The 72,089-nt window shown below is 35.3% G+C and overlaps 3 protein-coding genes across 7 annotated transcripts; all 3 read right to left on the bottom strand.

Moving 5' to 3' along the window:
• Positions 1-12,860: 12,860 nt before the first annotated feature.
• Positions 12,861-14,455, bottom strand: LOC134846264 (uncharacterized). Its single transcript, XM_063863546.1, has 2 exons — positions 13,370-14,455; positions 12,861-13,124 (listed from the first exon to the last, which is right to left on the bottom strand). Exons 1-2 carry the CDS (start codon positions 14,097-14,099, stop codon positions 12,898-12,900), a joined length of 957 nt encoding a protein of 318 aa, XP_063719616.1. The 5' UTR covers positions 14,100-14,455; the 3' UTR covers positions 12,861-12,897.
• A 3,659-nt stretch (positions 14,456-18,114) lies between these two features.
• LOC134846871 (septin-7-like) lies at positions 18,115-39,056 on the bottom strand. 5 transcript variants are annotated; one of them, XM_063864277.1, is made up of 14 exons: positions 37,937-38,394; positions 37,285-37,487; positions 35,200-35,305; positions 29,928-30,130; positions 29,330-29,441; positions 28,893-29,081; positions 28,177-28,453; positions 26,676-26,867; positions 26,108-26,336; positions 25,429-25,519; positions 22,274-22,471; positions 21,721-22,075; positions 21,451-21,471; positions 18,115-18,880 (listed from the first exon to the last, which is right to left on the bottom strand). In XM_063864277.1, the coding sequence occupies exons 1-14, from the start codon at positions 38,178-38,180 to the stop codon at positions 18,844-18,846; spliced, it is 2,457 nt and encodes an 818-aa protein (XP_063720347.1). In that variant the 5' UTR covers positions 38,181-38,394; the 3' UTR covers positions 18,115-18,843. The 5 variants fall into 5 exon arrangements, with proteins under 5 accessions (XP_063720347.1, XP_063720351.1, XP_063720352.1 ...); XM_063864281.1 differs by lacking the exons at positions 37,285-37,487; positions 37,937-38,394 and adding exons at positions 36,461-36,586; positions 36,692-37,259; XM_063864282.1 differs by lacking the exons at positions 37,285-37,487; positions 37,937-38,394 and adding an exon at positions 38,541-39,056.
• Positions 39,057-39,448: 392 nt separating this feature from the next.
• On the bottom strand, positions 39,449-52,026 carry LOC134846870 (transcription initiation factor IIA subunit 1-like). Its single transcript, XM_063864276.1, has 6 exons — positions 51,554-52,026; positions 47,605-47,697; positions 46,836-47,116; positions 44,503-44,703; positions 40,998-41,159; positions 39,449-39,788 (listed from the first exon to the last, which is right to left on the bottom strand). The coding sequence occupies exons 1-6, from the start codon at positions 51,999-52,001 to the stop codon at positions 39,720-39,722; spliced, it is 1,254 nt and encodes a 417-aa protein (XP_063720346.1). The 5' UTR covers positions 52,002-52,026; the 3' UTR covers positions 39,449-39,719.
• Between the last annotated feature and the right edge of the window lie 20,063 nt (positions 52,027-72,089).

The following is a 72,089-nucleotide window of genomic DNA, read 5'->3' as shown; positions in this document are numbered from 1 at the left end:
TCGTGATTTGTGAATTATATGCTAAGGGAAATAGTTTTACATCTGCTGACCATTCGGTGTATCTTGTATCATTTCCATTGATGATACATCTAAGATATTCTTGTAGTGAACGGTTCATACCTTCGACTAAGCCGTTTGTCCAAGGTGCGTGAGATGTACGTGGTTTGTGTTTGATGTTATATAAATGACATAGTGTGATGATTTCATTATTTATGAATTCCGTACCGTTATCTGTAACTAAAATTTCTGGTAGTCCGAATTTGGCTATCCAGTGTTCATAAAGTGTTGTGTAAGCGTAATAAGCGTTACAATGTGGTACTGGGTTAAGTGCTACATAATGTGTAAATGCGTCAACAATTACCATAATGTAGGAGTTTCCTTCGGATGATGGTGAAATTGGTCCTTTTGTATCAAATGAAATACGGTGGTTAAAGTACAAACTTTGTCCTTTAAAGTCTTGTTTTTGTGCTATTTGTTTTTGATTTGGATAAGGTTTATTTAGCTGACATACTATACAATCATTTCATAGTTTTTTTTATCCAAATTGGTGCATTTGGAAAATAAAAGTTTTGTATGAAATTTGAATATGTTTTCTCTGATCCAGAGTGTCCTTTAATGTTTTGTGTATGTGAGATATTAAAAGCTATGAGAATCATACTTAAAAGGAGACAGGGAACTGTAGATTCATTTAATTGGTATTCTAGAAGGTCTGTGTTTTCATTAATTGTTGTATTATTAAATTTTCGAAAATATCGGAGGAGTGTTTTATTTCCTAAAATTGTTGTATCTGCCTTTACGGGTTTAGTTTTATATTTGTGCCATGATTTTAGTTGTCTAATTAATGGGTCAAGATTTTGATATTGTTTCAAAGTATTAATTGTAATTTTATCTGTTGGGGGGAGAAAAATGTTTTCAATTTCTAATTTAGATAAAGGAATTGTATCAACTGGGTCATGGAGGTCAAAAACTTGATTTATTGTGTATTTTGAATCGTTTGTTTGTGGTCCTGATAAATTTATTTTATCAGTTAGATTTTCTTTTTCAATTAACGGAAAAAGGTCTTTTTTATGCGGGTGTTGTTTTACTCTTTTTTGTTGTGTGTTATTTTTTATCCATTGTGAATATGGAATTGGTTTAAAAGTTGATGTTCCAAGTAGATCAACTTCGTAGTGGTTATTTTGGCAATCTAAATAAAGTGGGAAGTGTTGTAGACTATTTATCTGTGATTGTTCAACGTCAGTTTTTACTGCATATTTGCACTCTAGTCGGGGTGATGTTTCGTTTTCTGCAAGGTAAAATTTTATATTTTTGGGTATTTCAAATGTAGTTTTACGTGTAAGTAATTCAGGTGGTGTATTTCGACTTAAAGTGTCTGGTAATGCAAGATTCTTTCCTGCTGTCCAAACTATATGTAAGTTTGGGAATTTCAATAGAATTAATTGAAATCTATAAACTCGGTGATTTGGATTGGATTTTTGTGTAAAGAGAAAAATGATTGGTTTGTGATCTGTGAATAGAACTTTTGGATGTTTTGATCCAAGTATCAGAAATTCATATTCTGTTAGTGTATATATTATGGCTGTACATTCTCTCATGAGAGTTGAGAGTCGTAGCTCTGCTTGAGTGAATAATCGAGAATTTGCTGATATAAGATTCATTTTGTTTGTACCATTGTGTGATTGTAATAATGCTGCGCCGATGCCAAAATTCGAAGCATCGCACATTGCATAGAATGGTTGATTTGGATCTGGAATTGTATTCGAAATTTGTTCAGTTAAGAGTTTTTTAATTTCTTCAAATCGTGCTTAATGTTCTGTGTTCCATTCAAAATTATTTTGTTGTCTAAGTATATTATAGAATGGTCTTAGGTATAATTGCATTTTATAGACATATTTGCTCAAAAAATTTAACATTCCAAGGAATTCTTGGATTTTCTTTTTGTTTTTTGGTGGTTGGAGCTTCTGAATAGCATCAATGCGTGATTTTAATGGAGTGATTGTTTTTCTTTCTATATTGTGTCCTAAGAATTTAACTCGTGTTAAAAAGAAGTGTGATTTATTAGGGGCGGCCTTCAGATTTTCGTTCTGAAGTATTTTGTGATAGTGTTCTAAAACATTGAACATTTCTTCTTTTGTCTGTGATTGCATAAAAACATCGTCTAAATAAGTGATTGCGTTTTTCTTGAGTATTAGTGGTCTAAAAATTTTGCTCATAAAAGCTGAAAATGCTGCTGGTCCTATGGACATTCCATAGTATAGGCGGTTGAATTCATATTGCTGATTTCCAATAACAAATTGTGTTAAGCGTCGCGATTGTTCATCTAGTGGCATTTGATTATATGCACTATTCATATCTGCGGTTGTAAAGTATTTTCCGTTTATTTTTGTTAAAATAACTTGTATTGGTTCAATAGGCCAATTGCATTTTGATTCGTCTATTAGTGAATTAAGATATCTAGCGTCTAGAACAGTTTTTAATGATTCTCCTTTTGCTAGGATGATAACAGGGTTGATAAATGTGTTACCTTTTGGTTGTTCTTCTTTGTTTACCGGTGAGATAATTTTGTATTGTTCTAAGATATCGAGTAATCTGTTCACTTTATCGTGTAAATGAATTGGTACTTTACTTGCTCTTTGTTTTTTGAAAACTGCGTCAGGTTTTAATGGGAGATGTAGTGATGAACTGATTTTGCCAACATCAAATTTGGATGTTGCATAGACTGATGAATATTTTATTAGCTGTTTGGCTAATTTATCAAATTCGTCTTGTGTTATTTGTGAATGTTGGAAGTTAAACATTGTTAAAAATTTCTGTTGATTCTCTGTATAGTTATTTATGTTGAATGTAGGTTTGAAATATGGGGTTTTTGTGAAATAATCTGTATTTCTTTTTTCATTACTTATTATATTATTTATGGATAATTATCATTAAGAATTGTTGATTGACAAATATCTAATAATTGGAGTATATTATTTACGCGGTATGCTTTTTCGTGTATTGGTGATTTCGTAGCGTTGGTTTCGCAATATCCTAAAAGTCCTAAAGGTAATGTTACTTGATAGGGTGTATTGTTGTATACATGTAACGAAATAATATCTGAATTCGAGTTTTTCAAATATTTTATGGATGAAATTGTGATTTTGAAAAATTTATGGATAGGTTTGAATTCAAAGTCTGACATATAGAGTTGTTGTTTGTTTTGTTTTTTATCATATTAGTGAACTTGTTTTATTGAAAAATTATATATGTTTCCTGATAGTGGTTTCAGGTGTTTTCTTTGTTGGTTATATATTGGATAAAATTTTGAAAAGAATGGTGGTTGTTTATTTAATCTTTGAAAAAATGTTAGGGATGTGTCTTTTGTTTTTGTGTATTTATCTTTGATTAGTATTTTACTATTCAAGATGTTGATTGTTGGTATATATTTAGAGATAAATGGTATTCCAATGATGTTGTGTTTAATATCAGTGATATGAAATATTGTTTAAATGGTTTATTTAAAATTTTATTTTGCTCTATTGTTCTTGTGGGGAGAAGAAATAATTGAATTTTTCCATAGTTTACCAATGTTGATCCTTATGCTGTTGCTAGTTTACTGGAGGTTTCAAGAGGTGTTAGTTTTGGGTGTAATGTTTTTATCTCATTCCATGTGGGAATGTTTATTATGTTTGATTCTGCTCCTGAATCAATTAAAAAATCAATTTCAAGATCTGGTAGTTGAAATTCTTTGTTTCTTGGACTTTCTAAAAGAAATGGTATTGTCCAAATTTTTTCTTTGCGTTGTTCTTTTTTTATATTTTGATAGATGTGATTTGTATTCAAGCATTTTGTTTTGTCATTTTCATTGGATTGATTTGTAGTGTTGATTTCGTTAGTTTCTTGTGCCGTTTGTGTGGAATGGATGGGTTCAATATAATAACTGTGAAGGAGTTCTAATTGATTTTCATATATATGTGATGAAAAAGGTTGTTCATATATAATAGGTTCGTAGTCATTTTCGACTGCTATCATATTGATGGAGATAGTGTTTTCTGTATCACTTTCTGAATCTGATGATCCACAGTTTATTTGATTTAGTAGTAGTTTGTCATTTACTGTTTCATCAATACCTGGGGGTCTGATGTTGTTTCTGGATTTGATTGTACGTGATTAATATGTCTTTAATGTTTAAGTGTACTACTTCTGTGGCGATTGTTAGAATTATTATAATGGTTATTATTTCTGTGTGGTGATTGGGAATAATTTCTATAACGATTATTATAACTTGAATGTCGATTTTGTGAATTGTTTCGTGATCTGTTTTGATAATTATCGTTTGGTCTGTTATAGTTTGATCTGTTATTTGAATTATTCCTTGATCGATTGTTCGGGTAATTCTGATTTCGGTTGTTTGAATAACTTCTATTTCGATTATTGGAGTAGTTTCTATTTCTATTATATGATGAGTTTCGTGACTGATTGTTTGGATATTATTTTTTCCTTGATTGGGAATTATATCTAGAAACAAATTGTGTTGTATTCGAATTTGATCTGGAGTAGTTATTTCGACTATTTGGTCTATTGTAATGATTTTGTGACGAATTTTGTTTATATCTTCGTTCTGGTGATCTTCCTCTATAACTTGAGTTAAATGGTGATTGAGTTCTCGTGTAATTGGTATTGTTCGGAAGTGGTTTTCCTGAACTGTTGTTGCTGTATACATTTTTGTTTGGTAGATTTTGATCTTTCTTCATGTATTGATAGAATGATTTATTTGGTTCTTTATATTTTTGAGGTTTGTTTTGATTGTCCTGTTGTTTTTGTCTACATTCAGAAATACTATGTCCGTATCGTCGTCAATAATTACACCATTTTTTGAAAGATGGTTTGCCTTTAAAGTTTGGGTGTTTTTCATAAATATTGAGTATTTCAGTGATTTTTTCAACGAGGTGTGTATCTGATTCCTGTATATTGTTGATATTTGTGGTATTTGTTTCAATTCGATTAACATATTGTAATTTCAGATTTTCTTTTTGCTCTAGTTTGTCTACTAGTTTTCGAAAATCTAAATCGGGCTCTCGAATTGAGGAGGCATGGGATGCTCTCTTTTTTATTGCTATTTTCCTTAATTGAGGTGTTAAGGTCATCATTAAGATTTCTGTCATTTTTGTGTTTTTATAGTCGTGTGTATTTAATGAATATGCTTTTCGAACTAGTGTTTCGATACGTACTGCTAATTGTTTGATGGTTTCATTTGGTAATCTGCGAATTTCATTACATAAAACTCTTTGTTGTTGTTTGTTTCTTTCGGAGTCAAACATTTTTGAAAATTCTTGTGTAAATATTTTTCAATTTGATTTTATTTCTATAGGCAATACTGAAAACCATTTTTGGGCTGCGCCGTCTAGGGTTGTCTGTATCAACGCTGTGCGACGATGTATCCAATTTTGATGTAGTAGCGTATTAATTGGTTCAGGTCCTATATTTAAAATTAAATTTGCTGTTACTGCATTTAAATAATCTTCTACAGAATATTCAGGGTCTGTTCCTGTGAATACCATTAATGGTTTGTTTGATGTTATTGATGATCCACCCATAAGGTATGCATTCATTGTCATTTGTAATGATTCTGCGGCATTTGGCATTTGTGAAAAATTTGAAAGTTGATTTTTTGTTATTTCGTGTTGTTGAAGGTAATATGGGAGTGGTATTTCATTTTGCATTTGTGTTGGTTGATACGAGTGTGTAATCATTGGGTTTTCTGGCTGAATTGGTTGAAAAGATTGTGTATTAATTGGGTTTTGCATTTGTATTGGTTGTTGATTTTGTGTATCTATTGGGTGTGGAGAAAAAATTCTATGATATGTATGTGGTTTCTGCACTCTTTGTCCACGATATTCTTGAGTGTATGGTGCAAATATATCTGGTTGTAAATAATCATCATCAGAGGATAGATAATCCGTTTGATGAGGTGCTTGTTTTTTATTTTTGTTCTGTTGAAAGAATGGGTAATTTTCACTACGATCCTGTGGAGGATGTGAATTAGTTTGAAAATTTACTGAGTTGGTTGTTGCCATTGGATTATCCCAATATTGAGATCTTATCGGGTTATTATTGTTTTTTCGTGGAGGATAGTTTGTTTTTGATGAATTTGTGTAATTATAATTGTGTTCCGCAAAAGTGTTTCTTGTGAATGTTCTGCGTGTTTTTGACGGTATTGTCATGGGTCTATATGTTTGATAATCCATTTGTGAATATTTTGGAGCAACCGAAGGTTTAACGGTTGATTGTAAGGTTACCTGTGCTAGTGAAGTGTTTGTATTTCTTGGTGTTGTTAAATTTGGACGTATCGGTGAAATACTTTGTTGTGTAGTTGTTGTTGTTTGGACGATCTCTTCATTTATGAAGTGTGATGGTGTTTGAATATCTTGTTGAGTGAGATTCCTAGTTCCATTAAGGTTTTCAGTGTGTATGACGGTCGAATTTAAACTGTTATTTCGCGTATCAGGTAAAAATGTGTTGTAGTTTAATGGTGTTGCATCAATGGTTAATGGTACTACTCTTACATAATCTCTTGCATAAGATATTGTACTTATTGCTCGACTTGAGATTGATTGTGGGATATTTATGAATGCATAATGAGACCATTCGGGGTCCCAAATGTAGTCTGATTGTTCTGTGATGGCGGTATCATCGTTTGAATTTTGAGGTTTAAAATTTTTTCTTGCTTGTGAAATTAAATCTATATTCTGTGTGAAATAATCTATTATAAGCCATGCCAAAATTTTTTGTAAGTCATGTTTTGTATGTTGTGAAACTTCATCTTTAGTGAAATTTTCTTTAATTATATGTAGGAAAGTTGAAAATAGTCTGATTTCATGTCGTACCCTTATATGTTTGGATGTCTCTGTCGGTGAGACATTTGAGATTGGGGTTTCGTTTTCTAATATTGAAATATAACTATATATTATTGCAAAAACTTCATTAGTAAATATGGAGTTTGCTCTTTGTGAGTTATGATATTGTATGCTTTTTATTTATTCTAAGAATACTTTTGAAAATTCTAAGTCAAGATCGTCTGTTTGAATTACATATCTGCGGTGATTCGGGTTTGGTGTACTGAATTCTATGGTGTAGATTCCGTATTGTTGTGTTAAATTACATATATATTTCAGTTAGTGATCAATAATTTGTCTTTTGATTTTTACGTCTGGGAACTCTGCTTTACATGGGCTGATTCCGGGTTCAAACAAATTTAGGAGGAAATTCTTGCAAAGATCATGTTGTCCTCTATTATCGGGTGCATCTACGAGGAAGGGGTAGATATCATCATCATCTGGACTATCTTCACTTGGAGTGTGTGTTTGGCTCACTTTTTTGTTTAATGACTGTTAATAGGTAATTATCGATGTGTCTAATTGGTTGATTCCAATTATACAAGTGTACTGGTTTGTGTTTATATTGCTTTTTTATTCTTCTTTTTCCTCTTTTTGATGAATTTGAAGTTGTTTCTGAGTCTGAAAAATATAATTGATCGTGAATGGGGCAATTTTTATCTATAGATTCTTTTAATTTATAAAGTTCGTCCAAATTGCTGGCTTCTGATTCTGAAAATGCGTTTCTATTTTTGGAAAATCTTTTTCGTGTTATTTGTCTTTGTTTGGTTATTATTTTCTTTTTTAGTGTTTGTCGTTTTGTTCTAACATATCCAACTGTTTGTGTATGAGGTGTGATTACAAGGTCGTATTTTTTGTTATCTATTTCACAGTTGTGAAAAACGATTGTTTGTTTTTTTCCTAGATTTTTAAATGACATAAGGTTTAGGATGACGGATGCAAAAAGTTGTTAGATGATTTCTATTTTCTTAAATTAATAGTCCTTACGATTTTTTGGTTAGCTTAACCTGGGTCTATTTGTTCAGGGTTGGAGAGAAAAGTATATCGATTCCGAAGAATGATTTTTTACTTTCTCGTGGCTAGTATAAGCTAAGGTGTTAACTTAGTTAATCTTATTTAGGGGTAGTGATTGTGTTCAAGGGTTGGAGAATAGTAAATCGATCCACAAGGTTCAGGTATAATTAGAACGCGAGTAGTTCGTTAGATACTATTTTAAACTTACTAAGTCTAAGATTTATCCTGGGTCTGATAAGAGGAGGGTTCAAGTGAAGGATGAATAACCGAAGTTTTTCACTGTTTATCCTAATTTGAATGATTAGTTTTGTTCAAAAATTTCTATTAGTCTTGGGTTTTTTGAAAGGGTTGGATAGTGAATCGACGTTTGAGGTCGTTAGACACTAGCTAAGTGGGTGGGGGAGAACAAAATTGTTCTTTTTGATCCAAGGATAGGCCTTGATGATCAAGTTTTACATTTAATTAAATAGAAAATTAATTAAGATCCAAGGATAAGCCTTGATGATCTGATTTTAAAAATAAGTGAATTTAAGTTTAAAATGGTTTAAATTTGTTTAAGAAAAAGATTTAGTGTTTTAATGATATTAGTGAGCTTATGATTGCTGTTATGTTTTAGGTGATGAAGCTGGGACAACTGATGATTTTATGATTACTAACAGTTTATTGTCATGCTACTAATTTTTGTTTTGATTTTCAATAAATATTTTCCAAACATGTTTTATATAATACTGCAGAATTTTAGGAAAACGATCTGAGATCTTTTTATCAATCGTTATTTTATATTAATAGTTTTGTTTAGCGCCTGAAATGATTATGAAGATTGACTTCAAGATTTTATGTTTGTAAATGAAAATCTAAATTCATTGCTACTAAAATTCTAAATATAAAAGTTTGTGTTGGCTTTTGCCGTACTATCATATAACTATTTGGTAACTTTCTACTTTGTCGTATGTCGTCTCTGGTTCGCGGTCTTCTTCCAATTCCGGGTAGTTCTATTATCGTTCGGAATATTGGCTCTGATCTATTAGGTCGTAGAGACATTTCGATTAAATTATCGTCGTGTAACATTTTAAAAATGTTTTGTCTAAATTCTAATCTATTTTTGGTTATTTCTAAGCTATTAAGGTCTTGTTCGAGACTTATGGTCGCACCAGATGAGTTATAATCGATGGTCTTAACTCATAGAGTAATTTCGGATAGGGTACACCGTCTGCTCGTCACGCTATCTTATTTTCGGCCGGATAGATTCGTGCAACTTCTTAGTCTAATACCGATCCTAATCTTACTCTTATACTATCTAGTCTCAGGTTGTTTAACTAGTCTCTGCTAGGCTCAATAGATCTAGGGTATACTGGTTTATTGCGGCTGCTGAAGTTCTCTTGGAGAGGCAACTAATTTCTAAGTTAAATTCAAATCTCTCTGGTGCTGAAATTACAAGTAATTTCAGCACTTACAAATAAGTGGGTTGTTAGTTAGATGGATCATGATTGGTTAATATTAAATACTTTACAGTGGTAAAATATCTAATTTATCCAATCATAAAATGTAGTTTAGATCAGGTTCCACCCTGTTGCTTTTGTTCCAGACATATGGAAGCAACTCTACGCTATTGAAAGATATATGGAAACGAGACTGCTCGCAACAGAGCAAAACTTGACATGTTTTGACTGCTCCACACTGTCCGTTGAATAGTTTTTAGTTTAAAAAGTTATGAAATTGTTTTATATAAAACTTGTTTTATTGAGATACTTTTTATAGAAAAATGAGACGTTTAATAAATCATCTTTCCATGGAAAATATAAAGTAGAGAGTGATAGATTTCCTGTATTTTAATGGTAACGTCAGTAACAATAATAGCCTGCTTGATTTTAATTGTTAGCAACTCCAAGCCAGATTACCTTCCTGCTTACGCGTTAGAGAGTGAAGTATATAGCAACCTAATCAACCCTATACGCGCCTTAATCATCTCTAATGTCGCGTTCTAAAGGTACAGAACAACTTTTTAAAAACGGACTTTAAATTCGAAGTTTTTCGGAAAAAAAATTGGACAAAAACAAAAAAGCAAATGAATTATAAGATGGAATAGGCATTTCAGATTTATAAACGAGGCGTTATCAATGCAATTCACTCAAAAGAAGAGAAAAAAATTAGCTCTCATAAATATCCGCTTGACATATCAATCTCAGAGAAACCGAGACTTTGCAAATCATCTTTTTGTCTGGAATAGGAAAATTTGCTATTGAAATAATTTATTAACTTTTTCTACGCTTTGAAAACATTTTAGATCAAAAATAAATCTTGAAACATGCCAATAGAATTTTTCTATGTAATCAGTTCGTCTGTACTGGACAAAGTAGCATTTTTCATGCAACCGCACTCAGAATAATTTGAGGGAAAGGCAATATGAATCATCAAAAGTTTCAAAAACTTCAGCGCCTAAAATCATCCATTTATCCTAAATCGACAATATTTTAGCATTTCCTTTTAAAATTTTTGTTCTATAAAAATGAAGGACTAATTTGCTCGGCCGTTTTTTTCCTTCCAATAAAATTCGAGCTTGAGTTGAGCCACTATTATCTGGTATGTTTTTTACTATCTCAGAAGACCTTAAAGACTTGTTAAATATGGTTTTTTAGATTGTGATGGGGATGGGTTATTGTCATTTTGACTAAATTACAAGAATTATCGTGCGATATATTTGTATCTACATACAACTTTTTGTCTGGAATAGAAAGACGTGCAATGAAATTAATTTTCACTGTTTTCAAGGTAAAGACAAATATTGAAGCTATGAAGTAGAAGTTTTTCCACTATATACTTCTTGATGTTAAGAAAATTGTTTTATTGCATGTATAAGTTGAGACATATGACTTCTCTGGTATCAAGGAAGTTTGAAGCTTTTTAAAGCCATTTTCTTTTCAAAATTTTGAATCAAGTGAACAAAAGTTGTGATGCTATCAGTTAGTTATTTAAAATATTCTAGCAATTTTTTTGGAGATGGATTGGTTTAACTGCTGTAGAGGCAGCGAAAGGTTTGGAAATTTTTAGTATTCATGAATTTCAGTAGCTCTGAATCAATCCGTGACAAATTTACAGCACCCGATTATAAAACTATAAGTTTCCTGTTATCTCAGATATAAAAACAACGAATCAGGATAAGCAATTAGCCCATGCAGTTTTTGTTTTCCATTCAATTAAAATAAGAAGAATCGAATCTAATAAACTATGGTTGCTCAGCTATATATTTTTTTTTGGTTAACGTTACTTAGCTCGAAACTTTATTACAGACTCTTTATGATAATAAATTGTTCAATCTTTTACTGCTTTTTGCTTACAGCAAATAGTAAAAAAACACTCTCTGACTAAATAGTCATGCTCTAAATAGTCGTGGAAACTGATACTAAGAGTATTGAAATACTTTCAATCTAATTAAAGCATTACTACTTGCAAAATATGCAAATTTTCTCATTTCGTAGCTGGCGGTGGAAAATTTTTGAAAAAGCTATCAATTTGTTTAATTCAAAACTATTTCATACCCGTGTAAGGACAGTCGGAGCGTTTAAAGCTTCAAGGCGCTGATGCGAGCAGTTTTGTCTCACTTTTTCAAGATTTCCCTTTTAGGATATGAGAGCTTGAGTTTAGTGAGTCTTAAATTAGCGTTAAAGCGTATAATCTCGAGAAGTCACAACAACGAGCTCGCTTTTGCAGTTAAAAAAAACAAAAACAAGTCTGCACACAACTTTTTGTCTGAAATAGAAAGACGTGCGATGAAAATAACTTTCAACTTTTTCAAGTTAAAAACAAATTTTGCAGCTATGAACTAGAGGTTTTTCCACTAAATACTTCTTGTTGTTAAAAAATTGTTTTTTTTTTGCATGTATAAGTTGAAACATGTGACTTTTCTGGTATCTAAGAAGTTTGAAGCTTTTCAAAACCATTTTCTTTTCGAAGTTCCGAATCAATTGAATAAAAGCTGCGATGACATCAATTAGTTATTTATAACATTCTAGTTTTTGGGGGGAGGGCTGGGCGATTGGTCTAGCTGTTGTAGATTCAGAAAAGGGAAGATGCAGAAAAGGGAAGTTCTTAGCATTTATAAAAACTCAAAAGTGAAAGTACTGCTTTAAAGATAAGTGTCCTGTTATCTCATGTATAGAAACAACGAATCAGTGTAAGCAATCAGCACATTAAACTTTAGTTTTCCTTTCAATTAAAAGTAGAAAATCGAATCTAATAAACTATGGTCGCTCAGCTAAATCATTTTTGATTTAACGTTAATCAGTTGGAAACTTCATTACAGACTGTTATGATACTAATTTTTTCAACGTTTTGTTGCTTTTTGCTTACTGCAAATAGTTTTAAAAATCTCTGTGACTAAATAGTCATGCTCTAAATAGTTATGGAAAGTGAAATTTAACAGTATTGAAATCTTTTTATTTTAATTAAAGCACTACTAGGTGCAAAATATATAATTTTTCTCATTTCATAGCTTGTGGTGGAAAATTTTCAAAATCTGTCAATTTTTTTTATTGAAAACTACTTCATACACGTTTAAGAGCAGTCGGAGCTTTCAAGGCTTCGCGCTGATTTCAGCAGTTCGTATCACTCTTCAAGTTGTCTGATATATGGAACTTGTCACGGGTTTCCATTTTAGGTCATAGTAGCTTGAGTTTAGTGAATTTGGAAATCAGGATGAAAACAAAAGTGGAGGAAAACGACATTGAACGTTCGGTCGAAAAAATACAAGTCCTAATTCAGCGATAAATCAATTCTTTTTTAAATAAAGGTAATTAAGGAAAAATTCTGCTTTCGGCTCATCTTTAGGAAGTGATATGACCTCGTTCTATGATGACATTTTCTGGAGTGACTGAGGCTTTTATTCCGAATGCTTTTGGTTGGTGAAAACACGATGTAGGCTCAAAAAAGGAACTCAAATAAACATTTTATTTATAAATAATTTTTGAGAATTGAATAAATTTTAATTTTATTACTATCGAGACAAATTATTTTATACAAGAGTCGCCATCCCGCCTTCAGCCAGCATTCTGGGGACACTCTCAGAGCTCTTGTTCACGTTGCTCATGGACTCGGACGGGTGCTGGAAAAACTGGGAAGCGGCCAGTCCCTCATTCGTGAATGCAAAATGAGGGTAACTCTGTTGCCTCTGGGCTGCCGTTGAGCCTACCCCACTCATGGGAGAAGTTGGAGAAACAGGTGTGGATTGGGTCAAAACGGCTGAAATAAGATCGAAATTATTCATAAACTTAGAAAAAAAATGTCAGGTTTTTCTCTAAAAGTAATTTTTTTTCATGAACCAACTTATCATTTATTTTATTTTTTCAAGCAATAATTTCAGTTTACGCGTAAGAATTTAAAAATTTAAAATGACACAATTATTAGATAAAAATTTGAAAAAAAAAATCCGCCAAAAAAGATTTAGATACTTTCAGGGCGATTTGGATGCTGAAAAATTAAGTTACCATTGGCTTCGATGAACTTGCTATGTCTCATCTTGGGCAGTGTCTGGGATACCCTACTCTGAGCCCCATTCAGCGCCGATTCCAGCTCGGCACTCTTCTCTTGACTTTGAGCCAAATGACCATTTGGAATCCTAAGAGGAACTTCCGGCTTTGAAATCTTTTCACTTGTTTCGCTTTTGTTCAACCCATAAGCCATCTTTTCACAGGATATGCATAAGTAAATAACGACACCAACTATAACTACGCATGTTAATAACAAGGTCACAGCCATAAAAACAGAAATGAGTATCATGTTCCATTTTTCCTCGGAAGTTTGAAGTTTTTCGAGGAAAATTATCGAAAACTGGCAGAACAGAGATAATCCGAAGCCCAATAAAGCAAATATGAAAACAGCAAAACTAAATTTTGCGCACTTTGAGCCCAGTTTGGTGGCTTGATGAACAATTTGGAAAACTATGGTGACAAAAGATATGATAATTGTTATACATAAAGAACTGGTTAGCACAATTCTAAGAACTGATACAACATTCTGGATTTTGTCTATTTTATTTTGATCCAAATACACGTTAATAAGTGTCAAGTTCTGGTCGCTTTGTTTTTTAAACTCCCAATCATCATCGCGCCATCGCTTCTGTTCAAGAAGCAGAAGAACAAACGAAATTGCTATCAAAATTACGCAGAAAAAAATAATTGAAAATTGCTTTGAAGCTTTAGTGCAAGAAAAAATCATGTTACGCTAGTTTTTCGTTCTCAAGATACAAACATGAAAAAAGAGAAAAAGTATTCAGACTCAAAAGTAAAAAAAAGAGTTACAAGTTATTTGTGAAAACAAAAGAGTCTGTCGTTACTTCAGACAATGATAGTTTATGACTCAGTAATAAAATTTATAAAAGCAATCAATGATCTTTTTCTGACTGTGCTTAGCCATATAAAGCATAGTAGTGTGTAGCTTCAACTCGAAGTATAACTTTGCTAGCACCTCCAAGCGAGGTGCTTTTAACCAAAAACATCGCGAGTAACGCCAAAAAAGCGAGACTGCTGCGAACACCTGTCTTTTCGAGAAGGTAATATCTCTTTTTCTTATTTTGCACTTAGCATGGTGTTAGCGTTATTGTTTGTGCTCTTATGTACTTCGACAAAACATGAAGAGATATTCGCACATGCTGAGTCATTAGTTGATCTCTGGTTTACCTCAAAAAAAATCAAAAAAGTTAAAATGTTTGTTTTAGCTTAGCTGATTAAGTTTCTCTGGTAGCTTTACTTACGAGCATTGTTTTCAAGAAACCGTCAAAAATTTAAGAATGAATTTTAAAGGACTTTGTTTTTTTTTGGATTCTGGTATTTTTTTTCAAATAGTTTTGGATGGCAGAAATGCGTGTTGACGATACGGAGAATTGGAGCACTTAAATGCACTGCAGCAAATATTAAGCTAAGCCTATTCAATTAACTCTTGAAGACCAAATTGGAAAACTAAAGTTCTCGGGAGTCAGGAAAATGAGATACTAGAATAAAACCATGACGCGGGTGATCTAGGTACGAGAAACACCGATAAAAAACGGCATAGTTCTAAAGACCTTTTACATTTGAATGGTTTGCAAGGAAGTGATTTTTGCAGGAAGTTTTGAAGTTTTTGCCACGGCTTTCTGAGAAAGTTGGAATTTTTGTGCTTGGGGTGATGTTTCTTTTTCTCCAGACCAGTTTCGATGTTCGAAATTGTCATTTTTGGCAAATAATTTTTTTAACCATCTGCAAAGTATCCTTGTTCTCAGCTCAAATCTAAGATATATAATTAACCTGTAATCAACCTCTTGGAAATTATGAGTGAAAAATGAGGTTAACTATTTCATGGGTTATAATGCTGAACTATTATGATGTTATAATGCTGTTATAATTCTGAACTATTGCATATTCGTATATATTTTTAAGAGAAAAAAATTATTAAAAAGATGCAAGATAAGTGAACTGTAAGTTTTCGAAATTTCAGTTTTTTTCTTCAAATCTATTAATTTTTTTCTGAATAAACGTTACTTAGATTAAACAATCAGGTCCATATAAAATAGTACTCAATGAAAAGTTTTCAGCGGCGCTTCAACAGGTTGAATTACCTTCTGCGCTTGCTCAAGTTGGTGCTCTTTCAATGATAAGTTTTCTATATTGTTGGATTACTGCACTACTTCAAACAAGATTATATTTATAATGCTGAACTATTCAAAAGTTTCAAATATTCCAAACACTAAAGGCGCACATCTACAATTTTAGTTGAACAATGATGAAAGCTTCGTTGTTAGATTCAACAAAAAAATATATATCCTTGCCTCTAAATTCCGCGTTTGCTAGGTAACAATTCTTACTGTAGATCATAATTTTCACGCAAGGACTAGTTCAGTTCAGTATAACAAACAAGTTATCGATCCATTTGACTTTGTGGAATCCGCTTGCGTTTACCGAATCTGGAAAAACTAGCTATATTCGCTCGATGCAGAATCTGCGACTGAACTAATGTGCCGACAAAGCTTAAGTTAGTCATTTGGACGCGGAATCCACGGAAAGTTTGTTAGTGGAATCCACTAAGATTTTAGAACATGTTCAAAGACATGTTTCTGGAGTCCTAGAACATTCAGACACCAAGATGAGCGCCTACCCAGTGCACAGTTTGGCTTCGTAAGGTAAACTACACCGAACACAAAGTTCATTCTAATTTTTCAAAGGACCGGAACAATAACACATCACATAGCTAAAAATTACACAGAGGCGAAGTTCCATTTTGTTTACACGAGCAAAAAGATTAATGATAAAGCTTCTCGGAAAAACTGAACGAGTAAAACTTTGAGTCTATAAAATTTCTTAAGTGACGCACACCAATTGTGGTTCAACATATGCCAAGTGACGCAAGCCAATTATGTCGCATTAGTAGTACCAGTCAATTTGAAAAAAAATTACCAACTATCATTCCTCAATTTATAGAGTGGACTCTTAATTTGTTGCGGGTTTGCTTCCCTAACTCTAAGCTACAAATCCATGATACCTTGAAACTAAAGTGCTATTGGTAATACGATAGTCTGTTTTAGTATCCTTAGCATTGGCTGTACTTAATAGCTGGTTATTGATCGTAAGGAACATTTTCAAAATGAAGACTATGTGCTACTTAGGTAGGAAAAAAAGAGAGCTCATACTATCACACAAGCTTTGCTTGGGTAGTCAGCCAAATTGTAATTCAATTATCCACTTTTACCGTCAAACATCGATAAAAATGAACCATATCGTCACACAACAGCAAAATATATATAAACGTCTGAGTTCTGCTGCTTGCATGTAGAATTTCAAAAATTATGATTTTTTACTCTAGTTGATTTACTTATCGGCTACTCATACAACTTGCTCAATTCCATTCACTTGCAATTCAGCTCATTTTCCCCAAACGATCTGACTTTCTTTTAAACTTTTTTGTTGCCAACTTACAGAATTCAATAAAACGATTTTTTTAATCGGCGATTCAAAACAAATGCAGCATGTTAATCAGGTCAATTAGGAATGAGACGTTAGCCTTCAAAAAATTCGATAATTCACGGAAGATTGACATCAATTTATTTTTTTATGTGCGCATCCATTTCGTTTGAATTAACTTCATTTCAAAAAAGGCATGCCGAGTCAATTGAGTGGGAAGTTAGCATCTTATGAAACCTACTAAGCGGCAACAAAGCTGGACATAGTTCAGCAGACACCTGTTGAGCCTTAAAAAGAAAATGTTTTATTTTTCTTTCAACTTAAAAATGCAATGAGAAAAGACTATTTAGCTTAATAAACGACACTCAATACCGAAATAGTAAACATAATCTTTCAACCCGAATAAACAGAACGAAGTGAAATTTTATCACAAATGAAACTCATAATTCAACAATCAACATATATAGCAACTTACGAATAGATAGGGTACTTAACACCAGAATGCCCGAAACCTGTCTTTCGGTTGACAGAAAATCTGGTTGACAGAAAATCAGGTTGGAAGTAACTTTGCGAACAAAGAAGTTAGCGGAAATCCCAGAAACTGATTGAAATACTGTTGCTTATAGCAGGGGTAATCAAAAACTGATTTTGAGCTCGGAAATTGATAAGACAAAGAAACCTAGCCCAAAAATTTCATTAGTAGGAGCAATGACAAAGCATCACATTAAGTTATTTGCTCCATTGATTGTGAATTATTTCTTGGTAAATAAACCAGCCGAAGTATAAACCAATTGACCACGCACAGAGTATATATGCCAGCCGAAAAGTTACATGATATAAATGAAATTTTCATAACTTTCGTAACTGTTACATAATTGTTGCATAACTATTATAGACCACTTATGTAATTTCGGCTAATTTATATACCACAATTATTTCGACAGAACACGAGCAGTTTTTGTTTTCGGTTCGACATGAAACGATATGTTTGCAATTTTGTTTTATGAAGTGCAACCTGAAAAAGCCAAATTTAAAGCTGCTAATTAGTTAGAAAATTATGCAATACCTTACGTCGCAAAGCTTTAGTTAATCAATCAATCCGCTTTTAAGTACATTGAATGAATCGACAGTTGGAAAAAATTTTCCAGTCCTCGTGTTACGTATTTAAAAGTGAGTGACGCACCCTCCTCATAAATTGCGATATAGTATTGACTTCTGGGAGAGCTGTGCGAAAACCAAACATTCGCCTGTATTTTTTCAAACCCTCAATGCTCAAAATTTCTCGTCAAAAAATTGTAAACAGTATTAAATTATTCTGAGCATGACAATTATTAGATTAGAATTGTACGGATAATTTACAAAATAATAAATGGGGCAGACAGATGAAACGACAAACCAGATGAACTGAAATTAATTGAATAATTTATGCAATTATTTGTAAATAACTTTTTGACAACCACAACTGCGAGAACAACATCGTCACTCATTATATTTAACGAACTTACAGGACTGCAAATTTAGTACCAAAATTTTTCGACATTGAAATTTATTACCGCCGAACAAAAAGCTGCAAAATTGTGAGGAACAGTAGTTAGCTGTTAAAATATATTGCACCATGCATTATAAGAATGCAATCGTAAACTACGACATAATTATCTAAGTTTTGAAGAAAATCTGCACTTGATTGACCTCAGGACTGCAACTCCGTACGCTTTGGTACAAACATCATGCAAAAAACTGCACAAATTAGGTAATCAAAATAGATATTTCGGGTAGCAACATTCAGTGGATAAGTACGCAACACGCATGCTACGCAGTTTCATCGAAAAAAGGAGCAGAAATTATAACATTTTTGAGGCATATTTGTGGAAGGAAACAATGAGTCCAAAACAGAAAGAGTTCAGGATCATTCATTTCTGAGGCTTCCGCTTTGACATGGCTCAACGCGCATGGTGAATTTTGGCATTATTATCAAAAGGCATAGTCCATCTCAAATTATTTTTCATCTGTGACACTGATGATGTATTGCTTTATCTTCCGAATAACTTCTTCTTTTTGTCTTTCAAGCTGAAACATAGTTAAATCAGATTTAAAAATTAGAACTAAATAAACGTAATCATAAATTGTTATATTCCATTTTTGACAGTATGCATAAATCGAAAGCGTATAATACAAATGCGAAGCTTCATCACAATCTGTTTATCTTATAGGAGCAAAATGAAGACATTTTTAAAACTAATTCGGCCAAAAAATTGAGAATCGTACAACTTATTTAAATACGAGACTCAACATACTCTGAGAGCTCATTTTTTCAGCGAATCAGAATATTTTCATTTCACGTCTTATTCATTTTTATATTTCGAGATATGCTTAACTGGGCCGAACAAGTTACATCTTGGCGTTAACCAGCCAAACTTTTTGAAGTATTTCCGCTTAATGATCACGAAATAGCCGGATAGCAAAACCCCTCACGCAATCAACGCAACTAACAAGAGTGCTTGACCAACAGAAACTTTCAATGCACTTGTCTGAAGAATCATCTGAAGTGATTTCAACCATGTCCAGGCCATGACACAAAGACCCAACTCTAATAGTCTACAGATATTGATAACGCTTGCTACTCAACCATACTTAAAAACAAATGAGGAAGATATATAGAAAGCATTGGGGGTCTTGTACTTTTTCGGCCCAAAATTGCAAATCTTGAAAAATTTGAATGAACAAACCGATTGGTTGAAATCAGACAAATTACCAAAATGCGGCAATTTGAGCATCATTTTGAGCCGAATAAGCAAAAACCGGCGTTGAATCATTTTATCGACTTCTTTTTGGACCAGTGCATTGTTTTTAACTTACATGTTCTTCGAACTAAAAACAAAAGTTTCGATGTTCGACTGTCACCGAGTGTCAAAAAAGGAGAAACTGTTATTAAGAGGAAAAACACTTGGTTATATGTTGCGAAGGTTAGATTAAAATGATGAGATCAATCATTAATTTACTACAACTGCATTGTTTGCTATGAAAACTACTCCATCTAATGTGGCCAGTAAAAATATTTCAAAAACTATAGAAACTTGACGAATCTTACTAGCTATCCTACCTATTGCAAAATGAGGACTCAAGGTACAGAAGTCAAATTTGCTTAAACCTTGAATTATTGTTTTTACAGGGATAATTATTCCTAACTAGGTACCATAAGAGGGAAATAGATAACATCCTTTGGAGCTACACAAAAATCTTACGCAAGAGATACAGTTGGAAAAAATTACATGAACTACAGGAGATAGTGGAAAAAAATAAACACTTTTCGACTATATCAAACAGAAAATTGAAAACAAGTCAATGAAAACAAGCAAACAGAAAAAATATTGACTTACTTTTTAAAAAATCTCACAATGGAATTTGCAAAAAATGGGTGGCATTTAAGCTTTATGAAATTATAGAACAATTTCTGACCGACCACTTTTATGATAAAATTAACCCAATTTGAGAAAAATTGATCAATAAATAATTTAGATATTTCGCTGGGAAATCTGAAATATTAAATTGCACTTTCGAAACTAGAAGTCGGTCACGCACGTTGTTCGAGACCTTAACAATTTTGCTATTCGATAGTGAAGTTTGCCTTCATTTTAACCAAGGAAATGAACTGAACTCAAAAAGAAATCACAAAATAAACAGCGAAAAGTCAATTTTAGCCCAAAAATTTTTTAAAGACTTTCCCCTCTGAGATTCGACCCACACACCAACCAAAGAGTCCCCCAAAATTTAAAAATTCCCAAAAGGTCTAATAACGCTTTTTTCGGCCGGTTTTTAAAAATTTTTCCTGCGGCGCAGAAAATTCGGCCAAAACAGGGTCTTTTTAGTGCTTTGGGAGAGCTCGGAAAATCAATTTCCGCAAAAACCTGCAAAAAAAATCTACAATTTTTTTTGAAAATGTTTTTTTTGAGCAAATTCATTTGAGTTAAGCTGGGGAAAAAATCAATTCAGTTTGAAAAATTTATATTTTGAGTGAACCAATTTAAAAACTTATTCATTAAAAAAATCAAGAAGACCTATATAGTGTCTTTTCGACGTTCATTGAAACTTGATTCACTTTTTCGACTTTTTCCAGATCCAGGAGCACAATAAGCAACTCTGATGAAAACCTGAAGTTTTCCACCTTTTTTGAAATCTAAGATCCCAATCAGCAATACTGATGATGGAACCAAAACTTTCCACCATTTTTTCAAAACTTAAAGCCCGAGAAGCAACGATGATGATAAAACTAAAACTTACCACAATTTGTTCAAATTTAAAAGCGCAATAAGCAATAATGATAATTTAACTAAAACTTGTCACCATTTTTCAATTCTAAGAGCTCAATAAGCAATGATGATGAAACCAAAACTTTCCAAACTAAGAACCCAATAAGCAATATTGACAATAAAACCAGAATTTTCCTCCATATTATCTCAAATCTAACAGCCCAGTAAACGATATGATGATAACACCAAATCATTCATTTCAAAATCTGTGTTCCATTATGCATTCCGATGTTTCATAACAAGCTACATTTAAACAATTTAGCAATTCAAGTGTATTTTTTCAAGCCAAAATTTACGCAATTCAGACGCCGCCTGCGCTGTAATACAAACCTGAAGTTTGGAGTTGTCGCACTAAAATTCCGACATCTATATAACTATATTTATATTGTTTTGATAATTCACTTAAAGGAAATCGCCAAAACTGAAATTCAACCCATTTGGATTCTCTATGAATATCAAATTTGCATGGTTCCAAAAGAAACCATACAAATTTTCGGTCACTGACGCTTTTATCTTCACACCGAAGATAATTAAATAGTTTTGCAGCCAATTTGAAGCGGCACTTTCCCGCAATTAGAAATCTATTTCAGACATCCTTACGTTCCGTATCCACTTGAGTTTCCCTCCGCCTCTCCCGGATACCCGAGTGTAGCTGCATTCTGATTGGCTGCCGACACCGCTGCTGCCGTCGACTCGGTCCACGCTTGCAAATTCCTCTCGTGTTGATCTTTGGCTGCTGCCAATGCAGCCTGTTGCGCTTCCAAATTACGATTCATTTCTTCATGTTTTCTAAGCATTTCGTCTTCTTTCATTTTCAGGCGACGTTCTTTTTCGGCTACTTTCTGTTCAAACACGCGTTGCATGTCGTCCTGCATTTTGGATAGACGCTCCTCATGTGCTTTTTTCTCCTCGCTCAAAATGGCTAGCGGACCTTTGTTGACGGAGGGATTCGAACCTACGGCAAAATCTATCTTCATTTTTAATTCAAGAGATGAGCAAAATGCAGGTATTAAATTGCAAACGGAGAAAATGCCGAAAGTTGCACTAAAATGGACCGAAAAAGAAAATCGACTTTTGAGACCGAAGAGTGATTTTTTTTGTAAATAAAGTTACAAATTGCAAAATTATACAGCAAAATCAAGTTCAACTGTACCTAATGCTTTTCCCGATGCATCTTTTCCACCAGCAGTGCCTGGCGCAGATGCAGCTGTAGAGCCGATGGTGGATGCCAGCTTTGAGCTCCTGTACTTCTCGTAGTGTTGCTCCCTGGTGCTGTCTATCAGGTTCCATGTATGGATCTGCATCAGGATACTCCTCAGTGCAACAAAGTCATTGTGTGCCTCGTTCTCAACTAAGAACGGATAAGATAGAACGAATAAAACATAGATAACGGATCCACCTCCCCTCAATTCTGGTGGTCAGACTTTTCCACCTTTTGACCTGTGAATCGTTTTGGAAAAGTAGCAATAATATACACAGAGGCGAAGCAGAGCTTCGCAACATTTGCGATACAATTAAAAGAATGCATTACAAAATTACAAAGGAATGCATTACAAAGGTTAAAGGAGGGATATTTTTTGTTCAAAATATTAAGCTGAAAAAATAACTTGAAAAAAGTCGAAAAAAACTACTAAAAATCTACATAACTTTATCCCATACCTTTTGTCCCTAAATTTCATACCTTTGTCTTGGACGATGTGCATAAACAGCCTTAATAAGCATTGATAATCAATAACCGAGCGGCTACTAAGGCAAAAAACTTGGATCGACTCTCGTTATGCGGAAAAGGAAATTTGTAGACATAACAAATTTCAAGTTGAAGTTTTTTCAAGTTGAATTTTTAAGAGCTATCCATCCTGAAACAGGCAAAAGCATTAAAAACAATTCACTCTTAAAATTGCGCAACAATAAATTGATTCGCGACACAATTAAAACATGAACAACGTTCATAAACAGCAGAAACACGCCTAGAGAAACAATGAACGAGCGGCAATCAAGGCGAAAAAACTTGGGTTGGGTCGACGCTCGTTAAGCCAAAAACAAAACTGTAGACATAAAACGATCAAGCTATAAAAATTTTAAAGCATAGTTTTTACGATTCGTTCCTTCTGAGACAGACAAACAATAAAAAAATTGGCCCTTGAAACTGCGCAACAAAAGTTGATTAAGCCCACATAACATACGCTGAACCTGTTTAACCGAAATAGAAATCATAAAAAATTATCAAGAATCAGAGTTGGCAAATTAACAAACTACAAAGCAACTTCCAATAAGAGTGAAACAAAGACGAAAACCACAAATTCGAAAAACACTCAAAATTTTTTCAACATTTAAATTTGAAAAATTTAATTACTACTCCACATGAACTTGCAAGAATTCTTATTTGAACTTTCAAGAAACTGAACATAACCAACTGATAGCTGGAAAAGAAAAGAGTAAGGAACGCAACAGAAAAAACACTGGCTTTTTTGAAGAAATCGAACTTCAAAGAAAAAAACAGATGCCCTTTAAGCTCTTTGAATTTCTAGAACAAGTTAAATTGATTGAAAAAAGTTTAAAATTATCAAGAATCAGAGTTGGCAAATTAAGAAATTACAAAGCAACTTCCAGTAAGAGTGAAACAAAGACGAAAACCACAAATTCGAAAAACACTCAACATTTTTTCAACATTTAAATTTGAAAAATTTAATTACTACTCCACATGAACTTGCAAGAATTCTTATTTGAACTTTCAAGAAACTGAACATAACCAACTGATAGGTGGAAAAGAGTAAGGAACGCAACAGAAAAAAACACTGGCTTTTTTGAAGAAATCGAATTTCAAAGAAAAAAAAAGATGCCCTTTAAGCTCTTTGAATTTCTAGAACAAGTTAAATTGGTTGAAAAAAAGTTTAAAATTATCAAGAATCAGAGTTGGCAAATTAAGAAACTAGAAAGCAACTTCCAGTAAGAGTGAAACAAAGACGAAAACCACAAATTCGAAAAACTCAACATTTTTTCAACATTTAAATTTGAAAAATTTAATTACTACTCTATATGAACTTGCAAGTATTTTTATTTGAACTTTCAAGAAACTGAACATAACCAACTGATAGCTGGAAAAGAAAAGAGTAAGGAACGCAACAGAAAAAACACTGGCTTTTTTGAAAAAATCGAATTTCAAAGAAAAAAAAGATGCCCTTTAAGCTCTTTGAATTTCTAGAACAAGTTAAATTTGGCACTTTTCTGATAAAATTAACCAAACTTGAAAAAACTGGATCAATAGGTACTATTTTTATTCCGCTGGAAATCTAAAAACTAAATTCCACTTTCGAAACTAGAGTCGTTCACGAATTTTTGCTTAATGATTTGGGAGAATAGTTTCTGAGAAAAGTCAAAACATTTCAAAAGACGGTCAAAAAATCACGTATTTCACTATTCCGATGGCCAGAACCATCAGTGTACAAAATTCCAGCGCAGCCGCTTGTGCAACCCAATCTTCTCATTGAACCCAAATTTCAGATTTGGGAGAGTAGTTTTTCAGTAAGCATAAAAAATCCAAAAATTAGAGTCAAATTTACCCATAGACTTTTTCGAAGACTGTAGGCAGTACGGTAAAGTAAAAAATATTTACTAGGGACTATGCAGGCACACAGAGGAGTGGGCGGTCTACCCATTTAAACTTTTGGTTTTGAACATAGAAAGAGTAGCTTTCCAACAAGCTTACATATTGCAAAATTTATTAAAAAGATAATCATTTGAAATAATAATCAATGTCCGAAACGTAATCCCCATATTTACTATCTAGATGGGGTAGTTTTGCTTGAGTGAAAGAACAGGTTGGGAAATCTTCTCAATGAGCCCAAATCTCATATTTGGGATAGTTTTTCAGTAAACACAAAAAATCCAAAAATTAGAATCAAATTTCCCCCATAGATTTTTTCGAAGGCTGTAGACAGTACGGTAAAGTATAAAATATATACTAGAGATTATGCAGACACACAGAGGAGTCGGCGATCTTCCCATTTATACTTTTGTTTTGAAAAAAGTAAGAGTACCTTTCTAACAAGCTTAAATTTTTGCAAAAATTTATTAAAAAAATAATCATTTGAAAAAAAAATCTATGTCCGAAATGTACTCCCCATATTTACTACCTAGATGAGGTAGTTTTGCTTGAATTTTCAGAGTTGAGCATGTCTTAAAACTCACCGTTCCTACAAAATTGATCAGTCTATAAACAAATTTATTTGCGAGAAAAAAGTCCAGTATCTGATTACAATACCCTTGCTTATCGCAAGGCCAAATACAAACTCAAAATCAAGGCCTTACTTTCTACTGTGCCAAACGCGTACTCTCGCACTCTGAGTCCATCTTTCGATCGAGCATGATTGCTGCCACATACCGCGAATGGACTGAGACTCTAAAACATAAGGATTACGAATGTTTTGTCAGATTTTGATTGCAAATAGACAAACATAGCCAATCGAAGATTAAGAGTAATGAACGCAAGTAAACATAAAAAAACACTTACTTTGTTAAAAAAATCTCAACTTCCAAATTTGGAAGAAAAAATAGATGGCCTTTAAGCACTTTGAATTTCTAGAACGATTTATGATTGGCGCTTTTTTGATAACATTAACCCAACGTGAAAAAACTGGATCAACAAGTAAAATTTTTATTCGGCTGGAAATCTAAAAAAAATTAAATTCCACTTTTGAAACCAGAAATCATTCACGAACTTAAGCGCCATTTGCACGTTCGTATTTGTGGAGTGCTATTTAAGTCACTTTCAGCAGATGAATTTCAATTGAACTCAAAAAGTGCATATATACCTAAGTGCATCAATATTTTAAGACTTTTTCCTGGAAAAAAGAACAAAATAACATCAGCAAGACCTATATAAGAGTCTTCACTACGTTCATTACTCTTAAAAAAGAAAGTTCACGAAATTCTCGATGAAGCTCTTTAGACTAGGGTTTCGCACTGACAATATTACACAACACTGTACCTTGTATTTCTTATTCTCGGGTCCTAACTCAGGATCTAACTGCTGCTGTAAACTTGAAACTTCCGGGATCTGGAACAATTTAATTCCATGCGTATCTAGTTCCTTCAAGACCATCGCTTTGAAATCTTTCAGCTCCTCTGGAGTAAGAGTGTCTGCTTTTGCGATTACAGGGATCAAGTTCACTTTGTCGCCTAGACTCTTCATTGCCTCAACGTCAACAGCTTTTAACCTGTTCATAAATTACACTTTTCTTAATTGAAACAACTTTATCAAAACAGATCAAGGCAGTTCTTATCGGAAACGAATGAAGAACCAAAAGGTTCTGAGATTTCCGTTCTGCAATTTAAGTTTTCAATTGTTTTTTTTTTAACTGAGAACTTAACTCGACGCGGGATGTTCAGCTATTTGAAGCATGTCACTATGGTTGCTTCTGAAGACGAAAAAAAATTATGTTAACTTTTTTTGTTGCTGGCAAAGATAGTAAAGCAACAAACACAGATTATGATAGACCTCGAACCAGCGACATTTTGATTGAGGGGCAGATAAACTACGGAAATGACTCGCTAACCTGTGCGGATTCTGAGGAGACAAGAAGTAGATGCAGCAGTGAACTCTAGGGTCATTTTGTAACTTAGTACTCAGTCCCGTCGATGACTTTGAGTATTTTGAATTCTCCTTGTTGTTCGACCTGTCGATTTGGGATTCGATTGTCATATATCGGTCAAACTGTTTGTTGATGTATTCTACTAAGGGCTCTGAGCTATAATAAAAACTGAGCTATAACAAAAACGTTTAAAAATCTTTAACCAAATAGTCATAAATACAATCATGAATTCACAATCCAAAATCATACGAAGATGGATAACAACGTTTTCAAAACACAAGGAATATATTTTCTGAATCCCTAAAACTGAACCTAGGTAGTTACAAAATCAAATAAAGCTCGCTAATTGCAAGAATAAATTAAGAGGCGAAGCTTCGCTTCGCACCACTTGCGATACAAAACAAGAAAGCCGCTTGAATAAAAAATTCAAAAAAACTAATCTATCAAAATGCATAGAGCTACTTTTAAACGCAAAACCAGCCAGGACAATAGAATGTAAAATTCGCATCGAAAAAAAATTTATTAAGCGGTAACAAACGGAAAACACCTTAGCAAAAATCCTTTAAGCTGAAAAAAATGAACAAGATTATAAAAATTTATTAGGTCCCCTCACCCTCAACACACACAGACACACTTTATTCGCCCGTCAAAGGAAACAATATGAGGCCTCTAAGCGGATATAAAATAGGCCGAAAAAATCCCCTGGCCTTCAAAAACACACACGCTCAAAACTTCTTGAGTGACGCACGCCAATTATGAGTCTACATAATTGCCAAGAGACGCAAGCCAATTATGACGCATTAGCAGGACCAGTCAATTTAAAAAAAAATTGCTAACTTATATGCCTCAGTTTATAGAGCGGACGCATTTTAGCTAGTATACGAAAAAGTTCATTAAAAACATCTGACCCTGCCCAGGTTCGAACCCTCTTTTTTTGTTGCGGGTCCTCTTCCCTACCTATACGCTACAGACCCATGATCCCTTAAAGCTAAAGTGCTATTTGTAATATAATAGTCTGCGTTAATATTCTTAGCATTGTCTGTACTTAATAGCTGGTTATTGATCAAAATGAACACTTTCAAAATGAACACATTTTGTCACAACAATATTTGCGTCGGAACAATAATAATATTTGCGACTTAGGTTTGAAAAAAAAGAGAGTTTATACTATTAAGCCAAAATTTTATGACTTTTATAAGTTATTAAGATCCCTTACCCTCAAAATGCAAAAACACACACGCACATAAAAAAAATTCGCTCGTCGAAGGAGGCAATTTGCGATTTATAATCCCAACAAGCAAAAAATATATCTGTAGCGGTAAATTGGTTGCTAAGAGGCTTCAAAGAAATGAGTCCAGATGAGAAGTGTCCTGTGAACAAAATTGTTTACAGAAAAAAATCTCGATTGCAATACCCTTGCTTATCAGAAGGGTAAGAACTATATTCAGATTACCATATAACTCACCATTTAGAATTGTCCAAGAACTGCGCGAATCCTGGCGTATCAATCAAGCCAAGGGTCATTTTCGCATTTCCCTCGGTCATCACACATTGGAAGTCATTCACACTCCACTGCACAACACCACTTGTAGACCCAATAGAGTTACTGTCGTCTGGCTTCGGGGAGGTCTGTGAGGCTAGTTTGTTCATTGGAGTCACTAAGGGATTCGAGGGACCTTTGGAGGGCACCGATGACCCGTATGATGACTTCGGTTTAGAACCGGCGGAAGAGGCAGCAGTACCTGGAAATGATATAACGAATATGACCTAGTTAATGATATACCTAGTTCAATAAAAATGTCCACTACGAAGGAAAGGACCACCAGTACACTAGGAGACGTTCATTTCTTCAGATCGAACCGCTTTCATTTCTTTCAGTAAGACGTTAAAATAAGTTTTTAATTGAACAAGGAAACGCTCCATACACATCCTGCTAGTACCATGTATCCTATAAATTATGAGCCTGTCACACTTGTCAGTTATCAATCGAAACGACAATTATCATAACCAGAACCAATCCTAATCCTATTCAGGTTCAAACAAAAGCTAATTCATATTCACACGATTTGATATTCGCAAGCGTAATTAGCTAAATGATAAATGAGCGAGATGCGAAGAAATAGTCTGTATTTGAACTAGCCTCGATAAAAAAGAGGTTACGACAGATAATTAAAAACGTACTAGAGTTATTTGCTATGTTTTGTTTGTCGTTGCTTTCCTTCACTGTTTTGTTCCACCTGTCGAAGCATGAGGGAACGACGCAGTTCTTGCCGTCTTCTGATTGCGAGGAGCGACTGTTCGGGTCTGCTGGGTAGATTGTGGAGTAGAAGAGGGTGTTGATGAATGTCGACTTACCAAGACCAGTCTCACCTGTAACACACAGAACAAAATATAACTTTTCATTACATCAACTTTTAACCCAGGAGATCCATGTAAATGTTATTATCTTTCGATATTCTCAGAATATCGCTGAGCTATATTGCGAAGTGTTCGATTACATGATATTGAGATCTGTGAAACATAAACCTGATCAAAAAAATCTGAAAACAAAGTGAAAGATTTAAAAATAGCAATGATTCAGCATGAACAATAGAGAATAAGATATTTCTGCTTCTTACCGACAACCATGACGTTGAATCGGAACTGGTCTCGGACGAACCTGCGTCTGATCTGATTGGACAACTCCCTCAGACCCACTTCATTCGCCCCCACAGACTCCATCGACTGGTACTGCAACACAACAGATCCTCAAACACTCTCTGACAAGATGTCCAAGAGTGATGGTTCTTATAATAAAGGGCTCTCATCCCCGTGCCAAGGGTAACCCTTCATTAGTGATTATCAACGAAAAGTAGAAAAAGCCTTTAATACGAAATAATTCATATAACAATGTCTGATTTAAAATTATCGAGGCTGAAACCAACTAGTAGAAAATTAGAACGCTTTTCTTATGGATTAAATCTTTGGGGAAAAATAAGAAAGGCTTTAACATAAGAAAGATCTTTCATATCAACTCATAAAAAGATGCCATTACAATCATTTGATGTTTCGATTAAAACCACATGAAAATCCCCTCTAAGCCACATGAAAGGATCCCAGATAATAGATTAAGAACAACTGGTGTCACACATCTGGTAAAAAACCAGATATTGCACTCTAATGCGCGATATTGTTTTGTTTTTCAAACAAAACCACTTAAAGCCTTATAAATTATACCTTCTGTTTAGATATTTGACCTCCCGCAGCCATGTGCATAGGCGTGCTGGCAACACTAGATGCTAGCGAGAACTGTCCACTATTGATTGTCATCTCCGATCCCTGTCTTCCCGCCAAATCAGCACTGTACACACTGCTTTGAGGAGCAACTGATTCCATATCTGATGATGCTATGGTGCTGTCTGAATTGTCTCTCTTCAGACCTGAGGCAAAAAAATCGAAAGTTAGATTAACTCGATAAACATATTTACGCTGAACATTTTTTGTACCACTGAAGTTTTTTGACAGACTAATAGTTATAATTAAATGGCTATAACAAAAACTATGTATGCGGAAAAGAGATCAGCGTGCATGAAAGCGTGATTTAATGTAACAAAAGCCACATTCGATCGCGTGAGGAAAAAACACGCCCAACCATACTTCATTTCCACTTAGAGAGTGGCCAGAATATTAATTTTGAAATAAACCGCCCTAGCAGCTAAAGCAGCAGTTGAACAATGAGATCAATTATACTAAAATTACTAAAAAAGCCAACAAGGATTTCGACACAGAGGCAAAGTCTAGCTTCGCAACACTTGCGAATCAATTAAAACACAGCATTACAAAATATTGGAAAGGTTAAAAGAAAGTTTTTTTTCCAAAAAAATTAAGCTGAAAAAATAACTTGAAAAAAGTAGAAAATACTTTTTATTGTCTCGGACGATAACCATAAACAGTTTCAACAAGCATTAAGAATCAACGACCGAGCGGCAACTAAAGCGAAAAAATTCAAGTCGATCCTCGTTCAGCCGAAAACGATACTGTAAACAAAAATACTCTAGTTATAAACATTTTTACTACCCATCACTCCTGAATTAATCAAAAGCAATAAAAACATTTCGCCCTTGAAACTGCGCAACATAAATTGCCTATCGATACCATTAAACACAGAGGCGAAGCTGAGCTTTGCACCACTTGCGATACAATAATTATAGGATGAGTGCATCATGACGCTGAAAAATTAGCAAGCAGCACTTATAACTATGTTACAATTAAAGGTGGAAGTAGAAAAACGAGAAAATAAAAAAGAATTTTTTTTCGTGTTTGAAATTAGGCATTCACAAAATTGGTGCCAGAGTCTTTTTGATCTCAAAAGTACTACCGGGTACTTTAAGGAAAAATGATAAATAAGGCGCCAGAATTGAAGCCGATATCTAATAAGCTGAAACTCAGCCAAAAACTTTCGTTAAATACATAAAAAAAAATTTCACGTAACGCCAACATAGAACCCAAGATAGCTTTAGAAGTAGCGCATGCAAAGGTAGACTGAATAATATGGAAACTAAACTGACAGAGCTTAAGTCGACAAGCATGAAACCGAAAAATCATCAAGATAAATAACTATCAAAACTAAATAATTATACATACAAAAGTTTGAGTTCTAGATATAGCATGAGTAGCAACTAGTACCCGAAAGTTCAATTTGAATTTTCATGAAATTGAGCATATCAGCAGCATCATAAGCGATTCAACAGAATTTTTTAAAACTAGTTTTCAACCCGAAAAAAGTGTCTATATTCCATTTGATAACGCTTACTAGTCGCAAGCGTAAATGTTGTATTACAAGATAATGAAAAAAAGGAAGTCTTCTTTTTCCAAAAAAACAAGCTTAAAAAATAATCCGAAAAAGTCGCTGTCTCAAACGATGTTCATAAACAGCCATTAAAAGCATTGAAAAACAATGACCGAGCGGAAAATAAGGCGAAAAAACTTGGATCGATCCTCATCGAGCCGAAAACGAAACTCTAGACATAATACATATTTTGGCTATAAAATTTATTATGAAATTTTACGATCCCGCTGAACCAAGAAAAAGCAAAAAAAATTGCGCAACATGAATTGACTAGCGATACAATAAAAACATAGTATTACAATATGTTGAAAAAAGAAGGAAGTCTTTCCAAAAAAGAATAAGCTGACAAAATAACCTGATTTAAGTCTAAAAAACTATATCAAATATTTTATACCTCTGTCTCGGACGACGTTCATCAACAGTCTTCATAGCATTGAGAAACAATTACAGAGCGGCTACAAAAGCAAAAAAGCTTGGGTCGATGCTCATCAAGCCGAAAACTAAACTGTAGACAAAAAAAATTGAAGCTATAAAAAAGTATAACTCTTACGACCCATCCCTCCTGAAGCAGACGAAAGCAATTAAAATAAATTGACTAGGCCGATATAACATACGCCGAATCCTCAACCGAAAAAAATCTAAATTATCAAAATTACTATAAATCAGAGTTGGTAAATTTACAAACTACAGAGCAACTTTCAATCTTAGTAAAAACTGTTTGAATCATTAAAAAAAAAAAGCTTTGAAAAACAACCATTTAAAAAGCTTACCAGATAATATGAAATGCATTTGAAAATAAAGGACAATCAGCCGATATAAATTAGGCCGACCACAAGTCAGAAAAAAAATCAACATTTTTTCGAACAATATATTTTAAAAAATAACTACGATGTCAAATTGAGCATATCAGCCTTTAAGCATGTAAGAATGTCGGCAGAGTAAAGAAAAGTTGTTGACTGCAAAAAAAAGTCCAGTTCCCGACTCGAAGTCTTTTGCTTTCGCAAGTGAAAGAAGTGCCAGTTAACGCAAGGATAACAAAAAAATACTGACTCACCTCTTAAACTCAACTTTCGGATTGCAAGCGCGAATAATGATGGAAAATTTTGTGATAAAATTAACCCACATAGAGAAAACTGAATCAATAGATAAAAAAAATTTGACCTATAAAACTGTCTTCAGTTCGTTCATCGAGACTTAATAAGCTATCAGTCGTACGAGATTTGAACCAAAGACCTCTACAAACGAATTTTTGCTTTCACGACTGTGCAATGCCACCTCGCTGTCTTCCAATGCACAAACCTCTTATAAAACACCAGGCAGAATTAAACGCGCCTTAAACATAGCCAACAAAATTAGAAAAAAAACTGTCATAGAACAGAATAAACCAAAAAAAAAACGAAGGACTTATTCCAATGAATTTTTCGTCTTTCGAAATTCAAAAAACAACTCAAGTTGAATCTCTTTCAGATTCAAGAACCTTTTCAATTTATATAATAAAAAATAATCCAATTAGAGAAAACTGGGCGAATAGGTAATCGCTTCAGTATAATTTAATTAAAAATTGAATTTAAATCATTCAAATTCAAATGAATTTAAATGAAAACAAGGAAAGCTCGTTGCTGTGCAGGTAGCACAGAATGTTCCAACCATATTCATAAAATTTTTAAATGAAAGTTTTTTTACATCATTAAGTTCTTTAAATAAGTGTCGTTTTATCATATGCTGTGATGATAAAAAAGTGCATAAAAAGTTAGTAAAATAGGCATAATCGACATTCAAAAAATATTAATGAACAAAAAAAATAAAAAAAAAATATTTTAATGAAAAAAAAAATCATTTTTTTTGAATTTTTTAAAATATTTTCTTGCCAGAGAGAAGTGCTTATAATAGCTTTCAAAACTAGTTTCAGTTTCAACTAAAAGTTTCAAACTAATTATTCAACACGAAAATTATTTTGGGAAATTATCAAAAGTCGTTCGAATGACGACTGAAAGGAAAGGCTTTAATATGATATATCACTCAACCCAGTCCGATAATTATTTGTGGTACAAGATTTTGCGCGGAAAAAAAACAGAAAAAGACTATAACACCCGAATACAAAGTTCCTCTCTATTTTCAATGGCCGGAACAAAAGCACTTCAGACAGAAAACAGCAAATGCCCGTGAAAGAATTTGTCTTAAAACCATAGCCAACGGAAATCAAGGAAACTGAAAAAACGATTGACTACATAACTCTAAAAAACACATAATATTGAATCACAGAATCTTACTTGAGCAGTAGACAGATACAAAAACTGACACAGAAGTGAAGCTGCGCTTCGCGAACACAAGCGAGGAAGATGCAAAAAAAGCTGAAACAGGCAAAAAGTGAAATAAGGAAAAAATGAAAAAAAACACCTTGAAACTTTTATTGGGATTAGGAGTATCACGTTCTCACATCTGCGCCACATACGCTTGGAAGTTAAATAATGGCCCAGCTAATGCTGGATTTACTTATTCTTATAATTTTAACCATATATTGTACTGATACGGAAATGCGTAAACTTTGAAATTTTCAAAAAAATGGACTATTTGCACCTTGATTTTTTTAGATTGAACCCTTTATAACAGATTTAGCTAGTATTTATCGAGAATAGTGACAAAAGTTCTAAAAAAAGCTAAAAATTTATGAAGGAATGTTTCCGAAGTCCATATCAGCTTTTCTACAAGAAACAGGGTAAAACAGATTACGCAGGTAAAATCTAAGCATCAAGTTAGTTTTAATGAACTATCAACCCCAGAATCAGCCGGTTAATTTTTGAAAAAAAAAAAGAATTACATTCCAAAAAAACGGACAAAACTTAAGAACTGGACTTTTTAAGGCCATATTTTTTTTCGAAAACGCAGATAAGTAGCTTGCGCAGGTAAGATTCGGATAACTGATTTTTTTCTTTTGGTTAAACAATTGTTCTCCTATTTGGCAGGGTAGATTTTGAGAATTAACCAAAATGTAAACATGGATTTTTGAGGCAATAACAATTTTCGGAATTTAAGGAAAAGTCGTTTGGGAAGGGGAAATCCCAACAGTTTTTTCTTTTGATTGAAACCTTCATCTCAGATTTGAGCATTTAATATTTGAGAAAATGAAAAAAATGAAACAAATAGGTTAAAAATCCCCCTACTAGAACTTTTGAAGGCAGTAGAACGTCAGGTAAAATGAAAAGAATCCAGCGAAATATGCAGGAACATAGAAGAGCTGTCGATTTTTCATTTGTACCATTTTTTTTTAAAAATCGGTACAGTAGTTTTTGAGAAAATTAGAAATTTCTGCCAAAATGTTCCAAAGCGTCGCAAAAAAAGCGAAAAACAACAATTCCCAAATATTTTCATAATACATATTTTTCTCGAACAGGACCTAACACTAGCCAAAAAAGCAGCAACATATAGCATTAAATTTTTTATGCTCAAGTAAGCTTAAATATGATTAAATTGAAATACAGTGCCACCAAATGAGCACTTTCATTTGCGACTTAGATTAGAAAAAATTCTTCGTAATTAAACACTACGCTTTGCTTATATATAAAATGGATACAAAATGTGCGATTCGAAAAATGAACTCGCACCATTACACAAGAGTTTGCTTGTGTAAATATGATATAATGGTCGATCATCATCACTGACCTGAGGAGTAGAGACTGTTGTTGTTTTCTGTGAATCCGGAGTCCCCGTTCGAGTATCCTTTCACACTTGAAGACATCTTGAGGTCATTACTTTCCGATGTTTTCAGCTACAAAAAAGCGTATTAACAATTTTTAGCTTAGTTTCATTTTTTTGAAAATAAACGAAAATAGGGTTAGTTGCAACACGTAAAGGGAAATTCACAAGGACAGTATTTAAAGCATCTCAATATTCGCTTTAAAGCAGAGATTAAGCATTAACAAATGTTTGATGATTTTGTGCTATTCAAGCGTTTTCCTGTGGAGTTACTCAAAAGCATGCCGCTTAGGTGCGATTCGAATAGTAATGTTTAAAGCTGCAATTTGGTTTTAATTGCATGCAAAATACTTGACGATAAACGTTTACCTTATTTCTTACTGTTCTCATAAAAAAGAATGAAAAAAATCTTCAAATGCTGGATAAAATGCTATTCAAAAATTTCATTGAAGCTCGAGAAAACAACCGGAAGCTAACCTTCCCTCGGAGTCTAGAAGACAACATTGAGAACTCGACATCCCTCACACCTGTATTTCTGTCCCCACTTTTCCCAATGTACCCATTTCGATCCCCTCCCCCGCCTCCACTACTAACACTACTACCATTACTCATATATCTCCCAACCCGATCATTAGACGAAGAAGACTTGTTGAAACTGTCGCCTACATTGTAGTTTGAGAACTCTTCGCTGCTTTCTTTCGAACAGTCCGCTCTATCGTAATAGTTTCGTCTTCGGAACAAACTACTGCGACTGTCTTCGTCTTCTCGATTCTGATTGGATGTCGAATTAAGACGATATGAAGTCATTTCAAAATGTTCAAATCGTTAACGTTACCCCCCAAAACTGTCGAAATAAATAATGAATAAATTATTGTTGCAAAAACTGGATGCCTATTATTTCAGTTCAGTCATTTTGAAACTGTAATATTATTGAAAATTCGACTATTCAGCAATTTGCAATAAATCGATTTGCTTAAGCCGATGATCACAAATGTTTAGCCATTTGGCGAATTGAGTCAAGATATGTAATAAATGATAAGTATCAAACAGGACCAAGCATGCAAGCCGATTAAGGATCAATCAAAGGGTTAGTCAAGACTGATTGCTCCAATACCTCGACTCAAAGAGGTAAGTTTCAATCAAACCATGCACTGCACAATTACGCATAGTCATTCACATGTACAAAGCAATTTCAAGCGGACACGACTTAAATTTTCATTTCAGAAACCTTCATAAATGTCGTTTCTTCTGTCTTCGTTACGTCTTTGTGCCTTGGACAATGCGGTCAACAGATGGTTTGTTGAGAAAATACTTGAATTGTTTCTTCTCCTGGTTTATCGACACAGTTTCAAACCTGTTGACGTATTTATAAAAGCAATAACATTAAGTATACTTTTTGCAGCCAAAATTGAAAATGCGCCACAATTATTTATAAAATGATCAAATTTAAGGTTAATACCGAAACTTTGGTGCGTGAAATAACAAATAACAATGATTTTCAGGTGCCGCCGAAGAAATGCATAGGTGATTTGAGTGAAGGCCAAAGGTCAATTTTCTGCTGCACAATTCAAAAATTCAGGCATTTGATAATTGCGCCCATTCAGAATTATCAATCATGCAATAACTGAAAATACAATTAGCCGGTGAAATTACATTCTATCAAGTGAACAGATACAAACATAAAAATCCAGGGATACATAAATTGAGTTGCAAAAAAACGTGTGGGCAGCGATTCGTCATATATAGGCGTAGTATTGACGGACAGAAACATTCAAAATTAAAGGAAAACTCAACAGATAGCTAATAGAAAGCTGTTAGCGAAAGCTGATTGCTTCATTAATTTTTAAAACAAAAATTCAAGAAAACTTTCCGGAAAAAAAACTACTGACGTTTGCGATAAAAGGCCAATACAAAAATTGGCTCTTTGTTGCCAGCTAATAAACAGCGTTGCCAGCTAATAACCGCTTCTTTGCATACATTAGATATCAAAATCTTCATGTCATAAGTTACATTGAAACGGAAATAGCGCTACTGTTACACCGAGATACAAACTTTTCCGACTGGTTCAAAGGCCGACGAGTGTCCCGCCCCTTTTCCCATTTGTTCATATAGCGAATTCCTGGGACTGTTCGAGTGAGGTGCGTTTGAGGAGGGAGCTGGCATTGTGACTTTGTTGTCATAGATTGCACTGTTTCTATTGCTATTCTGTCCAGAGGGTTGTTTTCTGTATTGGATACCGCCGGCACTTCCTGAATCTAAAACAGTAAAGTCGTTTAATAATCTCAAAAGCAAAATTATGATACTGGGTTCGAAACCTCATTAGGCAAAATTTACTCACTAGGGTAAAGAAATAGCTTCCATATGACCTAGCTAAAGATAAAGCTATCACTGACGCAGGGGCGGATCTAGGATTTTCTCGAGGGGGGCGGATTTTCGAAAATTTTGTCGACTCTTTTTAGGCCGACCAAATTGATTTCCTGAGCTCTCCCAAATCACTATAAAGACCCCATTTTTACAGAATTTTAGGCGTTTCAAGGCCTTTTTGAAAACTTTGGTAAAAAATCGTTTTTTCGGTGCGCACTCCACCTCAAAATTAGTATATTTTGGCTCAAAATTAGTATTTCTCAAAATAGTAACAAAGGGGGACCCTTTGGGTCGGCAGGGGGTCAAATCCCCTAAATCCGCTGGTGCACTGACGACTAACCTGCGTTGGGCGAAGTAGCGGCAGCTCCCTGAGTTGGGTTGTTGGCTCGACTGAGGAATGCCTTCCTCGCCTCACTGAAAGAAGGCCCCGTGTCAAACCCAGCAGCAGTCGGGTTATCCCCTCCCCCTGCTATCCCTGATGTGCCATTACTCTCCCCGGTTGAGATGTGAAGCTCGGTGGGCGTGAACTGATGAGATGAGGGATCGTGAACAGAATGGTGCGTGTCGGAACTTCCGTTGTTCATTGTGGATGATTGTTGTGAAATGAAGTTTTCTCAATTGTGCACTTAGGGACAATTTAGGCGAGGACCGAAAATGGGAAAGACCCCAAAAAATGCCCCGATCTTGACAAATTGTAGACGTGACTTTAAATCATTTGACCCAAACAACAAATATCTTCAAAAGATAGACTTCTGATTAAAATTAAAGTCATTGCACCTGAAAATTCATGTTAAGCAGTTTTTAATTGAGACCGAACTTCGCAATAAACCCAAAACTACAGCTGCTTTTATGATGCAAAACTAGTACACTTGCGCGTGGGCTATAATTTGAACCTAATATATCTGCACGCTCGACTCGCTGTATCAAGTAAAAAATACACTCACCAAATTCCGATAACTGACAAGCGCCGACGGTAAGAAGTACTATAACTCTATGAGTCTAGTCTGCTCATAAACATATTAAAATGTAAAGAAAATGTTTTTATCGCTGAGACAAAAATCGCATCAGAGTACCAACGATCGTCAAGTGTCGAATTTTGCTGGCAATTTATGTGACATCTGCTAATTATGATGGAGTTCCGGTTATGCCAAATTACACCTTAAGATATAAGAGAACAGTCAGTCAATATACAACTGCAGAAAACCATATCAAATCTGATAACCAACCGAGACAAGAGTGAATTTTCTTTTTTTGTGAACATTTAACTAGCTTGTTTGCAACTCTGAATTAAACTTTTAGTTGGGATACCCCCACAGAGCGGAGAAAAATGCACAAGAAAATCGAATGATCAGTACATGAAGCTAACAATTTTCAAACCAAGTGTACCATATATGTCCACAGTCACAGAAAGATGAATTAACTTTCAGAAAATTAGGACTAATTTCCATATATTCCTTTAGTTTGTAACCAAAAAGTGAAGTGAAATGAAGTGCTATGGTGTTTTTTTTAATTTGTTTGTTTTCGTGCTAGAAATAAATGAACCGTTTCAAAAGCGCTTAACTTACGCTTTACGGATAAAATTCGAGAGCATTTCATCTGCGATCTATGTTTTGGAAGTCCGGCCAAAGTGATATCGACAGTAATCCTTTTAATCATAGACACACCAAAATTTATTGCTTTTCAACACTTCTGAAAGGGATTGAAAAACATCAGAATACATAAATCTCTACCTGCCATGATTTTTTAATCTGATCCCAATATAGATAAAAACGGAAAATAAACTGAAGATAAATTTAATACAATCATTAACTTACAATTAAGTTTCAAAAGAACAAAATTTAAATTAAGCTCTCATTAAGCTCTCATAATTGAATTCAATGATAATCAAACACGCAAAAAAATCATCAAAGAAGCGAAGCGCCAACTTCCATATCCGGATCCAGGATGGGTACATCATAATCAGCCATAAAATATATATTTTTTCAAGCTTGCAGGAGTTTTGCAGGACAGAGTCAGCGAAGATGCATAGGTTATCTGGGAGCTACGAAAGCAAATGATGAAAATTCTACTCCAATGCATGGTGGGTGAGATTCAGATACCATCAGGATAGATATGGTTTTCGATCACCATTCGCAATCAACTTCAGCTCGGTGGAATAGAACATCGCGTCCTTGCACATTCATTATGCCATCCTATAACAACATGCCTAATTTTAAACTAAACAGAGCCATCAGACAGTTATAACATAGCCAAGTGACAGTTGGAAGCGAGTAATTAATACAAGGAAAGGAAAAAATGACTAGTTTTTTTTGAAAAACTTCATGTTTCGAACTTTAAAGAAAAAACATTTTTTCTTTCGCTGGGAATACTGATAATTAAATTCTATTTTCGAAATAAGAAATCGATCACGTTTTTCGTGAGCTTTACACTTTTGCTGTTCGATAGTGGACTTTGCCTTCCCTTTAACAAGGGAAATGAACTGAACTTTAAAATCAATTATTATTCAAACCGCGAAAAATTAAATTTGAGTTTGAACAAATTTGAAGCCTATTCCTAAAAAAACTTAACAAAAATCATCAGCAGCACCTATATAAAACTCTTCACTGCGTTCATTGACTCTTAAAAACAACCCTCGTTCATTAAACTTAGATATAGCCAGCAGACAGCTCTATTCTATCTTTCTGGCGACTGGAGCAAAAAGAAAAATTATAAATTCAAAATTTGTATAAAATCTAAATCTAAATTTGTCTAAATAAATCGTCAAAAAACCTCGAGAGCCGTATCATCCAATTTTTTTTCAAAAATGCAGCAAAATTAATTGAAAATCAATTACTTGCACCAATAAAAAGAATACGAAAGAATTTGCAAATAAGTAGACATTTAGTTATATCACATAGGCCGTCAAGATGCAGACGATTTTTTTGAAGGCCGAAAAATTGTCTTTCCTATTCTGTACACCTTTGTAGTGCCAGCTGAAGACGTTACCTTCAGGGCAAAGTGCAGAATCAGACTTTGAATTTATTATATATCGAGTCATTAAATGATTCAGTGATTCTGTATGACCAGACAAGTTGTGAGCCTGAAAAAAGTATATGTTCAAAAGTGCAATCAAATTATTCAACAACTCATAAATGATGAAAAAAGATAAATGGACATAATCGAAATAAGCGACGAAGCGAGGCTGAGTCAATTTTATCCATTTATTTGCTCTCAATTAACGTTAAGAAGTTCCAATTACTTGTTTCGACATATGAAATATTTTTTTGAACCCGAGCTACTAATGAGAGCTGTTTAATCTGATGAATTCCAGAAAACAACTTGAGAAAATCATTAAGATTTTTCCTGAAGTTATATGACTTTACATGAACATTAAATAGAGCAACAAAACCGACTATTCTGACCTTGAGTACTAAATGCCACCTGTTCTTCTGTCGGCGCACCTTCTCGTACTGACAGACTACCACATCGTCACATCCGAATGCAGTGCGAGTTGAGTGGGTGCCCCCCGCTACTAAGCCAGAGCCCCCCTCTGCCGACTGACTACTCACACTGCCTATGTTGGTCTAAAAGAAATACATGCTCGTCAAGTCTGAAACATCGATACGTAGAGAAAACCAGGGTCAAGATAGACAACGAAAAATGGTCGGTTCTTAATCGAATTTTAGCACACAGAGGGAAAGCGGAGTTTCGCAAGACTTGCATTACATCAAAAGCATACATTTACAAGAATAATTTGTTAATTAAAGAAAGAAGAACATAGCCAAGAGACAGTTGGAAAAGAGTCAAGGAACGCAAGAAAACAGAAAAAACGGGCTTGTTTTTTGAAAAAATCTCAAGAACATTTTATGATAGACACTTTTTTTTGATAAAAATAACCTAATTTGCAAAACTGAACAAATAGATAAAATTTTTATTTCGCTCAAAAATCTGATAATTAAATTCCGTTGTCGACTTTGGAAGTCAATTTTTGTGACCTTTAAACTTTCACAGCTCGATAGTGGAGTTTGATTTCCTGTTAAAAAAAAGGAAATGGACTGAATATGATAAGAAATTAAAGTCAAACCGCGAAAAAATAAATCTGAGCCTTACTAAATTTATTTTTTTTCCTGAAAAAAAGGAAAAGAACCATCACGACCTATATAAGAGTCTGAACTACGTTCATCGACTCTTAGAAAAATTCATTTCGCAAACACAATCGAGCAACACCTCCAACCAAGCTTTGTTTTACCGAGCGGTTATGAAGCCGACTACACTTGGGCAGACCCCAGTTGAGCCGAAAACAAAAAACGTCAAAAAATTGTTCCCCTAAAATTCCTTTCGGGTGATTAGACATTAAAACTTGGAGCATTTAGAATCCATCACCATTCAAAATCAAATGTTTCTCTTTCAACTATGCAAAAAAGGTTAATAAGCCGACACAAAACTCGAAATTAAGCGATCGAAAAAAAGTAAGCAGAGAGGTGAAGCGGAGCTTCGCATCACATGCGATACAAATCTGTATGACTATGATTACCAGCAAATGAAAAGACATATCAAAAATTGGAAAAAAAAAAAACAATATTTCCTGCACCATTCAAAACTTTACAAAGAGCTTTCAAAATGCTTAAAAAACACCAAGCCTTTCTGCGCAATATAAGCCGACAATAAGTAGCAGACACGAAAGTGTTGAAAATATTCGATAATCAGTTTCGACAACAAAAAAACAGGTCCCGACTGAAATCGAACTTCTGGGACTTGCTGTCTCAAGCATGGGTGTTACCACTGCCCTAAATGCACAGTACACCCCTTGAGTTTTTAAAGAAAAACAGCCAACTGACAGTAGGAAAAGAGTAATGAACGCAAGGAAACTGAAAAAAAAACTACTTGTTTTTTTCTAAAATCTTCAATTTTCGAATTTCGACTAAAAATTAGATGGCCTTAAAGCTCTTTGAATTTGTAGCAATTTTTATGATGGACAATTATTTGTTAAAATTAACCCAATTTAAAAAAAAACTTTTATTTCGCTTGGAAATCTGATAATTAGTTTTCATTTTCGAAATTAGAAGTCGATAACGTTTTTCGTGACCTTAATAATTTTGCTGCTCGATAGTGGAGTTTGCCTTCCTTTGAACAATATAAATGAATTGAACTTAAAAAAATTGCAAGTCAAACCGCGAAAAACTAAAATTGAGCGTGAACAAATTTTAAGGCTTTATCGTGAAAATTAAAAAATATCAGCAAGACCTATATAAGTCTTCACTGCGTTCATTACTCTTGAATGAAAGTCTGACAATTCAATTTTCCCAGAAACCAAATCAATTTTATACTAATGAAATAAAAGTCCTGTCGCGATTCGAATTTCACTGTAAGATGCAACGGTTCCTGCATAACCACTAGACTAAGTGAGAAGGATTTTGGTATTTGTTTAGTATCAATAGTAAGCAAACCCAACTTTTTAGCGATTTGAAAGGAAAGTTGTTGAGAAAAAACTCCGGCACCATGCAAAAAACAATATTTCCTGCACCATTAAAAACTTTACAAAGAGCTTTCAAAATGCTTAAAAAACACCAAGCCTTTCTGCGCGATATAAGCCGACAAAAATAGCAGACACGAAGTGTTGAAAATATTCGAAAATCAGTTTCGACAAAAAAAACAGGTTCCGACTTAAATCGAACTTCTGGGACTTGCCGTCTCAAGCATGGGTGTTACCACTGCCCTAAATGCACAGTACACCCCTTGAGTTTTTAAAGAAAAACAGCCAACTGACAGTAGGAAAAGAGTAATGAACGCAAGGAAACTGAAAAAAAAACTACTTGTTTTTTTCTAAAATCTTCAATTTTCGAATTTCGACTAAAAAATTAGATGGCCTTAAAGCTCTTTGAATTTGTAGAAATTTTTATGATGGACAATTATTTGTTAAAATTACCCCAATTTAAAAAAAAACTTTTATTTCGCTTGGAAATCTTATAATTAGTTTTCATTTTCGAAATTAGAAGTCGATAACGTTTTTCGTGACCTTAATAATTTTGCTGCTCGATAGTGGAGTTTGCCTTCCTTTGAACAATATAAATGAATTGAACTTAAAAAAATTGCAAGTCAAACCGCGAAAAACTAAAATTGAGCGTGAACAAATTTTAAGGCTTTATCGTGAAAATTAAAAAAATATCAGCAAGACCTATATAAGTCTTCACTGCGTTCATTACTCTTGAATGAAAGTCCGACAATTCAATTTTCCCAGAAACCAAATCAATTTTATACTTATGAAATAAAATTCCTGTCGCGATTCGAATTTCACTGTAAGATGCAACGGTTCCTGCATTACCACTAGACTAAGTGAGAAGGATTTTGGTATTTGTTTAGTATCAATAATAAGCAAAACAAATTTTTTAGCGATTTGAAAGGAAAGTTGTTGATGAGAAAAAACTCCGGCACCTGATTACAAATAACTAGTTGCGTAAAGAATCTCCAAGAAAGCATATCAAATTTGAGTTTGAAGTCAATTTAGACCAAGTAAGTAAAAAAATTCAAATCCGTTAAACTTAAATCAATAGCAGGTTGCCATGCAACTAGAAAAGATAAATCGTACCACCAATAAATTCACAAAAAATATCACAAACCTTTGTTTTTCGATTTTTTCCAAATTTATGTTTGCACGTTTGGAGGGTAAAAAAGTAGCCAGAAAAAAGGTTTCAAATAAATGAAACAAAATTTCTTGACAATTTAGCTTCACATGAATCCATTTTAGATCAAAAATTCCGGGCCGGTTTTTCTCGGCTGAAAAAACTTTGAAAATCTATCGCTTGACTGCTAGGGCAAAACTGGAAAGTAATCAATTTATGGTCTGTCAATTGTTTCGAGAGCCCAGTAAAAGTATGTCAAATTCGGTCAAAAAACCTGTTTAATATATCGATGCTCATTTTCACTCACCTCGTCATCTGTGACGTCATCCCCGGAGTTGAGCGGCTCTTCCTCCTCCACTTCTTCATCCTCATCATCCAAGTCGCCCTTGATTCCCCCTCCCTTGGCATCTTCTTCCGAGTCATCATCCGAATCATCTTCGCAATCACTCGGCTCCTCTTTGATCCTCGAGTCCGACCCAGATTTCTTCCCACCTTTTGATTTCTGTTCCTGTATCGCATTAAGTGAACAATTTTCACGTAAAAAAATTATAAAAATCATGGCCCCTAAAAATATTCGGCGCGGCAAATTTAAAAAGTAAATCGGTGCAGCAATCAATCAATTTAGTTTTAATCAACACAGAGGCGAAGCCGAGCATCCCATCACATGCGATGCAGCACAAGAAAAAAATGAAAAATGTTGAAAAAACTAGATGAGCCAAAACTTTCGCATATCTCGATGAAGGACAGCTAGGGCCTAGCTAAAGCTGGTGGTTCGTGTTTGATATTTTTTGAATTTGTTATACTAATGCGGGACGAATGAGCAATTTCAAAATTTCCCAAAGACATAACCTTTCTAACAAAATATTACGAAATAGCCGATTCTGCACAAAAAATCGCACAGATTTGATAGGGCATATTTTAAGAAAATTCAAAAAACTTCTAAAAAAACGGTCGAAAGTTCAAAAATTTGATTTTCCGAATTCCGTAGCGTTTTTCTGATGAAAGCGGGTCGTTGCCGTAGAAGAATGAAGAGCCCCTAAAATGGGAAACTTTCAAAACTGGGCATAGAAATTATAAAAGTAAGCTTCCAACAACCTGTTCTGTCGATTAAACCATTGATATCAGATTTAGCAGGATGGCTATCGAGAAAATTCCAAAAAAACGGTCAACAAATCAGAAAATTGACATTTCCGAGAATCAAAGGTTTTGTTGAAAAAGTGGGCCTAGCCAATTAAGAAAAAAAATCATCTAACATGTGATTGAATCCAGAAATCTAGGTTTGGCAGGGTAGTTTTCGAAAAAAGTCAAAATGTTTAAAAACGGCTAAAAAATCAAAAATCTGACTTTTCCGAGGGCCATAAATTTTTGCGTAAAAAAAGTTGGGCGTAGGCGCGTATGTTTTTGCGTAAAAAAGTAAAAATTAGCGTAAAAAAGTAAATGTTTTTGCGTAAAAAAGTAGGCGCGTATATTTTTGCGTAAAAAAGTTGGGCGTAGGCGCGTATGCACAGGAGCTTCCAGCAACCCAATTTTTAGAGGGTACTTTTTGGTAAGATTCATAAATGTAAGATAAAAAATTCCCAAAAAATCAACAATTGACTTTTCTGAAGACGAAATATTTTTGCCTAAAAATATTGTGAGTGGCCGCTAATACAAGAGAGATTCCTACTACCCGTTATCTCCATTGAAATAACACCTTCAGGTTTGGGAGGTTAATTTCTGAAAAACTAAAAAAAAAGATACAAAAAAATCAAAAATTTGACTACTCCGATGGCCAATTTTTTTTTTGTGTAAAAGTTTGGACGTAGTTGCTAATAAAGGAGAGCTTCCCACTACCCGTTATCTCCATTGAATCCACAACCTCAGAATTGGGAGGTTCGTTTTCGAGAACAGTTAATAAAGATTGAAAAAACGGTCAAAAAATTGACTATTCCGAGGGCCATTAGTTTAGACAAAGGCTGTAGACAAAGAAGTAAAGCAAGAAGAGACCAGGGTAGAATGCACACACACAAGAAATAAGGCGGTCCTTCTATGGATAACCCTTTCTTGAAAATCGGACGAAAGGTTTTTGGAAAAAATATATATTTTTTTGTTGCAAAAGAAATAAAATTTTCCAAAGCGTCTCAAAAAAATAATTAAAAAACCAAATCCCATAGACTTTCATAATAGCTATTTTTATCAAACAGGAACTCTAGGCAAAAATGCCAAGCAAGACATTAGAAATTCAAATTAGCAACTGAACAAAACTAACGAAGCGGAAACGAGGCCGACAATCTTTGAGCAGACACCAACTGAACCGAAAAAAAAAGAATCTTTTTTTTTAGAATCTTTCAAGTCCACCCTTGAAATTAGAATGAAAAACACTGTTACTTGCAACTACTAGGAAAATTTATTACAACACAAGCAAAATCAGATGTTTGTCCCTAAAGCTTGTTGACAAATGCTTTTTTGATATAATTAGCCCAATTTGAGAAACCTGGATCAATAGGTACTGGGAAATCTGAACATTAAAAGCCGCGTTCGAAACTAAAAGTCCACCACGTTTTTTTGTGTGACTTTTACACTTCTGCTGTTCGATAGTGGATTTTGCCTTCCTTTTAAGAATGGAACAGAGCTGAACTTCAAAAGAAATGGAACGCTTACGGTTGGGTCCGTGGGAACCACTCGCGGCGTTTTGGCTTTCGGTTCTGTCTCTTCAAATTCATCTTCACTGTCGTCATCACTAGACTGCGCCTGTTGACCTTTGCCTCCGTCCAACTGCAGTAATCTAGGATGCTTATGAACTAGATTGCTTGCAGTGGGTTCACTATCTGATGCTGATGTTTTTGGTATGGACTGCGTTATGTATTGTGATGGATCAAAAGAAGACTGAGCACCAATGTATGGCCTCGCACCATCCACTTGAGGTGCGAAATTGCTTCCACCTGAAAAGATTTTCAATCAACGAAAAAAGTCCAAGATAGTTTTATATTTCCAACTTTTCTGAAATACATGAGCCCCAAAGGAGAAACAAAAAATCATAAGGTTAAATTACTCTGACTTTGAATTTTAAAAGCCACTATTATCGAACTGATAATTCTTCTGTAATAAGTAATAAAAATTAGCCGCTAAAAACTATTTTTTGGAGAATATTCACATAAAACGCCATATTCACAAAAAATGCTTTGACAAACTACTGGCAAAGCTTTAGATGAAATTGAAACTAAGTCCTCTTTTTCAACAGAGAAGAATTGAAAAACTGCTTTTTTGCAAGTTAAGTGTCACCCAATAATATCAAGGAAAACAAAATCCCCCCACCCCACCCCACCAACCATTGATAAAATTTTGTGCTTCAGATTCTTTTATTTCATCTGATAAACCAGTTGCTGGCTTTTTGGTTTTTATCTTACAAAGCAGGTAGATATAGTCTTACCTGTAAAAGGCGTCTGGGTTGAATACTGAGTAGCTTGTTGGTTTGGCTGCACAGGTCTGATTATTCTGAAGCCCGTCGGCACAGTTTGAGTACCTGCGACAAAAAATCTACTTACTAATGAAAGCAATCAATAAGTTGTCATCAAAAGCGCCTAGGTTTTGATTTTTCATAATTAGTCACTTAAAACATCAAATCAAAGGCAAAAAAGCATAAAAAATGTTCCGATTGCAAGCAATAAGGAGCCAAAAAAATGTATAACTAAATAATCTACCCAAATAAAATTAACTAGCAAGCCCGTCTCCATCAACCAACCGACTCGCAGAAAGTTGTTTGTTTTGAGCAAGCAGCAAGCTATTCAAGCAATGAAACTTGAATAATTTGAGTTATTCCATATTGTAAATCAGTTAGCAAATTTTATCGAAAATTCATTCCAAAGTTGATCGAGGCGGGCTATTCAGTCAAGCTAACTCTGAACTACTTCAAAGTATTTCAGCTTGAACTAATTCTTACATTTTTTCTGAGCAAACCATTCAGTGGATTAACGCATGCGATGAAACTTGGAAGTTTAAAGACAGGTCTTTTCATAGAGCAAATATGTCAGGTCTTTTCATAGAGCAAATTGGTTAGCAAAAACTAGCTTTTTCTCAGGAAGGTAATGAAGCGATAAATTTTTCAACTATTCAAAGTTACATCAGACAGCGAAGCAGTCCATTAAATGTTTACGTCTTTCCATGCCAACATATTAAGCGATGAAGTATTTCGAATGAATTATAGAGGGCAGCAAAAAACGAGTTTTTCTAAGTCAGCTACTGAAGCAATAAAACATTGACACTAAATACTTCCAAGTGCAATCTCTTGATTGGTTTGCCTATAAAAGTTAATTTTTTCGTCGAAAGAACTCGAAAAATTTTAGTCCTGTAGGCAAACCAACTAAGCGATTGCACTTTGAAATAATTAGCGTTATTTCAATGAGCAAATTAGTTCGGGCAAAGTTTAGGGTTTTCTATGCAAAATAATTAAGTCATGAATATTTGCAATCTTTGATAAAATTTCATAGAGCGAATCAGCTAGGGAAAAACTTAGTTTTTAAGGGCAAGCTGTTCAAGTGATGATAGTTTAGAAAAAAATTTAGGTCAATTTATGAGGCGAATCGGTTCGCGATATAACTAGATCTTTATTGAAGCAATGACACTTCGTAATACATTAAAGGTTTCGAAGAATGAATCGGTTAGGAAAGAGATTAAATTTTGTAAGCAAACTATTATAACGAAAAAACATAGAAATATTTCAAGCTTTTTTGTAGAGTAAATCAATTGGTTAAAACTTCATGCAAGCTATGAAAATTTGACATTTGTGAAGAGATTCCAAATAGCAAATCAGCTCGCGACAAAATTCAATTTTCTCAGCAAGGTGTTCAAGCAAGGGAAAAAATTAAGTTAATTCATAGATCAAATCAAATCGCCGCGAAAAAGAAATTTTACCAGGCAAGCATTGAAAAAATTAAACATCACGCAGTTATTTTCATAGTTTAGATTGCTTCGCAAAAATTAAAATACTCGAGCAAGCTATTAAAGCTATAAAATTTGTGACATATTTCAAAGGTAGTTTTCATAGATTGGATGTTTCAATAAAAAAAAATTTGACGTTGTTCAAGAAAAATAATAAAGTAAGAAAACTTTCAGGTTATTTCATACAATGAAACGGTTTGCAAAAAGTTCAAGTTTTTCTACGCATGGCGTTCAAGCAATAAATCCTTTTAAAAAATCCGTTTTTCATGAAACGAACGGGTCCGCGAATGGAAGAAGTTTTTAAGCAAGCTTTTAAAGCAATGAAAAGTTGAAACAATTCGAAGCTGTTTTCATAGCTTTGGTTGCTTCGCTAAAAAACAAAACTTTTTCAAGAAAAGAATTGAAGCGCTAAAAATTTCAAAAACTTAACAAAACGAAACGGTTTGCAAAGATATGAAGTTTCAAAAAAGTTCAATTATTCAAAAAAAGTGGCTGGCGAAAAGTTTGAGTTTTATTTTGCAAGGGGATCAAGCCATGAATTTAAAATATTTCCAAGCTGTTTTCATAGCTGGAGTTGCTACGCAAAAAAGTCAAACTATTCTGACTTTTGCAGAAAGCTATTGAAGTAATGAAACTTTGAAAAAATTCAAGTTACTTCGTAGAACGAACCGGCTCGCAAAAATTAGAATTTTTCTTAAGCAAGAAAATAATTGACAATTTCGAAGTTGTTTCCATAGCTTGATTGCTTCGCAAAAAATATTCTCTGATCAAGCTATCAAAGCGATGATCCTTCGATTTTGCGACTTTGTCATCTATTTCATAGAGTGAATCGGCTCATGAAAAATAGAAGTTTTTCTAAGCAGGCTACAAAATTTTTAAATTTCGAAATTGTTTTCATTCCTTGGATTCCTTCGCAAAAAAGTTCAAGTTAATTCATAGAACGAGTCGGTTAGCAAAAAATTCATTTTTTTTCCTGAGCAAGCTATCAAAGCGATGACGATTCAAAATATTTGGTAGAATAGGCTTTAATATTTCAGTTATTTCAAAGAGCGAATTTGGTTGCGGAAAGCAGAATTTTTTCTAAGCATGCTATTAAATAAATGGAACTTTTGAAATATTTCGAAGTTGTTTTCATGGCTTGGATTGCTCAGCAAAAAGTTAGAGTTATTTCAGCGAGCTATTGAATCGATGATGCACTTCAAAATATTTCGAAGTATTTTTCATAGATTGGATTGCTTCGGAAAAATAATATTTTCAAGCAAGCTTTTGAAGCGATGGAACTTTGAATTCTTGAACATTCTTTTAATCGTTAAGCTACGAAAATTTTTTCTGAAGTATTGCACTTGAGAATACTAAAAAAAATGTGTTCATTTAAACATAGCGTCCATAGTGCATTCCGACTTTCATTTAACATATACGATAGATTATATTCATCCCACTCTTAAATTTCTTTAGTTTTACTTATCAGGGCGAAAGAACGATCGCTTACCGAAATTACCATCAACTAAAAAAACTACGTGCCAGCAGCTAGCAAAAGGGTTAGAAAACGTCGGATAACTTTCACCAGAAAAAATGACTTCTGTTACTATACATGAGCTAATTAATAGAAATTCAACCTCACTTTTAATCCCGTACAACCTCGAGGTGACCAACAAAAACATCAAAACCTTCAAGAACTCTAATAGACTACATAATAATAATATAATAATAATATCAAAGGATTTAGGAATATAATCCAAGGGTTCGCATAACACCCAGTCATTGCATTGTTCAAAGTTTAGTTTTCAGTTATAAGTGTAAGTTTCTTCAGGTCTCTACAGTTGTTGCATTCGCACGGAACTGATTATAGTTTAAAAGACCAATCTAACCGATAAATGAAATGCACTCCTCCAATTTAAACAGACCATTTAGCTACAATATTCATTACTGAACTCAGATTACTCGGGGAAAAAAGAAGCTGCGATTGTGCAAAATTCGATTCATGTCCGACCTGAAACTGAAGTATAATTTTTTAAAACCATTTTCTATGTTTCTGGATTGAAAATATTTTGTCAATTTGGGAAAATTAAGAATAACACGCTACCAGCTGATGAAAATCTTAAATATGAATACAATGAAAATGAAGTGAGACCAAGAACAATAAGCTATTCTTTAGTGGAAGATATAAGGTAAAACACATTGAAAATTCATTTTTCAAAAGATCAGTTAAAATATGGAACATTATTTATTAAAGCATATCTTCGGATAACATTTTCACTTTTAGAAAAACAAAAATAAACGTTGAGAATTATTTTTTTATTTTTAAATAATGATAATTACACTGCGACAACCTATGGTAAGCTTTCATGGAACAGATTCATGGAACAGATTCATATGACATATACTTGTTGTCTTGAACTAATTTCAAAATGCAACTTAAGTGCTCATTTTACATTCCTTACGCGGTGCATTGGGGTTCTGTGATACCCTGACAGGTAGAGCATTTGTTGGTCCTCCACTTGAAATCTGGTAGACTTGAGGCATAGTATTGTATGTCGAATGCTGTACTGGCATATGATATGATCCATGCGCTCTTGAGTCAAATCGCGATTCAAGTACTTTGGATTGGTAAACTTTGTTTTCCCATAGCCTCCTGAGCTCCTGTAGAACTGAAATTTCAACTCCCTCGTCAAGAAATGTGTCTCTAACTGTATTGCATACTTCATCCATGACTTTCATGTATGCATTAGCTACACTTTTCGTCGCTTGAGGAGTAATAATAGCATTGGTGGTTGCTCTGACATTAGAGACTCTGTATGGAAGTGCCTCGACTTCCGGAGTTCGAGACGAACCACTTACGTTGGCCGCATATAAATTCCTTGAGACACCCGAAGCATCAAACTGGTTCATCTGAAATGCAATTTTGTCACAGCCATACAAGGAGACCCTGTATGGATATAGCAGATTGTAGAAATAAATAGACAAACTGGAAAGAAGACATGTCATGCCAGTAAGCAGACATAATTTTTAATTTCTAAACATACGACGATTTTGCCAACAACAACAACCACTACCATAATGAACCCCAGATAATTCTTACATCTTTTTTTTCTGAATGTTAATCAAAACACCACTTGATACTTTTTTTCAGTCAATCGGGTTTGAAAGTTGTCTGCCTTATCACGAAATATCAATATGGATTTGCAAAAAGTAAATCAATGATATTCCTAATCGTTCTCTATCTTCAAACCATTTATGACGCAATCAACAATGGAAAACCTGTAGAAAAGGTTTATACTGATTACGCAAAGCCTTCGATAGGGTCGATATTCAGCTAATCTTAAACTAATTAAATGATTCTGGAGTCCGTAAAAATCTTCTGAAAAAACTTAGATCGTTTTTATCAAATCGAAAACGCCAAGTGCAAATCAAGAACAAGGATAGCCGGTTGTTGTGCTAGTAGCACAGAACGTTCCGACCATATACTTGAAAAAAATTTTCAACTAAATGTCAATTTTTTTCGCGTGGTTTGATAAAAAGATCATGGGGCGTCGCTTCTCAGTCCTGCGAAAAAAAGATGCCGGAGTACGGCCCATTGCCCAGAAAAAACACAGAGTAGGATTAGCCCAACACGTTCTTTCTCAGAAAGAAACAAGGATTCAGTAGAAGTTGAATTGAAAATGCTTTAACTGCTTCAATATTTATAATCAAAGTTGGTCTCGCAGACTTATGTGATAATTACAGGAATTTATTATAGAAGGGTTCATCAATCAAGGATTTATAAACCAACTGATTGCTCTGAATGTACATTTTTTATGATGTTCCCGGGTTGCCCCGTTTCTATCCTTAATCCGAGTAATTAATGATTTTACCCAGATTACGGCTTTTCGCACGTTTTGCCAGCTTTATCTGACACTATGTAAAGTGAAGTTTTCTCCCGCCTGTCAGGGCAATTGCATGTTTGTCGAAGTTATAGAAGGCGTTGACATTTCTCAGACATCATAAATTAGCAATGACCTTTGCCAAACTAATCAAGTAATGATCTTTACAATTTAATAGCCGTTTCTCTACAATGTTCCCCTCCTTGAAATTGGAGTGCTCCACTGACGACGGAACAAGGATGGTGGATTTTTTTGCTAACTAGTTGGTTAACCATGATATAATTTTACCTCTATTAGCGAGCTATAAGGGATTATATCTATTGATTACATCAAAAACTTTGTCAGAAGGACAAACTCCCAGTTTAATTGACCATTTATGGCGCAACAAATCTTTTGCGGCATCTGGGCCGTTTTTTTGTAGACTTCTCTCGCCTCTGGATCTTTGAGAATTTTTCGGGCTCCAACAAGCACCTTTAAATATTCTTCTCTCCCGCCTTTGTCTGGATGGCAAAGAAGGCAAAGGCTCTTAAAATGCCTATCCAATGTTCCAGGTGGCGCTTTTTTAGGCAATATTAAAATATCAGAGCGGCTCGGAGTGGCAAAAAAGCTTGTGTGCGTCATGTAGACACAGTCTCTTCCTGAGTAAACATTTTCCAAAAGTTTCTGCCTTCAAGCTAGCTTGAAGCTTCTTCCTCTCCCTCTGACTTTCAGAGATTTTCTTATACTTCTTAACCTCAATTGGAGAGTCTCAGTTGCTTCCTGAGTTGCAGGCTTGTCACCCCCTGCTTTCGCTGTTTTCTGAATACCTCTCCGCTTCTCTTATCTCACCATTGAGGTTGATCACCTCCTCGCAAGAAAATGGCGCCTGATTCACAATATTTGGTGGTTGAAGTTGCTCGAGTGGCGCCACAGTTCTATATTTAGTATTCACGCCTACTATCCTGAATACATAAGGCCGCACCACCGTCTCAACTTCAAACAGATCCGGTAGAAAGTTAACAAAATACCCGAATTCTTGCTCCTGTCGGTTTCCTAAATACCATATATTTTTTCTTATTTCCACAATTTTAATCCCATAGCGAGTCAGCTCTAGAAAAACTCCAACTACAGGGATAACTTGATAATTACTTAAGTAGGGTGGGGGTTAAGTATATAAACGGCAAGTTCGGTATCCAAGATGTAATTGCCGGAGGCATTCACATCTTGGATCTTGAAACTGGTGCCCCATTTACAATATTTGGTAGTTGAAGTTGCTAGAGTGGCGCCACAGTTCTATATTTAGTATTGACGCCTACTATCCTGAATACACTAGGCCGTACCACCGCCTTAACTTCAAACAGTTCCGGCAGAAATTAAACAAAATCCCCAAAATCTGGTTCTGTCGGTTTCCTAAAATCATATAGAGATATATTTTTGCTTAATCCCACCGTCTACGCTGTGTTTTTATTTTTTTTATCCTAATCCAACAGGTAACACTGTGTTTTCGTTTCTTTTAATCATAGTCACACAAATAGCACTGTGTTTTGTTTTGGTTGCACTCAAACATGCTTTTGTCGTATTCGTCCAAACATGCCATGCTTATGTGACTTACTTCTTCGTTTATAAAAACATTATCCTGTTGCCCCGTGCATTGCACGTTTGTTTCCCTTACCAAACATTGCTTTTCTGATTTGTATCTGTATCTACTTCTGGACTTTCTCGTCAACTGACTGTAGTAATTGTACTCCCACAAAGGTTTTAACGACTTGAATACCATTTCCTTATTGGCTCCGTCCTTTATTAAAGGCGCTGCCGAGACAAAAATATGCAAAATCAACCCTAAACTTTATAGAAGATAAATTGTTTATGTACCGATTGCGACCTCTCTAGCTATTCCCCAATAACGGAGCATCTCTGTTTCCATTTTTGCAAACCATGGAAAATATAACCAGGTGTTTCAAATGGTTCAAATGATCATGAGGATAATCCCCGTTTTGTACCAGGGAGATCTCCCTCCCTGTTTCTGTCTTCCGACTATGTTTCATAAGTTGTGACAACCTAGTAACTTGTAAAGACATTCACCACTGATATAAAAGAAGCTCAAAGTTGCATATTGTTAGCCGATTTCTCTAATTCTTTTTGGCATGCGGATCAATTTCAGTTGTTTCGCATCTGATACCCAGAACCCATTACCTAATTCAAAAGCATTGGGACAGACTTTATTGCACAGCGTCAGAGTAAAATTGCGGTAAAATATGTATTCCTTCAATTAAACCTTCTGTGCTACTGAAGAAAGTTCAGTTTTCATCCTTGATTAAGATTTCTACTAGTTTTTCATGTCTGCTGGGGATTCTTTCTTTCCTCTCTGCTATTGCAAAGGTTCGGACACCGGTGGTTGTTTGTGCGGATATAGTAAGCGCTATCCAATGTCTCGCACTGTATAGAAATTGTTCACCAATATTTAGAATACATACTTGATCTATCATGAAGTCCAAACCAAGAAGGCAGAGTAAGCAGTTATCCTCCGTTATTAAAAATTCTTGGACTTACTCCGGATTTTTGTTTCATTTTGATATTGATGTCAACACTGCCAACTGTTTTCAACGCCGAATTGTCAGTTGCTAATACTTTATTATTAAAAGCCTTTATGCTTCTGGCTATCCAAGCCGTTCATACGTGTCGACACTTATGAGCGAAATGCTACTCCCACTCTCTAACAGTCCTGTTACTAATTTCCCGTTCAATAACAACTCCACATCGTTGGTTTGCTCCGTCCTTTTATTCCAAGGGCGCTTTCGTTTAATGTGGGTAGAACTTCCACAAGTTCTTTGCCCAATGGACCTCTTGCCCACAAAGTCTACATTTGTCATAGTTGTTTTCCCTTCTGGGATTGTCATTTCTTTCGCGCGTATTTGGTCCTGGGGTGGGAGTACTTGCTCGGTCTCTTGGACCTTGTTCCCTATATCGATTTCCATCGCGACGTGTTCCTCCCCTGTGGCTGCTGTCGCTTCGACCGTCACTGCTCCGGGCATTATTTTCATTACCAGCCGACATCTTCCGGAATAGTCTGTTGACGGATCTATTAGGATTTCTGTTTCATCACTCCGTATGGCTGCTTTTCGTGGCGTTTATTTTCTTCCTTAATTCTAATTACAGTTTCCAGGTGAAGTGCCAGCTCTAAAGAATTCGTATGTTCATGTCCTTGTCCCATATTGTCTTGCGGAGCTCAAGTCTAACTCGATGCACCAATTGATCCCGAATGCCCTCGGACTCGCCTGGGTACGCCTTCAGTGCCAATTGCTGTAAATCCCCCAGGAAATCTGTTAATTTTTCTCCTGCCTGCTGCACACGACGCGCTAGCCGTCCACGGAACACCACCGGGTTTTCACTGTGGTGTTCACTTTTAATCTCTTCGAAAAGCTTTAATGGTCTCATCATAGCTATTTCTGGTTGCGTCTGGGAAAGTATGGTAAAAACCGATTGCCGATTTTTGCAATCTTAACGCGAAATAATGCGGTCGTTCTTCAGTTTCGGTTCCACTTACAGTAAGTTTCCAGCTTTGCAGTTCGGCTAATAGCTCAAAGTGTGTTAAGTAGCCTTCAAGTCGTTAGAACCGGTGAATGCCTCCGGCAATAACATCTTGGAAACCGAACTTGCCATACTTAATTTTTCAATCAAGATCTCACTGTAGTTGGTAATTTTCTAGGTTTTACCCGCTGTTTTTGCTTAAAACAACGTTTTATGTCGCTCCAATGACAGTTTATTCGCTTTTTTCTCAGAAATTTTGTTTTTGAACTCGGTGTTCTTTAATTTTGCGTTGAATTAGGCTCACTGATTTCTTGCTTTACAGAAATAATTGACAATTTACAAATTAAATCAGCAGAAAAAATTCAAGATCGATCGATATAAAATCGAGTTTTCCTGGTTTTCTGTATGAAACGTGATTTTAACTTGTTTTAACGTTCTTTTTTATTTTTAATGTGTTTTCCTGACATGCTCGATAAATTTTGATGACTTCGATTTCTTTTTTTGAAATTCACTTGTTCTTCTTGACACTTGTCGTTTTATCCGACGACACTGTAGATCAGCCCAACACGTGCTTTCTCGGATGAAAACAAGGAATGAGTATAAACGCAATGTAAAAATCGAAATATCCTTTAAGTGATTTAATTTTTATATTTAAAGTTGTTGCCGCAGACTTATGTCATAATTACAGGAACTTATTTTTGAAGGGTTTATCAAAGAAGGATTAATGAAACCAACTAATTGCTCAGAAAGAACAATTTTTATGATCTTCCGGGGTTGCCCCGTTTTTGTCCTTAATCCGAGTAATTATGGATTTTAATCACATTTCGGATTTTTGCATTGCACCTTTTGTCAGCTTTATCTGACACTATATAAAATGAATTTTTCTCCTGCCTGTCAGGGCGTTTGCATATTTGTCAAAGTTATTGAATGTATTGACACTTCTCAGACATCATAAATTAGCAATGACTTTTGCCAAACTAGTTCAAGTTATGATCTTTACAAATTACTGATAAGCAAAAATCTGTTTTCCTACAACAGCGACGAAACATAGAACATTCGCCCAGAGGTTGCACAGCGACCGAAGATATAAAAAAAAGTCACTATTAACGACTGACTGAATTTTTACCGTCTCGAACTACCCAGTTGATTTTCGGTCTGCTTAAGGGCTAACCATCGTTTTCCAGTTTTTAGGCCATTAGCCAATGCATTTTGTTTAGTTTTCATTTACATATAAACGTAACCATATATCTGGGTCTCGGATCCTCAGACAACGTGATTACTAGTAAAAACAGGGCTAAAAACTATAAGCATAGATATTCTTAATGACAGTTCTATATCGGATCCATTAGAGACAGATTGAAATTTTCCTCGCACTCAACTACAATTAATATCGAATAAAATTAAATCTGTACAGGGCATAACAACAGCCATAATCTATCGATTGCGGGTGAAAGAGTCACCAGGCGAATGGCCTCCAATTTCACTCTCACCTAGAGCTAACGTGGTTATCTCCTCCTTTTGTCTGTTCGAGAGGGTTTGGATTCACCATGAATATGTTACTCAAGCCTCCTGCTCTTCTCGATCTCGTGATAATGTCGAGCCGGATGGCGTAGCAGAACCTTCAATCAAACGTGTTAAGGGCCTTATGGATGGAGTCGTTATGGAAAGGAAGGTGGAAACGTTCTGGAGGCTAAAATTTTCTAAATTTCAATTTGAGACAGAATATTTCTTAGAAACTCAAGAAGTCGACCATTTCAAAAACGACAACGTATCAAAAAGATGAATTGCTGAACCACGGAAAACGGTCGTCTAAAATAGATGAGAGAAGAAGACATACTTGGTTTTTGAAACGGGCTGTCGAATTGAAATTTCCGGGCGTAACACGCAGACACGAAAAGAAGCTTTGTCGAGAGAATAAGCGAAAGCGGAAGGTCCAGTAGAAAACACTAGAGGAACAAAATAACCTCAATTTTTAGATTTTTCATTGTTTTTCAAAATGCTAATTTTCAATTTGACATTTTGGACAACATTTCTTTGTAACAGTCGTCCGCTTACGTCACATATGAGGTTAAGAGAAATAGACCCTATATCCTTTAACTCAAGAGTCAGGAACAGGGCTGTCAACATCTTGACTTTTTGAATCTTGATCTTGTCTACCGAATCTTGACCTTGACCTTGACTCCTGACAAAAAGTCAATCTTGACCTTGGCCTTGATTTTTGATTCCACAACAAAATCTTGACTTCAATCTTGACGATAGAAACTGAATCTTGACTAAATCTTGATTATTTCTCTCTCATTATATTCTTTACGCTCTTTTCGATGAAACCCATCCAGACATAAATTTATTTAGCAAAGAAAACGCACAAAGTGCAGCCAATATATAACACAAATGCCAAAGAGGCTTAACAATGACCTGCAAAAATTCACATAAAGACATTTGTTTTAAAGAGTAATGACCAACTACATCGGTGTCAGATGGTGATGATTCTTCTTCAAAGAAACGTTCCGAGCGTGAATAACAGGATCCATGCGACATTGATGAAAATTCTTGGAACTTCGGCCAATGGATTTGGCGACTTTATAAACAGGAATATTGTCCTCATGGACCAATTTTGCAGCAGCTGCTAGTCCTTTAGAAGTTTTGGTCTTAGACAATTTGGCAAACTTAAGCGACGTTTGATCTGCTTATCTGGATCGCTTGTTACTTCCAGTACATGACATAACATGCGCTTTTAATCCATTCCTGCCACAATTTGGGCGTTTTATGAGAAAACAACATTTCCAACAAACATCCGTTCGCTGTCCATTCTTGTAATCCTCCCAAACCTCTTAAGAATTGGCAAACTGGACCTATTATTTTCGCGATATTCTTATCGGTCATTAGTGCCATCAGATGTTCCAATTTCACCAATAGAACTACTGGTATTATCAATATTACTCATTTTATCTGAAAAAGGCACAACATATATAACCTCTATATATAATTATAGCAAAAAAAATTAGACCAAGTTTCTTTAAAAAAAGCAAGGGCGAAGCGTCAAAAAAAGATTGTTTTCTAAAACTTCGTATGAAAATTAATGATTTTTGAAATCCTGAACTTATTTTTGCGAAAACGCCTAATCAGGTCTCAAATCACGGAATTTCGACGGAATTGAATCTTGACTTTGACCTTGACTTTTGACTAAAATGCAATCTTGACCTTGACCCTAAACTAGACCCCCCAAATCTTGACCTTGATCTTGACTCTTGACCATGATCTTGAAAACTCTGGTCAGGGACACTACACTATTGTACTTCATTGTACCTGTGTTTTTGTACCTCATTTTGTCGGAGCCAATTCGGTTCGCTTAAGACATGGGACTACAAAACCGTGTTACCTCTTAAAGGCAACTACCAAAATACCCCCCTCTTAACTCTAGAAAAAAGAACGTCCCCATAGCTAAGTTTCTAAATATCTAAAACAAGCGAACGCCGCGTTAAAAACGGGGTTGAAATTGAAGTATACCACTAGTTTTTAGCAGACAGTGGACATTTGATCTATTCCAGATGAATCAACCTAAAACCAGTTTTATCTCAACATGACTGTGTAAAACAAACTTAAGAAAAAAATTTCAGTACTCACACAGTGACGCGACTCAAAAATTAAGGAAATAAGGTAATTAAATTATCTCTAGAAGTTTCAGTAAATAACTAGATTTAACCTAAGTAGTTTTGTTCTCTGGGAATTGGGTTTCTGCATTCGTTGACCATCAAGGTTCTCCTTACTCCAGTAGTAACACTCTTGTAATAACTCTCGGCATTCTCTGTCAGGATCAAGACAGTTCTGCCAGAATTGATTGTTAGTATTAGATATTTGCGAACAGCAATCCGTCTCCATACCGATCTTTTGTCCACACTCTCGCAATTATAATTCGATTTTTTTGATTTAATTGACTTCTTTTTTCAGTTATTGCGATAAACTTGAGCATGAAAAGGCCAATTCGAACTCTTCAAAAATTACCAGTTACCCCAAAGTCAAGACAAAACTTCAGAATATGACCGACTGGCACACTCTCAAAATTCAGTAAAACTTTCACATTGACCGAGAGCAAATGAGCAGAAGTACCATCTGTAGAATTATCAGTATTTGCATTCAATGACTTACCAATGTAATCTGGGTCTGAAAATGCCGGTTCCCCTCATCTGCCTTAAGTTTTGCATCGAAGTGAAATCTTTCTTGAAAAAGCGGACTAAAAGACTTGTTCATACAACGTGAAACATTTTAGCGAGAAGAAGGAAGCAAACAGTGTGAATTATTCTTACTGAAATCAGACGTTTGTTATTCATTCACGCGAAGTATTTAACTTAGTGCAGATGAGGAAAACTGGCTTTTTCAAACCCGGAGTACGTTTGTAAGTCGTTGAAACCAAACAATGATACTATCACAGATTGTAGCTCTGATCATTTTCTCTCTATCAATGTAAAAACTTTACTGAATTTTAAAGTAAAAGTTGTCCAAAATGTACATTGAGAATAGGCATTTTACAGAGTAAAAACCTGAGCTTGCGCTTAAATTTGGCCACTAGTGTAATTGGGGCAGCTCGGAACCCTCATGAACAGAGGAAATCAAGAATTAACGACGTTAATTTTGGGAGAGTTTGAAATTGGAGGACTGGTGCACAGAGATTATTCTAATAAATAATCATCAGTTTCCAGTTGTAATGCCCTGAGTGTACTTCATTTAACCTGATATCATTTGATTTTTTCAGTGCATGAGTAGCTAGGGGCAAGAAAGGTTCAATCCATTTTTTAATGGACCGGATATATAACTCGCTAAAACTTTTTATAATTATGGTTGTTAGCACTCTTAGAGTGATAATCATGTTGTCCGGGGATGCGAGACCAAGATATGTGGCTAATTTTGCATGTAATTGGTAGTTGAATAAACTTTCTTTGGCTGATGGCCTAAAGCCGGTAACAGGATGGTTAGCCCTTAGGCAGACGAGAAAAGCAACTGGCTAGGTTGAGACGGTGAAAAACGAGTACAATTAGGGTAACTGACGTCAGCCAATTGTCAATAGCGTCTTTTTCTAGTATTGGCCACTGTGTAATTTCTTCGAGAATGTTACAAAAGTTGGTTTACCTTTCACGCGTATCGTGTCCGGAGTTCACTTAAACATTTCTTGTCTTACATATGTCAATTTACTTAAAATCTTCTCTTGTGACAAAACCATTCGACGTTTCCTATCCGGCTGTGGTGCGTGGTACTCATTGAACAATGTAAAATGGCAGTTTGCGTGTTTCTGAGAAATGCAAGGTGCATAAACGAATTTTAGAAAGTTTTGTTTTGAATTTTTCAACTGTTATTTTTGTACTAAAACGCCTAGTACTGCGTTCTTCGTGCTATGGAGAGTACTGATATGTCATCACAAACTCCCCGGACAGGTCAATCAAGGTCTCCATTGAACGCATAACTTCGAGTTTTCGTCAAAAGGTTTTCATCTTAAGTCCGGGTATCTGTGCCGTTATGACAGCATGAATATATAAGCGCCACAGGTGCCGAAACACGGAAGTCTACCAATCATTCCAGTTTTTTATAGGATTGGGTGCCTCAAAAAGGGTCTTCTTGACTCACAGGAACGCTGTCACCCCGGCTATGAAGCGTGTAGCTGGAACATCCTGTAAGACAGAGAACGAAATAAACGAGGTCATGCGAGCTGACCTGGAGCAAAATGTAAGCCTGTGCTTGCACAAGAGTCTCTGCCAGAACCGGGAGCAGAAGATGAACTTAGATCTCCTTTCCCGTCCCAAGCAGTGGTTGTCGGCACTGAAAAGTTGTGGCACAGCCGGCAACTCTGTTGACATGCTACAAAAATTACAACGTGACCACAGACATTGCAGCCTGACCGCAGATATCGAATTGGAAACGATTGATGATGAGAATTTACAACATTTGGCCGTGATCCATCACCTGTTAGCTTTGAATATAAAAAAAGGATAAGACGTCACCCTGGAACCGTCCCAAGGAAATTCTCTGAAAGATGGATGGAAAAAGGCACTTACCTGGCTGCCAGTTGTGGACTGAAGGGCATGTGTGTGGGTCGGAACACTGCTTGAACACATTGAGTGAACAGTATTGCCAACAAGCGAAACATGGAACTGATTGCCGATTGTCAAGTAGTGACTAAGGTGAGTTTAGCGACCGCTTAAGGATTTTACAGCATTGTTGGCTCGATTGAATCGTTAGAACGTAGGAAAGGGCGCATTAGCTTGTGACATCCCTAATGTGGAAGTAATCCCTGGAGCGTAACAGGCTGAACAGAAGATAGGAGTTTGACGAGAAGCTCATGAAAATGAGATGAGATTGAAACATAGTGAAAAACGTCAGAGGTCACCGGGCTCAAAGTATTCAGTGGGATCCAGTTCTGCACCATATTGCAGCAGCAAGTATCCCACGACATGGTGGTATTAGATGCGAGAACGCAACAACTGTTAATCGACCAATTCGTCTCACTGACTAAATGTGTGCGATTGGCCAATATGTCTGGAAAATTGTGTAAGCTGTTTTATGAATTTCTTCGGGCTAGATCCAGGAGTGAACTGAAAGACGAAGTGGGCGAAAACTTCGTGAAGTTGAGTGAAGGCAGACTGAGTCACTACCATAAGAAAAGGGCGAACGGAGTACTGGCGACTGATTTCCCATGATTGATGAAAAAGATGAGCCACATCAAGTGATATTAGAAATTGAAACGTTGCTAGAGGTTTCAGGATACCGGATCTGAATGAATCCGTTGATGACTCAAGGGCAGTCCGCTTGAAACTGCCTGGCGCAGACGTTATGGTACCCCAAACGAGGAATAATAGTGTTGGTGTGGGATTCTGGGAAATTGTTCTCCACGGGGTTTCCCGACCACGCCCAGCTTGTGTCAATTCTACTGGTCAGTGCTATGATTGCGGTGAGCTGACTGGAAGCCAATGCGGGAACGAGTAAACAAGAAATGACAATTCCGACCGCCAAACACTTAGGTAACCTGAAACTTAATAACAACTTGAATTGGTTCAAAACCACCTCAAAATATTAAAGACATCGAAGGTGAATGAAAAAATCTTGGCGAGGCAGATTGTGATGCCTTGTTTCCGTGCCGTTTTGACAGCAAAAATGTATGAGTATGAGCATAACATGTCCCAAAACGCGGAAGCCTATCAATGATTCTAGTTTAAAATTGAATCGAGTGCCTGCAAAAGAGTCTTCTTGACTCGAACGCTGTCACTACGACTGTGAAGCAAATAGATGAAATGTCCTGATCAACAGAAATCGAAAGTAACGAGGTCTGGAGCTGACCTGGAGAAAAAGGTAAGCCTATACTTACACAGGGTTTCCGCCGGAACTGGGAGCAAAAGATGAACAAGGACCTCCTACCCCTACCCAAGCAGAGGCAGCAGGTGCAGACAAGTTGACAATTCTTTTGACAAAAAGTGCTTGAAGACATTGAGATGGAAGGAAGAGAAGGTATACAAGAATATGAAGCCATTGAAACAAAGAAAACTGACAAAGAAATGACATGAAGATTAGGATTGAGAAGGAGAGCAAAAAAACCATGAATTGTCTTTGTGCCTAAAATTACACCCAAGCTTGCTAAGCTTGGACATTGAAATTTTAAAATTTTGTTTTGATTCAATTCTTGTCAGATCAGCTATCATTACTTACAAAGAAATAGAATGAAAACTTTAATTGATACTACTTATATATAAGAAGGATAACGAAATTTTTAAAACCTGCCTTAAAGTTTTGAAACTGTATAGGACAAGTCATTAGTTTGCGGCGAACTGGCACGGTCTGGGTCGGCTCACTCAAAACGTTGGGCAGGTCAAAATTTTCCTATTGACAAATTTTTTCGTTTTAAAATTTAGGGCATGAGCATAAATAAAAGTTTATACTTTGTGAACAACTCTAAAGTGTTTTTTTTTGTTGCGTGGTTGCTCCAAGTCTCAAGTAATTTTGATAAAACAAGAAAGTAAAGCATCTTCATGTGTCAAATGGCGTGAGTAGTCAGAAATTTTTGTTTATAGTCTAAAATGTTTTTAAAGCGAATTTTTTTTATAGTTCTATCATTTTTATAGAGACGTTGATCAGGCTGTCCGGGGAGTTTGTGATATTCCTTGGATGGCACAGCAGAACTGTTCATGGTACGAATAACGCAGTACTAAAAGTCTTAGTTACGAAATCGACAAAAATGGTTTTTGGGCCGTACTCCGCCATCTTTCTTCACAATTCTCAGAGTACTTTATCTTTTAATCCCGCTCAAAAAAAAATTTAAATATTTAAGCGAAGGGAAGAAAGCTGAAGTTCAAATCGAGAAAGCAGTCTTAGAGCGAAATAAGATGAAAACATGGCTGGAATCTACGGGATACCCATGCGGCTTTGCCGCTGTGAAACCTCAAGTGACGTCACCAATACTGGATTGAACGCCGGCTCGAAATGCATGTCCGCGAGCGAAATGATTGGCTTGTTTTTGATGTCTCGACTTGAAAAGTTGAGACACGACGTCACAACAATAATAGATAGAGTTACTGAGAGGGCTCAGTATGACCACGAAAAACTGAAGGATGAGCTAGCTGTTGGAGATCACAGGCTAAATATCATCAAGCTTTGTTAGCTCAAAAAACTATTCAATGCCTGGTAGAAAGTCTGTCCGTAGAAAGACGACCTGAAGTTGAGAACAGAATGCCCAGAGACGAGCGAAAACTCAAACAAGCTACCGAGTAGCTTCCTAAATTCTAGACCTGCGCAGGCGCCAACGAGGCCGAGAGCAGACTTCGAGCCCAGGGAAATGGACAGCTCAGGGCAGACTTACCAATGTCGTCCAGTTTGACACTGGTGGGGTTGCTCTGGTCTGGTTCCTTTCCCTAGATTCAAAGTTTGCTCTTGGTCTCGGTGCATCTCGGCAGGTCTGGAGTTTGGGTAGCTACACGGTGGCTTGAGCGGTTTCTCGCTAGCCTCCGGGCGAACATCTGAATTGTTTCTAATCGAGTATCTCAGAGTTAATTCGACCTTTGCATATAATCTTTTTTTGAGGTTTGTCATCGTTTGACAGTTAGTCCGGTTATGCTCATTCAGTAGTCGTTCAATTTTTTTCGTCAATCTGCGTCCTTTTTTTCGAATTGTTGGCAGCTACGGACAGATTTTCTACCAGACATTGATCAGTCATTAACATAAATTTCAGAGGAACTGCTCAGAGTGGAAGTAGAATGGCTACCTTTGGATTTCTAAGTTCCCGCGTTCAAACCGTGCAAAGCTTAGGTATTCTAGTTAATCCCCCAAATGAGTTCTGTTGTTCCATGTTTGAATATTAGTGACGCAAAACAAATTTCGAAAATAATTTATAAATTAAGGAAAATTATAACTAATGAGGAATGCAATTTAATCTAAGACTTAACATCGGGTCTGGCTACTGATGAAACGAGTTTAATTTAGTTTAAGTCGTTGGTTTATCATACTGAAACCATAGGCTTTCACGATACATAAATCAGACAAGAAACAGTAATTTGACATAGGAGAGTATAATGTACAGGAAATTTTTATAACACGCACTATAGGTGACAGCGATTTCTAGTATCGATAAAAAATTACCGCTGCATTTTTATCAGATCATTGCAATTTTTGGTTCTGCAATGTTTGTTAAAATAGTTTTGATGATTTGATTACGAATGAACTAAATTCTAGCCCCAAAAAGAAAGAGTCCATACGAAAGAAGCTCAGGATAGTTGTCGTCTCAAACGAGTATATTGTTGTTATTGCACACCGATGTTTTTTCTATACGTCCTGCCATTGCCCGAGTTGTCCTAATAAGTAGCTCAGGGCAGACTCTGATCAAAAATTTGTGTTATATGTTAATCCAAGCAAAAACTCTCCCACTTTTGGACAGTCCAAGTGCACGCGGTAGGAGTTACTAATTTTTTCTCAAGTGAGTGTTTCGAACCTAATTAACTCACTGAGGTCTTCTCCTAAGTGTTGCCTGGTTGCCAGAGCTGTTCTATTGGGTAGATAAAGGCAACCACACAACCAAAATTATAATCAAAAATTCTGTAGGTAATTTGATATGCCCGATCTACGTTCCAAAGTAAGTTGATGGCAAATCTTTGGGTCAACTTGTCCGCTTACTCTTTATAAATATGCCCAGAGGTGAGTCAACTTTCCGTTCTAGTTCTAAGGGTTCTCTGATGTGTCTAATTTCCTTCAAGGTTTCTGTGGATTTGACTAAGGAGGGTCGTTAGGGGCTCAAGTTTTTGGGAGGTTTAGGTAGGGAGGTATTTAACACAGTTAAGTTACTTCGGTCGACTCCTCAAACCTTTTCTACGGAGGATTATCAAGAAGCTCTCGTGAGTTTCCAAAGCTTATTTTTTTTTGCCTCAAAGAGGCCTCCGCCCAGAGTCAAAATGACTTGAAACAAGTTAAAATACGGTTCCTTATTAAAATAAGGTTCCTCCTGATCACTTTGCATAGTTCCCTAAAAATTTTCGTTTTAGAAAGGATTCAACGACTCCGGTGGGTTATTTCGGAGGGTACCCAAAAATCATGGAATTAGATGTTTTTGCTGAGGAAAAGCCTCCGATTATGGTCTAGTTTTCTTAAAACAAGCAAAGCCGAACCAGTCAACGTTCCCTTGTAAAATAAAACTGAATTTTTCTGAAAGTTGCCGCTCGAAGGTTTCTTCAAATTTGGCCCCTCTGACAAATTAGAAAAGTAAAACTATTATTTTCCAAACCTAAAAGCCTAAAAATGGTTTCGGGTCAGGAAAGTCGGCAAAAAACGACGAAAATATTGGTATCAAAAATGTTTTCGCTGAAAACCGGCTCAGTAAATTCGGTTGATTGCGCAAATAAATTTTGTCAGTTAGAAAAACTTCGGATTTCCGAAATTCTTGGTGTTAATGGTTGGGAAGAAATGTAATACTCTACGACAAAAATGGGGTCTTTCGGGTCTAATATGGGAGATAATCAATATTTTACATGGCGGATAACCTAGAATTTGTCCTTAATTACTCATGCTAAGCCCTCCTATTTACTACAAAACCGACTAAAAGCCCTTAAATCGGAAATTTGCAACCGATGGAGGATTCAAATGAACCGGTCCAATCGTGTTTTCCATCTTATTAAGTCTGTTGAAATAGTGTTCAGACGATACTAAAACTGATCGATACACAACAGTCGTTGTAGATGTTGTTCTTAATAACCCCTATTGTGCCAGGAGTACCTCTGTCCGCTGGCCGCACTACCCTCCGGTCATCGGCAAAGATTTATAATGTTGCTTAAAAACTCAACCTCTACTCAAGTGAGCGTACCAAACTAACAACCAAAACAAAAGATTTTTCAATCAGGAAAGGATTAAATCAATCTAAAAAGGCAACAAATAGGAAACTCGAGATGACCCGAATTGGACGAAAACTTACATGAAAACGAAATACGAGAAAACAAGACAAACAATGGTAAAAAAGAGCAAACAATTGCAAATAGAAAAGCAAATTTTGCTCTAGCCCTGTTTTTTTTTAGTGGAACACGTTGTCTGAGGAAACAAGACCCATCCTTGTGGTTACAAACAAAAGTAAATGAAAATTAACAAAAGGAAATTGGCTGACGGCCTACAAGCTGTAATACGATGGTTAGCCCTTAAGCAGACGAAAAACAACTAGCTGAGTCAAGACGCTGAAAAAAGCAAAGAATTAAGAAAAAGGACGTGATCCAGCCGTCAATGGAGACTTTTTCTATCTTTTGTCGCTGTTTAACTTCCGGACAAATGTTACAAATGTGTTTTTTGGCGCTCCTGGTTGAGCCTGTTCAATCCAACAGACCATCATAATCAGCAAACGTTTTAATTATGAGGCCTCAAATCGGGGCGAATGCTCGAATTAAGGGCCTAATTGTCCTGTATTGTACTAGCCGTTTTGTACTAGCCGTTTTGTACTAGCCGTTTTGTATTGTACTAGCCGATTAGTTCAATTTAGCTTTTAAACCTATTTGAAATTTTAAAATTCCGGTGATGGGAGGGGTTAAATGGGAAGTCATTCGCTCGTTTCTCCCAAAGCTTCTGTACCAAAAACTATTTAAAAGAAAAAGTAAAACTAGTAAAAACTGTGTATAACTAATAAAACTTCAAAAACAAATTATTTTGAAACAAAAAAGAACAAAAAACAGTACAAAACTTTAAAAAGATCACAATTTGTGCAAAAACAATATTTAAACTGTCATTGTATGTTTTTTCTACTAATTTTGATCTTCTTAATGTTTTGTACTGTTTTTTGTTCTTTTTTGTTTCAAAATAATTCGTTTCAAAATAATTTTTGTTTTTGAAGTTTTCTTAATTATACACAGTTTTTACTAGTTTTACTTTTCCTTTTTAATAGTTTTTGGTACCAGAGCTTTGGGAGAAGCGAGCGAATGACTTCCCATTTAACCCCTCCCATCACTGGATTTTTAAAATCATAAATAGGTTTAAAAGCTAAATTGAACTTATCGGCTAGTACAATACAAAACGGCTAGTACAAAACGGCTAGTACAAAACGGCTAGTACAATACAGGAAAATTAGGCCCTTAATTCGAGCATTCGCCCCGATTTGAGGCCTCATAACTAAAACGTTTGCTGATTATGATGGTCTGTCAGATTGAACAGGCTCCACCAGGAGCGCTAAAAACACATTTGTAACATTTGTCCGGAAATTAAACAGCGACAAAAGGTAGAAAAAGTCTCTCTTGACGACTGCATCACGTCCTTTTTCTTAATTCTTTGCTTTTTTCAGCGTCTTGACTCAGCCAGTTGTTTTTTGTCTGCTTAAGGGCTAACCATCGTATTACAGCTTGTAGGCCGTCAGCGAATTTCCTCTAGTTAATTTTCGTTTACTTTCATTGTAACCACAAGGATGAGTCTTGTTTCCCCAGACAACGTGTTCCACTGAAAAAAAAGGCCTAAAGCAAAAGTTGCTTTTCTATTTGCAATTTTTTGCTCTTTTTTACCATTGTTTGTCTTGTTTTCTCATCTTGCGTTTTCATGTAAGCTTACGTCCAAATCGGGTCATCTCGTACATTTCTCAGTAATGTCAGGTCGCTAAACGACAGCTTGATATTCATAAATTCAAGTTGTTCCGAACCCTCTTTTTTTATCACATTCTGGTTGTTAACATGTTTGATAACATCTGGTCGTTAACAGGTTTGACCTCACTGTGTTCAGAAGGTTCGGCTGTATGTTCTGGTGGAATGGTACAAATTTCAGTGTTTTTTTTCACGATTACTTTCTTTCTATGTTCTAATTTATTATGTTAAAACTGAAATGGTCTTAATTACAGCGACCAGCAAGATAAACTAGCTTGTTTTGCTAGGAAAACCATGAAGAAACTCTTGAGCATGACAAACAGTCGAAATCTTCTCAGGTGCAATGAAACTTGGTATGATATCTATAATTAGCTGGTTTAGCAATGAAGTGTATCTTGCTGTAATTTTGACAAATCTGTGATTGAAGCAAACTCCACCAATGAAAAGATACTCTTGAATTAATGAAGCTTGAAAAAAATCAACGGAATCTGTCTGCAATGCAAAAATTATGTTAAGCACAGTTTAAAAAATTTTGCCGAGTAAAATGCATTGATATATCAGACGACCAATGCCAAAAAAAAACGTCTGGTGGAGTAAAAATTGCATAACGAAAACGTACATAAGCAAGTCAGCTCAGCAAACAAATTATTTTTTCCTTAAGTTGGTGATTTAGTGAGCGCGAAGAAAGGCGATCCAGAAGAAATGTTGCGGGAAGCATTCACCTTACAACCTATTTTAAGTTTACAAAAGAGAAACCGAACACAACCAAAAAATTGGCATTTTTGCTTTTAGAAACTGATACTGACACAGAAAGGACAGATAATTGCAGATGTTATCAAAAGCCAATAGAAGCAGGCAGCAGAAAAAACTTAAGTAGTTGCACTGCTTCAGAACGAGAAAAGTGTGAGTAAAAAAACTGACCACCGTGCTCTCCGGAGTAAGCCCACACAAAAAGTGTACAATAAATCGATAAAAGTTATCGTAAACATTGTTTGGTTGACCAAAAATCTATAAGTTTTTTGTTGCCAGTTGCAAAGATCATTGATGAGAGAAAAAACAGCTGTTAGGATATCTACTTGCCATCCATCTTGAAGGATCAATACTGTGAAAATCGCAGTCGGACACTTGCAGAAGAAGAGCGCGACATGAACAACGCGCAAATAATTTTCACGACGAGAAAATTTAATTTTGTGGACCCTTTGCAAAATCCTCATTGTGTAGTGAACTAAACTCTAAATTGCGTACAGACGAAAATAATATGGGCGCGATTCCATCGAGTTTGGTCAATTAGTCCGATGTCTTAGCACAAAGATTGGATTATCGAAAAAGGATACTACCGTAGGACAACAAAATGACATTCTGACAGTGACAGTGGTAAATCGGAGTTCAATTAGAAAATAATTGATATGGCCGCTAGCAACATCAAGTTGGTTACAGTATAGGCACTCAACAAGGAAAAAGATACCACGCAATTACCACGAACGAATTACCACAAACGAAGAGCCTAGAAGAAAGGAGGTGAGCTCAAAGCTCTAGTTCCAGAATCAAAAACTTGGCTAAAACTAGAAACATTAAAATACTTTACGTAAAATCTCTATATCTTGCCGCTATCTGGAACTGGAAGAGGGCACTTTTACAACTTTATCCCATGTGAAGGTAGAGTTCGTTTTTTTGTGTTTTTAATGATTGGAGAAAACGACTTTTTAACCGAACTGGAACTTTTTCAAAACTCCTCAAAAAGCAATCGGAAAAACCGAATTGAACTTTGTGACTACGTAGTCTCAAATTGACTAAGAAAAGCTAGTAGTCTTTAATGTTGATCGTCAAAAGGTACGTTCATCGGTCAAAAAGAGGGAAGCAAAAGTGTCTTTTGGTTTGAAATAGAGGTACTTAAAGATGCCACCGGTGAAAACCTGTGAATTCCTCAATTTTTCCAAAGATAGCCGCAGGTGCCATCTGTTGAAACTCGCGAACAACAAAGTTGGCAGAAACCCGAAAAATTCGTTCTTCTAACGAAGCAGTATCTGAAAACACAAGCAAAACCCGCAAGAAAATTCTCTTTCAGTTGCATGACATGCAGTTATCGAAGGCATTTTACAGAAAATTGAACCAAGTGCAAAGGATTTTGGTATGAACACTTTTCTTCATTGTAAGAGTTGAGTCTCAACAAACCAGCAAGATATTAGAACGTCATTTATGACAACCCCAAACCCCGTCAAGAAAAAAAAACGGAAAACGAGACAAAGTAACCCAAGTAAACGGCCTCAGAAAGATTAAAAAAAACATTCCATCAATCATTTGAACTGATACAACGAGAAAAAAGACCAAAAAAAGGAAACAAGTGGTACAACCTCAGTGAGACGCAAGAAAATTTAATACAACCGTAAGATCAAAGGTAAGTGGAATGAAATTTTGCGACAGAAAGGATGCCAGAAAACGTCAAGAACAGAACTTTAAAAAAAATTCTAGATGACGCAAAAAAGCTACTGAAAACTTTGCTTACAAAAACAAAAAAAAGACCTATAAAGAAACAACGATAAGAAACG

The sequence above is a fragment of the Symsagittifera roscoffensis genome, chromosome 5 (genome assembly GCF_963678635.1).
Source record: "Symsagittifera roscoffensis chromosome 5, txSymRosc1.1, whole genome shotgun sequence".
In the NCBI taxonomy this organism is placed as follows: domain Eukaryota; kingdom Metazoa; phylum Xenacoelomorpha; order Acoela; family Convolutidae; genus Symsagittifera; species Symsagittifera roscoffensis.
Note: the sequence above shows the minus strand (reverse complement) of the source record. Positions and strands in the feature narration are given on the sequence as shown.

What these genes read in the sequence shown, in the direction of transcription:
- LOC134846264 (XM_063863546.1), bottom strand. Translation starts at nt 14,099, where the DNA reads ATGATTTTTTCTTGCACTAAAGCTTCAAAGCAATTTTCAATTATTTTT. An exon ending in CAAGTTCATCGAAGCCAATG is followed by an intron (nt 13,125 to 13,369) that starts GTAACTTAATTT and finishes ATCTTATTTCAG; the next exon opens with CCGTTTTGACCCAATCCACA.
- LOC134846870 (XM_063864276.1), bottom strand. Translation starts at nt 52,001, where the DNA reads ATGAACCAGTTTGATGCTTCGGGTGTCTCAAGGAATTTATATGCGGCC. An exon ending in ACAGAACCCCAATGCACCGC is followed by an intron (nt 47,698 to 51,553) that starts GTAAGGAATGTA and finishes TTTTTGTCGCAG; the next exon opens with GTACTCAAACTGTGCCGACG. An exon ending in TGGTTCCCACGGACCCAACC is followed by an intron (nt 44,704 to 46,835) that starts GTAAGCGTTCCA and finishes AATGCGATACAG; the next exon opens with GAACAGAAATCAAAAGGTGG.
- LOC134846871 (XM_063864277.1), bottom strand. Translation starts at nt 38,180, where the DNA reads ATGAACAACGGAAGTTCCGACACGCACCATTCTGTTCACGATCCCTCA. An exon ending in TGCATCGGGAAAAGCATTAG is followed by an intron (nt 22,076 to 22,273) that starts GTACAGTTGAAC and finishes ATTTTGCCGTAG; the next exon opens with GTTCGAATCCCTCCGTCAAC. An exon ending in GCGACAACTCCAAACTTCAG is followed by an intron (nt 18,881 to 21,450) that starts GTTTGTATTACA and finishes ACTATGTTTCAG; the next exon opens with CTTGAAAGACAAAAAGAAGA.